We start from the raw sequence: 60,948 nt of genomic DNA, 5'->3' as shown, positions 1-60,948 counted from the left end.
CTAAATGAAAAAAAAACAAACCATCCTTTAAACAGTACAGAAGTCATTTTAAATTATTAAAAAAATATATTAAGTTAGTAAATACAAACAAAAATATAAATAGGCACAATATAAAACAATTCTTATCTATTACTAAAGAATACACACACAGATTTAAATTAGTAAAGCAAATGGAATGAATACAATAACATCACAGAAAATTAAAAGATGAAATTATCTAACGTGGAATAAGGCGCCTCGGAGAACCAACTGCCAAGTTCTTTACCTACCTAAATGAAAAAAAAACCATCCTTTAAAAATTTAATGAATACAATAACATCACAGAAAATAAAAAGATGAAATTATCCTAGTTGAAAAGAATTGTAATACATAAATTAAGTCATAAGTTAAAAAATGAGAGCTCAGAAAAAATATATTCAAGAATGTAATAAAAAATCATAATCATATAGTTGAGAAGTAAATTTCTTCCATTTTATCGATGTGGAGACACGGTGAATAAACCTCATCCTGTGTAGATGTTCTCTTTAGAACGATAGGAACAAAATCAGCTTTCACAATGATCTCAGAATATAAAACCATCTGTCAAATCATTATGAAAACCAGTTTCGTAATTCCTGATCTCTTCTTTCTTGACTTGTAACTTCATTTTTCATCTTGCTCTTTTCTTCGTTCTTCATTGATGTGCAAAAAGTTGTCCAAGTCATGTAGAATCTGGATAATAGTATCCAATCCATAGTTTGGTTGGTTTGTTTGGTTGGTCCTCGCCTATAGTTTTTGTGCTCACGTAATCAGAAATATACAAACTACATGAGTACAAAAATAATAGACACAAAGAACCCAATATTACCTATATAAATAAACAAACATATTTAGCAATAATAAACGGTTACTACAATTTAGATTTAACAAAATAACCAATATAATAATGATAAAAGTTTTTACCTTTTGCCAACTCTGGATAACAGCAATGGTTTTGTATAGTTAGGATGAGTATATGCGGAGGTAATGCTAATAAAAATTTATAGTTTTCACATAATGTTATAAACATTGAAATTAGTAGAAACTATAAACTAAACACAACAGTAACGCACAATAGAGTAGGCAATATGAATGGATTTGTCATCGCTCGATTGGGTGAAGTATGCGGCGGGAATGGGATGTGACGTGTGCGGCCGGGACGCTCCCATTAGCTGCCACATGACATCATGCTGACTCAGCCGTCAGCGCAGCATCGCCTTCCATCTCCCCACGCCGCGCCGGTGTCACATTCTGTAAAACGGAAAATAGACAATTTAATATAACCACGTGATAGGACCAAACAAACTATTTAATAAAACAAGTATGGGGAGGAAACCAAATAGCTCAGCGACTTCAGTGTGAAGCTGAAGTGGCGATGGACGGGGCATATAGCTCACAGGACATATTTAGTTGGAAGTCACATGGTGACTAATAGACGGACAGAAACATCAAGTGACTAGCAGGAAGTCACTGGTCACAAGCTTTTCTATTTCCTCATGTGAGCGTCTGTCAGTTGATATGATTATTGTCAAGATGATGAGATTGATTTAAGTATCTATTAAACGCTCTCCTAAGGCACTCCGAACCGTTGTCCCGTGTGAACAAAGACTCCAACTAAAGTTCTTATTGATAAACGCGCACGTATCACCATAAATCTCGAGTGCCGTCCGGTTAATTTAACTTGTTTAAGCATCGAAGTTAGATATGGCATCGTTTATTGTGCTTATTTAACAATGTCGTCTACTAATATAGAAATAACGAGGGCGGTCCGCAGTGGCGAGCAATGCGGGTTCACCCACACCACGAGTAACTGAACTACGACTAATTAGGTGAGGCGGCTGGCGGAGAGTGCGTTTGTAACCACAAATGGTGCGAATGTGAGCTCCGACCTTGTTGGGTTGCGCGGGAGTCGGCGCCGGTACAATTAATTTGCTAATTTATCGAAGAGAATATGGGCTTCGATCCGAAGACAAAGACGTCATCGGTGGGCTCGACAAATTGTTGGAACGTTCTCTATAAATGTGCAAGATGATTGATTTACTTGCACGTAACTACCCGCTGGATAACTAAAGATGATGATGAATGATGATTATTTTGTGTTTATTCTTAGTTCTTTTTTTGTTATTAATTTGAAAATAATAGATCAAAAAGATAGTTTTTCTTCCACAATAAAGTATTTCAGACGTAAAAATGAATTATAAATAACGCTTTATGGAACCCGCAGGCCTCAAGCAATTCAAGCAATTTACGCGAATTCTAATCAAGTATTCGAGTGCCCTGATATGTTCTACAGGTGTGCAAGAACGTGTGAAAGCTGTATCCGCATATTATCCGAAATCCTAGATAGGTAGACCTTTTAAATAAATAAAAAACATGTATTGTTTTAAATAAATTAAATACATGGATTTTTTATGACAACAAATATCTATGAAGTAACGAACGTTAGCTGTACGTCAAATATTGATTTATCATAAAGGGAAGACGCTTTATGACGCCCACATTCTACAATTACTTATGTATATATAGGTAGGGTCATCTATCCAGTGGCCGATAAATTTAAGGCAATCATTTGATAACACTCAACTAAGACGCCATAGACGTCACCATTTGCGGATAATCGCTGTAATGCCGATCTGTCCAAATCATTTGTGAGAAGATTATGAATAAAGTGATTTCTATACAATTGAATATAATTTGCATGATTGATGGCAGTTTAGGATGTTTATCAGTTGATAAATTAAATACTTTGGAAATTTTTTTGTCAGGTGTACAAAGCTGAAACTATGAAATGAATCCATAATATTGATAACAATATTATGGATTGATTTCATAGTTTCATATTTTATGAAAAGTTGGGAATGTGGCCGTTTTTTTATAAACCTCTAAGTAGCAATAAATAGCCGCAACTACGCGTGGCTTTCTTTCATCAGCAACAGCAAATACATTGAACATAGAGCTCTGGACACTTTTTGGTTGTTCGACGTGCTTTTGATAAATTTGAATTGAGTTAAACCATCCTCATTACAACCGTTGAGTTGTAGGATTCTGATGTGTTCAGAAATATGTATGGTCGTCATTTATATATTTAGACATTTATTTACCAGATCATTTAATTCCTTAAACATGGTTCATAAACTTATGGAAGCTTCCGGATAGTACGACGTCTTAAGTTATGCTCAAACGTGTAGGTACGTTATACACAGGGGTTTCTAAATAAATTGGTCACAATACAGATAGGGTGGCCAGGCAGGTGCGAGTAGTGACGTCACGTCCGCACAACTCAATGGACTCACTATGTGGGCCACACGTGTCATCGTCCCCCCTCTCTGCCACTCGTACCCCCGCACCCACAAACACTGCTCTAATTGCTGACAACGATGGGAAATAGCGCAAATGTGCCACTTTTTATCAAGAGCTTCATATATATCTAACACCATATACGTGTTTGTCTACAGTCTTTTAATTAAGGTACAAAAAAGCCTTTAACTCTATTACTAATTCTATTGTATATAAATCTCGAAACTAAACGTAATTGACAAGTTTAAAAGTGGTACTGTTCTTTTCACACTGTATCCAATACAAAAAGATAAAACCCCTTCTTTTTTCAATATTATAAAATACATAATTATTGTTTTATCAATATTTTACCTGTGGTCATAAGTGGGACTTTCATAGGCTAATGATAATAATGATGATTATTCTCTTACAAAGTATTCGGTTCATTCGTTCATAATCCTTAAATTTTTGAAAATCATTTATAATTAGGTATTAATAATCGTTTATAAATAAATTAAATTTGGTTGGTAAGACATCCATTCAAAAGAAATAACGATTTTTTGGTAAGCTTCGAGACCCGAATTTAAATTAGAATCAGATCTATTTGCAACTATGACAAAGAAATATGTAAGTCAAGTGCCAACATTCGAATACTAAAGACAATCACTACGAAATTGGAAGACGTTGTAATGACGAAATGTAGATGCGGTGGCGGCGACGTTGCGAGTTGCGACAAGAATGTAGGGCGCCGACTATATTGATACGGCGCGGTGCGTATTGTCGCGGACTTTCGCGCAATTCTACTCACGCGTCATCCGTCAGTCCGAGGGTTAGCATTCAGTTTTCTGCACATAAAAAAGTTACATTCAAATTTGAAACGGAAAATAATACGATTTTATTGCATGCTTTTGAAGGCCGATTGGCGCAGTTTACAGCGAACCTTCTGAGTTCAAGGCCGTGGGTTCGATTCCCACTACTGGAAAATGTTTGTGTGATGAGCATGAAAGTTTTTCAGTGTTTGCGTGTTTATATTCTAAATATTTATGTATATTTTTAAAAAAAATATTCATCAGTCATCTTAGTACCCATAACACAAGCTACGCTAACTTTGGGGCTAGATGGCGATGTGTGAATTATTGTCGTAATATAATTATTTATTTATAATTATGCTTTGTTATTAATTACAAGAATGTAGAGCGCCACGCCGACTATATTGACGATGCGGCGCGCATTGTAGGAGACATTCGCGCAATTCCACTCACAAGTCATTCGCCTGGGCCAGGGTTATCATTTAGATTTCTTTGCAAAAAGTCAAAATCAAATTTGGAACCGACAACATAACGATTTTAATTCAAGCTTTGTTATAAATTACATGATTGAGTACTTCGCGATGTTGACTATTATTGATGATGCGGCGCGCATTGTCGCGCAATTTCGCGCAATTCCACTTCGGCTAGGGTTACCATATTACAAAATTTCATTTGTTAAAAAAAAACATAATTCCACTTTTGAATTGTTAACAAAACTAATTTTGAAACTTCCTTATAAATAATAAATAGCCATCTTTTGTTATACAGTAGGTACTTACATGATAATTCACGGTTTGGTTTCGGCTGAGGCAGTTTAAATAATTAATCTTCACAAAATTAAAGCTTTAAAACTGTTACTTAATACGTATCTAAATAATATAGAGCTAGATTTGTTAGTTGAAGGTAAGCATTTAGTAAGTACATTAAAATATTCTAGTTTTGCGTTACACAGTCCATTTTTAGTCATAAAATATTAGATTAAAGTCAACTCAGCATACGCCGCGTCGCGTGCAACGTGGTCATAAAACAAAAAAAAAAACACCAATTACGTTATCGTTCTTAGTTTAGGCATGTAGTAAATAAATAGAGTGATGTAGATAAAGTCACGAATTAAGATTTGTTGTTATCAGAGATCTCGCGGGCGGCCGATACCGAAGGAATGTTGAACTTCTATGTAGCTTTACCTTTGTTGGATTTGTATCAGGGCTGCCACCCAGCCCTTGGGTATAAGTAACGACTTTTTATAATGTATTTAATTACGTAGGTACGGTTTTACATCGTAAGATTTGTTTTTATCAAAGATCTATGCTGAAATGTTTAACTTTTATGTTTGGGGCTATTAAATAATTGGTCATTAAGTTTTAAATTTTTGTGTCAAATTAATAAAGAAACAGTAGGTACAATACTGGGGAATAGTATTTTTGAGGACAAACCTTAAAAAAATTGAGTTTCTAGAGGTTTACGTTAATATTAAACTACATATTATAAAACCAACCAATCGCGATAAGCGAGTAATAATGGTCATAAAAATCGGACTGTAGGTCTATTACTAATATCTACATTTAAGCACCTTACCTACCGACACAGGCTGTTTAAAGAAAACATTAACTCGATCGTTAAATAACAACATGTCGAATTTATCGCTCGGAAGATGTCAAAGCGATGTCATATCAATAAATCAATCAGTGCTCCCGAAATTGACGACAAAATTGTACCCACTTTTTGTGCATCATTTAAGTGTTTTTGCATCGGCGATATAAGCTAAATTGGAACGCGCGCAATGCGTTTTTTGACGTCAATTGGAACGTCATCTAAAAGTGTCAAGTTTGACGTTGTGTGTAAATGTTTGTAGTTTAGGTTCATTAAAATAATAGTAAAGCATTAAGAGCAACAAACAAACAAATAGTACACCCACCTCATTAAAATGGAAAATGTGTATTGTTGTTGTATACAGACAACTGTATGTACATTACTACAGTATTGATTATAAGTTTCGAGTTTGGAAGTAGATTGAAATATATTATATTCCTAAATTATACCCAAATTACAATAAGGTTGCCTGTCAGAGATCCCTACTTAGCAATAAGGTCTGCTTTCATTTGAAATTCTTTACATTTTGTGGTGTAGAAATAAAGAGTAGTATAAAAAGCGTTTTAAATTTAAAGAATATGAGCCAGCCCTGCGATGCCTATAGAGATAGTGTAAGCATTCCGCGCCTCTAACGGTGAGCTATTTCGCGGAGCGCGTGAATGGCCGGGAGATGCAGCAGGCTGCAGCCGAACCCCCCCTTCCCCACACTTTACCCCCCCTCCCTCAAAACCCCCTCCTGGCACATTCCTGCGCAGTTGCCGCTCGCTGCTTGCGCAACCTCCATCGCCACATTCCATTCATAGCTGCGCGCGATTAGGGCTACCAATTTTTTTTTTCCATGAATTGTGGTAACTCGAAACGCATACCTCACGTGGCTACCAATTTTCCATCATTTCTGGTAAAACCATTTGTGATGATTTTCCATTATTCAGTTTCGTTTTCTTCATAGCAAGCGAAGCATTGAAACTGCTGATAAGATACTAGTAGATAAGGACTTTAGTAGTTGAAGAATGCGAAAAATGTACGTTATGCGTTAGGTATCCAGGCAGTTTACACACACGTAAGCGGCGCGCTCTCCCTCAAGCCGCAGCCGTCTAAGTCGGCTTTGTAATACTCCGGCCCCTCGTCAGAATGGGTAAACGCGGTTTTTTAAATTTTCGAGCGCAAAGCCACATTTCTTTATAAAGTTCACCGCGGCCGATTGCCGTGAATTCCGCCGGACGTTGACCCGCCAGCTTTCTCCGACTCGCTGTTTGCTATTGGAACGAATCTATTAATTGGAGAAACTTAGTTCACACATGAGCGTGGAAAGTAGACCGAATAAGCTTCGTTGCAATCATATCAGAAAGGGTTACCCGAAAAACAGCTTGAAATCGATGATGTACCTATGTACCCAAAAAGACTAATTTTGTTGTGAGTTTCTTACACCAGGGCATCGTTGGAACATTGTTAGCTAACTAGGTATGTTAAGAACAAAGTTTTACGTTTACTAATGCTTTAAATGGAAAAAATTAGAAGTACTTTGTATTAAAAGTGCATTCTTGATTTGTACAAAGTATCTTGATTCGGCTTCGCTAATGTCTAATCAGGAATTGGCTACCCAAAAAACTATAACTTGATAAAGGCCAGATGTACCTACCTGAAAACCGTGCTCAGTTTCTTACACATTTCAAACCTTGTTATGTAACTAAGATAAGATGAAAGCTTTAAGTTTACTGTTAGTGCAATGAATAAAAATAGAAGCAGCATTAGAAGTGTCTTCTTCACTTTAGTAGTAGTTGGCCTTCCTGACCTTAATATTCAGTATTTACCTACTACAAGTATAATTAAATACTACAACAAGTTACTATTAGGTTTCACTAGCAGATACTAACTGCCGTTGTGAAACGTCAGATGTAAAATGAACTTAAGTACTTCTGTGACGTGTCTACCTGGCGTTAACGGTCCTATCTATCTTGTCAAGCTCTTGACACAATCTAGACTACAGTTATTTAAATTATTGTGGGATACCGACAACGTCATACGGCCGATAATGCAATTACGTGAATGGATATAAAAAGTTGACGGCGTGTGAATTTCACACGGGGATTTCCCGATATCTGATAGCTAGGAGTTGCAGTCGCGAGAGACTAACGGACTTCGGTGCCGTAACTCTATAACTAGGGAGCAATAATTACGTATTGCAGTTGCAATCAGCTTGTAAGTTTTCTATTATCTGACACAAGTGATTAAAAAAAAATAAAAAAATGTTAATAGTGGGAAATCTTAAAATGTAAGCGAGAGCTAGCCCTGGATACCTTTTTGGTTAGGTAAATCACTACAAACATTTTGATGTAGAATATTATTAATTATAATATTTGCCTAGATATATGTCCACGGAAAGTTAATTGATAGTTTTTTTGTTTTTGTGCCAATCACGCGGTTATTGACAGACGCGCTGTGAAGAAAACCTGTCAAACGGCCCTCCAATATATGTACTCCTTGGGAAAACTAAGCATAGAATTAATTGTAGATCGTGAGGTGAGGGAGAAGCGCATGCGCCGTGCAGTGGCATCGCAGCGCAAGCGAGGTCCGGAGGCTAACTCACCCCCCCTCCGGTGAAATGTCACCAAGCAGCATTCCGAAATATTTCAAACGACCTTTATGGCGCGAAAGAAAGTGCGGGGGGCGCGGGGCGCGGGGCCTTGCGACCGTGGGACAGCGGCGCGCGCGCCAGTCGCACGGCGTTCCCCGCCCGCACCGCCCGCCTCCCGCATTCCAGCGCACCTCCCTCCGAATTTATTCAGCCGCGACCCGCGACCCGACCGGGCTGCGGGGCTCCCAGTACCGACTACAGACTGTTCACCGCTTTGTTTTAATTAACTAGTTTAGACTCCTTTCCGCTTTGTAGTTTAAGTGAATTTGTTATCATCGTTTTCATATTTATTACATTATACTTCTTTGTCCGCTTTTATTAGTTTTTTCCAAAATCCCTTGGGAACCGTTTGTTTTTTGTTAAGTTTATTGCTTAGTTAGGGTGTAAAGGAAGGACAAACACACAAACAAACTTTCGCATTTATAATATTAGTTAGGTTAAACATATTTATTACATAGATAGATATCTAATAGACATAATTAATATTGGTTCACTTTATCCTTATAAATAAGAATGTCGGTAAGCAGACTCTAAATGCACTAGGTAAATAACATAATCATGTAGGATCAGTATTTAGTAGGTAATTAATAATGATACTTCGCTTAGGTAATAAATATCTAACTGATGATATTTCAATCATTCGAGAATTCGCTGTGGCATTCAAATTTGTATCGATTTTGAAGTCTATATTTGAATTTTCGTGTGATTTCGAATGAATACATTTTTTTATAGGATTTAATAAAAATATGCAAACTATAGGTATATATATGCATTTAGTGCACATAAACATACATCAAAATATAATGATTAATTATGGTGGTAGAATTTCAAATAACAAATTAAAGACCAAAATTTATGGCACTAACTACAGAGGATCTAAATATATATATATTATTAAAATATTTATTCAAGAAACTTTTGTTTCTTTTATTGCAAAAAAATATCACACTTATATACAAATACCAATTTTTTTAGGTAAAAGATTTCAACGATATTCCCAACAAAAATTGAAAAAATTAATATGTTTTAAAGAAACTGAATATATTTCAATTTGGTTTGTTCCGATTAGGCCTTTGCTAGTTAGAGGTCCTAACTCTGTAACTGACAACCTTTTTTTTCTTTGTCGGTTCCTCGAGCAAAGGTGCGATTTGTCTGTGCTCTGTGGCACATATGAATTGAAAAAACGCTTTAGGAATAACTTTACTTCCCGTGCGAATTAAGATAACAACAGAGGTGTCAATGGTAGTTTTTATAAAAATAGTTTATAATAGAATGTCGATGTTTTATATTTTCTTATTTTGCTACCTATATGACTGCAGCTAAGATTTTGCTCAAGTTTAATAGTTTTGTTATAAACGTAAATATCACTTTCATGTTGAATTAATTTTGTAAATTTATTTTTCATGTAATTTCATTGTACATACAATACAATACAATACAATAGAGAAAGTGAGGTAAAATGTACGATATTATTGATATTATGCACATTGATGAGTACCTATCTACCTACCTACCTAGGCTTCATACGTTATTTCCTGATATCCTGTTTATTTTAATATAAGTTGCTAACGATCTTTGTTTATGCTATTTCAAACTGCTAATCCCAATTTTTTTTTGCGACATAATTTCGGTCTGCTGACTCGTCTTGTTGATTTCTTCGGTAAGACCAGATTTATTTTTATTAGTATTCCACTACAAGTTAGCCCTTGACTGCAATCTCACCTGGTGGTAAGTGATGATGCAGTCTAAGATGGTAGCGGGCTAACCTCCAACAGCTAGATGGTAGTGTTAGAGACTAACCCAACAATCCCGGTTTTTTTGGACAAGTTGGTAACGTAATTGGTCGCTGTGCCTGACTACTCACTCCAGGATCACTTTTGGATTCCCGACACTAAAGTAATCTGACGAATACTTTAACAATGTATTTCATCTCATTAACAATAAATTTCATTTCATTTCATTTTACTACTGTGACGCAACTATGTTCTATCCACCGTTGATGTAACTATTTGTTAGGCAATCAATATTCCTGTATAATATCCTAATAGCAGGACTATTCTGCGTAATTTGATAACGAAATTAGTCGCTGTGTATGCCACTTCTGACTGGTAGCTAACTCACTGCGGCATAACTTCTTTCTGGTTTCTCGTTGTGATTTCAGTACCTACTTATAATTTCCTGATATCCTGGTATCTTGGCAAGTTTGTTGCTTCTTTTTTGAGTTTTTTTTAAATTCCATTTTACCTCGCGGTAAGTAATGATGCAATCTAAGATGGTAGCTAGCGGCTAGCCAGGGGAGTATGGCAATGATATTAAACCCATATCTAGTACCGGAACGCTAAAGCGCTTAGCGGTACATCTTTGTCGGTAAGGTGGTAACTAATCAGACCAAAGAAAATTCAGATAATATCAATTCCTAAATTGCGCCGCTTGACTTTAGCTTAAAACCAAGGTGGTTGCTGGACTACTGACTGGTGTCTCCTTGCGACACATCTTCTTTCTATCCCCTACATGTATCGATATCGCTGTCGGTCGCTCGCGCTCACGGCGCAGCGGAGGCGGCGCGTCGCAAATAGCCCGTGACGCGGCGCGGCGGCCGGTGCACTTTCGCGCGGTCATGTGCCCGGCGCCGAGCCAGACAACAGTAATCGGCCCTCTATTTAAAGCTGCCGGCACACGATCGGTCACGAACTGCGATTATCTTTCCAACGTCGATTTTTTCGGGTGAAAGAGAAGATGATAGGTTGCACCGGGCGGATTTGTCTAGTCTAGATAAGTCAAGTAGTATCTGTACTTGACGAGGATTTAGCAAATTCATCTATATAAGTAGCTGGAAAAATATTATGCGTTCAAAAAACTCAAGAAAAAATCGATCAACGTATTTTGTGTTCATTTGCATTTGCGAAGTAAATAGTGCCGTGTGGTTATAACAAAAATCCGCTGGTCTAAAGCAGAAGAAGAATAATATAATGAGGTTGTCTATTATAGTTCACCCCCACCGATTGTGTACGAGAGCCCTAAAAGGTCGCAGACGACGCGCGGCGGAGAATGCCGGCGACAGTGCAGGCGCGTCAACGAACTCGCGCAGCGGAAGCGGCACACTTCCAGCCCGGAAATATGCGCCCGCCTTAAGGGACCGCCGGGCTATTTATAATCGCAGGCCGCAGATGCGCTCATCAACAGCTCTGATGTAATGCACACGTTTCCGAGTTGAGCCCTTCGCATTAGCGTACGGATTTAGCGGCATTAATTTCATTTTTGGGTCATATATGTTGTTTAAAATACATAATATACAATGGTCTGTGCCGTTATTAAACAAGCGGGTGATCGTTTGATATTTAGTGGAATGTTAAGTGTATGTTATTTGTTACTCAATAAGCGGATTTTAATTAAAATATATTAGAAAAACCACACACTGTGATGGAAAATATACCGTAGAATCAGAAGAAACATAAAATGTACGCGTGCAGTTGCGCGAGGAAACTAGTCATCATTATTTAAAATAGTACAATGATTCCTTTGACGTAGTGGCGGCATTGACACCAAACACGTGTTACGATCGCATGGGAATGCAAATATGCAGTACGCGCTGCTCTTTATAACTTTGCGATGAAGAGTGGAACGCAATTTTTAAAGTGCATCTGGTAGATAAACACGCGTATTTTGCTAGCAAAAGTAAAAAGTTAAACTTTTTATTATAATCTTGATAGGTTTGACGACAATTAAAATAGAAAGCACTTGAGGTACTGGATTTGAATGCACACGCCTGATGGAAAGCAATCATGAGACATAAGTTAGTAAGTGCAAGCACTTACTAACTACTTAAGGGATACTTATTTACTTTACCTTTATAGATAATTTTCTTCTTGCCCTAATATCACGTTATGTGAGACCGGCAGAATATATCTTCATCAAAATTGAAACACTATTCAAGAAGACACTTGAAGAGGGAAACAGAGATTCTGGAAGATTCCATGACTAATCAGTTCTTATCACAAAATTTTAAGTTATCCTAACGGTCGTTATTTTGAAGCATAAAACTCCGAAGACAATGCACGCGTCAACGACCGAGCGTAGCGGAAGCGATACACTTCCAGCCCGGAAATGTGCGCCCGCCTTAAGGGACCGGCGGGCTATTAATAAGCACAGTCCGCGAATGCGCTCATCAACGACTATTATGTGATACTTTTTTCCGAGATGAGCCCTTCCTCCCCATGAGTACGGTTTAGTTCACTACTCCTCAGATCTAGATCATATTTCTAATTACAATGTACCTTTACGCCATTGATAATAATTCATGAAGTCTTTAGTTCTTCCTAGAAGGATGCCAACAGGATCCTATTACTAAGGCTCCGCTATCCATCCGTCCGTCCGTTTGTCTGTCAGAGGTATGGTGTAATTTACAATTTCTTCAATCTATATACTCCGCACCTAACAGATCTTCGGCAATGTACCCTCTACGCACGTTGCGCTCCGAAACCGGAACATAAACCGTAATAGTTACTGAGTAGAAGTAATTTTACCGTGTGTACTTATTTTGTTATTAAAATACACGAGCAGCGTTTTTTGGCGTTTTTGCTCGAATCTAATAATCTCAATATTGTGTTGTGTTTCATATTGCAACGTGGTACATAAACTTGCAACCCTAGCTCGCACGTAGCCGGTATTTTAATACGAACTATAGTAATAATGATGCTACACTTAGAGTCTGGTAACTCAGCTTATAGGTATACAAAAGCTGTGTGTTAGCTGGGTTTAACGGAGGCAAGAAACCGAGACTTGGTTCAGACGTGGAAATCGCGCGCGATGGTGCGAGACGATCGCTGACGTCCAATTGCCCTTCACCGTGCTATGCGATGCAAGAGAATAACTGTTATTTTATATTATGAACATTCAGCTCCATTCGACATCATCCACGGCGGTGTTTTTTATAAGTTTACTAGCGGACCCGGCAGACGTCGTCTTTATGGGTAAAGCAGTGAGACTGACAATTTTATTTAGGATCTCATTGAAAGACAAACACAAAATTTCTCCAAAATCGGTCCAGCTATGTTAGAACAATTGGTTAACAATCACGTACAGAAGAATTATTTATATTGCTATAGATTTTGGTAAATTAGCCAAATCGGTCTAGCCTTTAGTTTTAGTAAGACGAACGAACAGCATTTAATTTATATAATATATATATATAGAAGAAATTTTTTTTATTCTTTACACAACAATACAAAGATCTTCCTCAACTCTCTATTTACGCAAGGTAGGTTTTGTTTTTAATTCCGATTGAAAGTAGCTGATAAAACCTTAAGGGTTGTTAACAGCGGGGACAGCGAAGCTTACCATGAGTAGAGCCCCTGGGCTTTCGGGAAGGAAAGAGAGAAATCAAACTCAAGGTCACTTTCAGTGAAGCTCGGACATTAATTAAGGCTGACGTTGGGACAGTAGGGTTTACTGGTACAGGGTTAAGTCCGATACACAAGCCTCTCTATGATCTGAGGGGGAGGGGGGTTGAATCTGTCCTGATCCCCTTCTCGCTAGCGCGGGAGCCCCAACAATCGGTTGGGGTGGTTGGTAGACGACCCGGAGGTATACAACGGGTTTCGGACATGCCGTGGTAGTTTTTAGTTTGGAGTCCCACATAATCTCTGTCTGGCCCAAGGGTCGGAAGTAGCAATAATGCTTTTCCACCACGCCAAAAAAAAGGGGGTTAAGTCCGTACGCTTAGTAACCGTGGATAAGACCCACGTTTAGAAATTGTAAAAAATTAAGGACATAGTTTCGCCGAGTTCGCATTACACTAAGTATCCTCAAATTTACTTTAAAATTGCAAGAAAACTTATTTCTCTCACTTTTCTTTATATTCAGAGAGTACTTATTTCGGAAGATATGTTCCATAAAGTAACACCTGCTTTTATCACATAACTGTTATTTTGTAATAACTCCTATTAATGCACGGCGTTTAGGAATTAGCGACGCGCTATTAAGTTTACGTGATCACGGAATGGTTGTTACTCATATACGTGCATGTAATTGAGTAAAAGGGTCAGTTAATTAAAAAGACTTGAACCTTTGAATTGGAACAATGGGATAAATGAAAATAAACTATTCCTTCTTACCATGAATACTATAATGTTTTCTTTTGTCTTCACCAGTGTTATATTGGCCATCGAATTTATAATACTTAGATGAAGTAAATTTAGAAAAGTTTGTATAAGTGTTGATATATACTATGTGTACGGTTGTAAGGTTCATTCAAATAGAAATTCGAGCCACCTTGCTAGTAGGTATAGATTTAGAATATCATAGACGAATGTCGACGACGATGAATGATTCCCAGGTTTCCACAAATATTGATAGCAGCTTACAATTTTTGGCCAGTCCTTGCTTTGGACACGTACTTGAGTTTTCCATTATTATAGCCCTATGTCTCGGAAAATATTTTAAGCCAAAGGTCTCAGCTTATATAACAAACATTGGAAAATAATCGCTACAGCTCGCCAACCGGTATTGTAGCAGCGTAGAGGGTTCATACTCCAGGCATATCTCAGTCTTATGAGATCTGTCTAACTGTTTGCGATGGCGGTCATAGATAAGTTGAGAAGAAATAGAAGAGTTTAGGGTGGAAAAGAGCAACTGCTTCTTTCTTGCCTGCTTCTTCTTGTGGTAGAGTCACTACAAACGGAAATTAATGCCGCTTTTAATTTAGATTTCGGGTAGATGGCTTTTGCATGACGAAAAAACAAACAAACAGACCAACTATTCGTACAGGTTAAAATTAGTATTGGAGACACATGACAAAACGATCTAATTATGGAAGACATAATTTGAACGTTGCCCGCAACCTATAATTCGGTCGTATTAAAGAGGTAATGACTCAATTCTATATTCGTCGTGTAGTGTTTCCCAGTTGCTTCGTCACGGTCTTGTACACTCTCGCCAGTGAGTAGAACGAAAGAACGGGCCCTACCGGAGATAGGGTCAATAAATGCGCGCTCCGGGACTCATAATTAATAAGATGAGCCTTGATAGCGGACGAAATTACCCAAATATACATGTATTTACTCTGGAACTAACTAGCTGACACCGGTGAATCCGATTCGAAAACACAACGGTGATGCCCGTTTTCACTAAACCTAAGCATTTTCTTAATTGAATGACTAATTAATTAATCGATGTCTATGTGAAAATACCATTTCACCAACTTTTAGGTGATAACTATTAGTGAACGGATGTATGCCTGGGAATATCCTTACATTAAGCGTTACTTATTGAGTCATTGCCTTTTAGTCATAGTGAAAACGGGCATAAATCCCTTAGATGCGTCCTTACAGGTAGACTCGTACACGGACTACGTTATATTTATGGCATAGACGATCAGAAGTTTTATCGAACAAACATCTAATTAAACAAAAATCTAATTCTAAGAAAAATTATTTTTAAGTAACTCGGACTAAGGCGAGCAAAATCAAATTGCAAGAAATATATAATATAAATTGCTAAATTTTTAGTTATACGATACGATCTTAACTGAATTAGGGACAATAATGCGCGCACCGTCATATATAATTAATAATGATGAACTATCAGATATAATTACAGATAATACACTCGTGTGTGCACAGCGATTACGAATACATTATGCATTCAATTACTTGAACCCTTCTTAATCGTAACGAACTATCATCGTTTTAATTGCTTGTGATTTCGAACATCTAATTAGAAAATGGGATGAGGAAAGTTGTAATTTAATCTGGTCAAATGAGGAATCTGACCACATTCCATTTCAGTACGCAACGTTGCATTGTGCAATTTTCTTGTATTTTGACTTCTTGAGGAATCTTTTTTAAAATAATAAGATTAAAGACAAACTTCGATTTGTGGCTTTTGGTTATACATACACTATATAAGCTTTTTATCAGCATATTTCAACTAAAAGTAGAAAAAAAAGGGGTTCGCAGCCACGTTAAGTTTCGTCGGTCGGAAGCACTTCGTGTTAACATCGAAAGCGCAGTCGTGATAAACAGATTAAAGAACATTAGGCTGCCCTTCCACCAGAACTACGCTACGAATACGATTCTTATTGATGCGTATGAAACCTTTTATTTAGTAATAAACTTGATCGAAAAAGGTTCAATGAAGCTAAGAATAGTAGTGACGGATGCGTCGCATAGTAGTGAGTTGTGAGCGCAGGATGCGTCGCTATACGAAGCTGAACTCTGAAGTAAGTACTGATACAGCAATAGAGGATTTTTTTCATTTACACATTTAAAAAACTTCTTTTATTCTGAGATAGCAACTTTAAAATAAGGAATATAAAAACAATTGGCAGTTTTACCTACGAAGTATAATTTTTTTAAATTAACTATTCTCTAAATTCTTACGAGTCGTTTGCTTTTGTATAATATTGTTTTAAACAGTTTTTCATGTTAGGTTAGGCTAGCTTATTACTTTTATATTAAAATGATATATACAAAGTAAATATAAGCTAACTAATCTAGTCGAGTTGGTTTGCTCTGTATACATAGTTTGACAGTATGTTTAGCTTCCGCTACGCTAAGCTACGACGCATATCCTTGGATGGAATGGCTGCTTTAATTAGTCGTCATTAATATGCGAAGCGCGCGCTATGGCCACGTAGGAGTTATTAGCTGGGAAAACTCCGTGTGTCTTAACACGCCTGCTAAATATTAAAACAACAAGGCAGTAAAGCTGTACGCCCACTGTGCGCGTAGAAGTTTTCATGCAAAATAAAAGGTACGGATAATGTAGGGAATGATGCTCTTAGTGGAGAGATACCTACCTTTTTAAAACAGTTTTTCTATGTTTAGTAAGGTACTTTTTATGGTACTTATAGTACTTACTTAGTTTTTAGTTCAAGACTTTGCTCGTGTTAATTAGATTTTGTCAACCAATTCGGGTAGTCCATCCCTCGACAGCGTGTATGCATATTATTAGTAACACCTGCTTATTATCACTCAAGAATTGGAAAAAACCTACATACATTCTAATAGGTGGATGTAGGTTTTTTTCCAATCACTTGCGATGTAATGATCGCCACATAATAGTCCTCGACTAGACTCGGTGTAAGATACTGAGCGTAAGGCACACTGTGAGATTTAATTGTACTATTCGCCAATATTAGTTCTGTTAGACATATAGATCTATTAATATAAACCATTGTTATTTTGTTCATACGGGGGGTTAAGGCCCCAGCTCACCACGCTGGCCCAGTGCGGATTGGTTGACTGGAATTTATTTTATAATATACAAGAGATTATCGAAATTCATGTTAAATTACTAAGCAGGAACAATAGTAAGTAATAAAAGATGATCCATCATTTACTGATTTATATTGTTTATAATATCCAAGTGCTACGCAGCTACGTAGCCTTCTACGAATTTGAATAAGTCAATGAAATGGATATTTTCTCTTACATTTATACTTATATTCAATATATGTTAAATTTTCTTTTAAGAAAGTGAACTTTTAAATAAAGCCACCAAAATTTTGTGTAACAGTTAAAGTAATTAAATTTATATTATTAAAAAGTTAAACTAATGAATAAACTGTCATCTATATAAACCGTCAATTATTAATCCGCAATTCCAAAATTAAAATATATTTATTATATATTGTGATTTATGAATTGCGGAACTTTTTTTTTTATTTTGTTTCATTTTATTATTAAATTTGTATTGTAAGTATATTACTATTTCCGCGACATTGTGTATAGTAAATTCAAATTTTAACTGATTGAATGACTTTAAAGTTACATTATTAGTAATTATTATTATGATTGCTGTTAATAATTATTTTATATTTTCATGCCGAAATGATAGAATATTGTCAATTTATTCACACACTCAAGCAAATAAATACTATTTATTTTTCTATTTCTTTAAAAAAGATTCGATGCGATGGCTTAGCTTGATCTACGGGGCACCGAAATAATTTTAACCCAACCTGGGAATCGAACACAAGAAGCACTCGTGAGCAGACCTATATGCAAACCACTAGATCAATGACGCAGTTTGTGCGATATAACAAAATTCTTAAAATCTATTACAAATACACGTTCACAGGATATATTTTGCAGACGACTGACATTCCTGCTGATTGCATACCACGTTCGTGAATTTATTTACAAAGGAAAGACATTCCAGCGGCAGATCGTATATCCGAAAGAGTATCGTTTACAAAAAACAATGCTTATGCACTATCCTAATTCGCTGCGACGGATATTCTGAGAAATGTGTAAAGTACAGGGTCCCTACAACAGATATTCTACACCTACTTTATATTTATACTTAACATTATAAATGCGAAATTATTTGTTTCTTTGTTACTTATGTTTGAAACACTGAATTGATCTTGATGAAATTTTGCGTATGCTTGAAGGCGAACAAAGCATACTTCTAATTCGGAAAAGTCAGAGTGACGATCTTATGCGGCAATTTCAGAAAACAAAAAAAAATCCAGTCGAATTCAAACACGGCAGAAGTGAAATTTCTGAAGTTTGAGACGGATATAGAGTAGAGTATTAAGCTTTATTATTTTTTACTAAGCTTAAAGTATACATATTATTCAGTTTCCTAAAACAAAATGTGTAAGTAATGTATTCATTGTAATCCTTTAAATTTATGTGTGTCTCTTTGTCGTGACGCATTTTCGTTTCATCGAAATTAAAACCTTACGGATATAAAGAAATGATCAAAAAACTTTTTAAGGAAGTCGCGGGCAACAGATAGAAGTAAATATTGTGATAGGCAGTGGCTTAACGGTCGTAAAGTGTGCGCGTCTGACAGGTCGTAGATTTTCGCGCACATTATTAGATACGCCGTAGACGCGCGGCGATGCGGGCGGGAGGGTTGCGACATCGTTTTCACGTTTTCAGGCCGCCGGCGTCGCGTCTAGGACCTACATTCCGTGTATTGTTTTAGTACTGACGGTACGTGCGGTGGCGCCAAGCGGCCAAGGCGCGGCGCTATCGGCATGTTTTATGCAACGCGACCCCCCGCCCCCCTTCCCCCGAATTTTGTTAGCCTTGTCTCGTCGCTGACGCCTCTAATTACATACTAACATGACCGACTTTACCTTGTCACGATTATTTCGATTATCGGTAAAGTCAATATGGTAATGGCTGACACTTTTGCGTGTCACCGGATTCACTTAGAGTAAAGTTAGTATAACACACCATTTTTAAGAAATGAATTGGAAACAAGTAAAAAAAAAGTTATAGGGTCTAGAAAAGCATTTTACTATAAATTGTTATCGCAGTTACCTCAACGAATTTATATCGATAAAATGAACTGGGAGAAAACTGGTTGCTGAGCACGAAACTTTAAAAGATGGAGCCTTTGCCATTTACTACGTCAATATAAAGGCATATCGTCTCAAGACAGACTCTCTTCAAATTATAACATTGATATTATGTAAGCATCCTGACTTAAAGTGATTTTTTCTCAAATTTGAAGTGAAATACTGTCCACATGGCGTCAATTAATTTTGTTAAGTTGATATCGCACTCGAAGGCTTTAATATTATTATGTCAACTCACGACAACCTCGAGATGGGCAAACCCGTTCTAGGGGTAGTATCGTGTACCAAGTGAATGTTTTCATTGAGTGGGGCAAGGGGAGTGGGGCAAGGGGAGTGGGGCACCTGGTTCGGATGTCACGAAATAGTCCATTGTGGGCTGACCGCTCCGCGTCCCCCCCGCCTCAAGCGCAGCGGGTAAAGAGGTCAAGGTTCCTTTGGCGCCTACCTGGCGTCCAGATATTGTTCAAATTATAAAGGCGCTAGCTAACTGCAGACTTTTTATCCACATACCATTTTGTCTTTGCGACAACTGTCTTTGAACTCGTGGTCCTATAAAAAAATATCTATAAATCTTGAAACTTTCCTTAAAATTTAACCGTTTTTCACACCTATAGCTGTTTCACGCGACTTTGTCCGCATTTTTTCGGTTTTCTCTGGCTACAAAGTATGCCCTTTTCCAAAAAGCGATAGAGGTACATATCTTCTTGCCAGATTTTAAATATTTTTATTAGTTTAGGTGGTTAAGGTTCGAAAAGGTAACCAACATCCAAGAGTTGCTTTTGTATTTTTTAATAAACTTGAGAATTCAATTCAACCTAATAATCGGTAAGATTTATCCGTACCTACACACACACGTTACAGAAGCAAGTTCGGAAAGAATAGCGGATATCTCTGAGTCTCTCCATGTGGAAACAGCCTTAGACTAGGCTGTCTGGTTTTTGGATATATGAGATAGACAAGCTAATTATGCATAGTAAAATGTGGGTCACTGTACTTATCAATGGATACGTACATGTACTGTTGCTCTTGCGTAATCAACAACGTATGTTGAACTATTAAACAGGGTTGCCGCTGTAATGGGTATCTGAATAAAATTTGTTAGAAAAGTAACTAACGGTCATCATAGACAGTTAACCGTTGCCGCTTTTTTTTAAAGTTACTGCTATTATTGTTTTCAACCGAGAGAACTCTTTTAACAAAAGCTTTTTGTTCAGCTTTAGGTTTTAAAGCATATTCTTGTTACTTTTTACGTTTGCATCTACAGCACATGTTAAGCCTAAACCCATCTCATTCTGAGAGGATACCTTGTAGTAGGTCGGTAATGGATTGATAAAGATGATGATGACGGTAGACCGTCAAGCATTTATTAGTAATTAAAAAGGGTTAAGTTTTAACTGATGCCGACAAAAATAAAATGCAGAAGAAAAATATACCTAGTTATATGCCTTCAAATGGAAGGTTTTATTCTTTAGATGATTCCTAATATTGATCGGTATGTATTGTATGAATGAATGAATACCTTGACTACTACTACCTGAATGTACACCTTATGTGGTGTACAATAAAAGTGTATTCATTCGTACATTCATTGGTTTCCTAGAAGATCGCTATTTAATATATAGAAATTTTTTAAATAAAAATTTAACGAAAACTATACAATTTGGCGGACTTCGCGATCGCTACATAGCAATCGTAGGTGAGAGGTAGGTGGTGCAAATAAAAAAATATATATATTTGCATATATACCTATATATGCATAAATACTATATAAATAATAAACTTAAAATACCAATGGCAATTGTATGTAAAATATAAATAATTAAGCCCAAGTGCCAATTCTTGTTAATATACTTAGTAACGCCGTTTATAGTTTTTGTACGTTCATATAGATTTATGGACGATCGCCCGCATAGTATCGACCGTATACTAATCAAAACAATATGCCTCTATGGTTCCTTCCCCTTGTAAATATAAAGTAAACGAGGAATTTAATTTCATTAATTTTTAACACATCCAACGTTTGTTTTGTTAATATTTTTATTTAGATAGTAAAGAGGATCTTAGCTAAGATCTGTCGTTCTATGAAGTTAAGCCGTCCAATAGAAGAACTTGAATAGAAAATGTTTCTTGGCTTTAACTGTCTACATTGTGATGTATCTACAGGCCGCTTTGTATTCTTGCGTGAAATTAACTTAAATAAACATTGTGTTTATGTTTCACTATTTGTATTATCCTTGCTCAGAAGAAAAAGATTGGAAAAAAAAGGTTAAAACTGGTGTTCTTTAACCTACTCGCTTATCAGACAGTCGCAAGTGTGCGCTAGTCCTAAGATTCGAAAAAAAGGTTAAAACAAAATGTGGCACAGTGGCCCCTGAAAATTTGTATGTGCATGTAAAATCGCGTACGTTGGTACCTACTTACTGAGCGAGATGTGAGGCGCGGTTTAGGTGTGAAGGTCAATGACTGATAAGGTCCGCGTGATGGCGACCTCTCATTTAATATTGCCTGAGCTATTTGTCAACGGGACAATCACTATACCTAACTGGTATATAAACGCTGGTTCCTTTCAACCACTCATCAGCATAAGTAAAATTCCTATCCTATTTAGGTGCGAAAAAAACCGTTTTTTTTTTAAATTTATTAAGTAGGTACTTTAAAATATATTTTTTAAAAGCAAAACTGATTTGGATTTCCCAAATTTCACAAGGCTTTTTGTTTATCTTTAGGTTGGAGAATTATCAATAAAAGACGAAATTTGGTATCATAGACTCACCGGGAGTTAATTAAACCTGTATTAAATGTATTTATTTAACATAATACATGATTCATTTACGTAAGAATACTAAATGAAAATTACCAATTAATTTATTATTTTAACAAGGATCATGATATTTAGTATTAGCACAATACCGAAAAGGAACTAGGTTGGACATATATGAGTACTTACGACAAATTCAAATTATTATTTTTAAATAGCGGAAACTATACAGACGTTAGCGTTACTTCCGTCAGAAATAAATCTGAGTTAGGTACTCCCTAGTCGCGCCTAAAGAAGTTTTACTTCAAAAATGGCAAGCTGTGTCAATGTTCAACTAGGCAACCCTAGAAACAAGGGGTGCGGGGGAAAGAGTAGAGGCGAGGGGCGCTTCTATTGCGGACGTAAGGTGCCCCTTATCGCGCCATTGTTCGCCGACAGATTTATAGCTTCCCCTTGCCCCCAATAAGGGCCGTGACCTCACCTATTCTGTGTTGTGTACTTCACAACGCAAATACGCCGAAGTTTACTATTTCACTAATAATACACATCAATCGAAACAGTGGCATAAAGGATACGCGCAATGTTGGCGTATGGGTTAATGGAAAATGCTACGTTTGTCCATTTACCCACCTACTTACCTATGATACTTTTATAATTAATAATTAATATCACCAGTCTTTGCGTAAATTCAAATTAAAAATTCAAAAATGTTTTATTCATGTAAGTAGACCTTATCACAGGCACTTATGAAGCGTTCATACATTTAACACGTTACACTAATGTGATAATTGGATTCGTTAACTTAAAACTAAAGCAAGGAGGGTTCCAAACGCGTCCTGGTCTAAGAAGAGCCAACAACAAACTTTGCCAGGTTTTTTTTTGTTATCACCATCGCACAGTCTGTGAGTCAGTTAATGTTGAGCTATGAAGCTGAAATGTACGCAGCATTCTATGATCCCACCTAGCTATAACTTAATATAGTTTTATCGCGACATTTACAATAAATAAAAAAATAGCACAGAACACACGACATTTCGTAAAATTCGATCAAACTGTTTGGACGCCTGAAAATTTATAAAATATACCTTGGTCTACGCTAAAAGTACTTAGTATAGAATGCAAAATACTCAACTTTTTCTACCAGTCCGTTACGTTCCACTTTAAAATAAAGTTCCAAAATAAAAGAGGCGCCACCTTTCATCAGGGTTATAAAGAAGTGCAATTTTCATACTTTTATGTGTCATGTAAATATAGACCAATAGATGGCGCTCTACGTATCTAAATAGACAATATATAAATTTTTGTGTGATCTCGTTGAAGGTTTGTTAAATGGTTAATTATTCAATCAATTATATATGATAATTCGTTTTACATACCCAAATTCCAAGTGGTGTTTCATATCCATAGAATACGCGAGATGTCTTCGCAGGATTTTCATAATCTTGAACAGCGAACTGCCCCTGGAAAACGCAAGGCTTTCATTAAATACTTTTTCGAAAAAAAAATTTTGTTGTGACTGCTCATTATCAACCTGCCGGTTAAAAACTGAGAAGGGGTATTGTTTTAATATAGCTGCCATACCCTCAACAAGTCATCATTTGCCACTAAGTGAGGTTGCAGACAAAGGTTAACTTGTAGTGGAATATTAAAAATTCAGTCTATCCATGTCTCACAGTTGGGCACAGGACTCCCCTCTCTCTATCTCTTTCAAGGGTGGGAAATAGAGCATATGTCTTGTAATGCATGAGTTGCATTTTTAATACACTGAAAATAAAATCAAACCAAATTTTTTTTAATGTTGCATTTTGTTAATGGTTTTTGACTAGCTGCGTCCTGCATTGTCATCCGCGATGACTATGAAACTTAGCTTGATGCAAACCCTATTATAAATCTTCCCTAATAAGCAGACAGCCAAAAAATTATTTTCCAAATCCGTATGATAGTTCCTGAGATGAGCTCGTCTAAACATACACACAAAGTCTAATGATGACTAATGTTGCAAATTGGAATAATTTAGTATGCTGTGTAAATTTGATGAAATAAAAGTTTTTACACAAAAAGTGTCTTTGAAAACATTAATCGTCTACCCTCAAGCGTAAACCCCGTTTTTCAAGCGGACATTTTGACTTTTAGCATTGCCATTTTGTTGAGTAGGAGGGCTATTAAAATCTTAGTCATGCCCCGCATGCCTGACATACTTTAAAGTAAGCTATGTATTATTATTTCTGAAATCATAAAAATAAATATAATGAAAATTTACCTCAAAGATCCCACTGACTAACAATTCAATACGTACCGTTTAATGTCGGTTAGTCTACGAATATGAAAAATTTTATAAAATCTTTAAAATTAATATTTTTTGCTGGACAAACTTGCTCATCGTAGGTAACGTGCCCTCCGAGGCAAGGAGGTGGATAAAGCTAATTTCCTAACTCTGGCCTTGGGCTGAGATGAAACAATTCTTGATCTGACCACTTAATCAGACCCAGGACTGCGTAATCAGAGGCAAATGCAGCTATTAAATCAGCGTATCTCTTGAAGTAACGATTTAACCCTTTAATTTTGGGTATAATAAATAGGTGTACGTTCCTCAAAATTGGGAAAGTGATCGAAATATCGAATGCAAAAAAAAACTATTTTTAAATCTGACTGGTTGATTCAGATAATACTGCTAACACCAATAAACTCTTCAACTTTATTATATTAGTATGAATTCAAACAGATATACGTGACGTAAAAAAATGACCTAAATGTAAAAGATGTTGAGAAAATAAAGCAAAAATGGCCGTGGCATGTTTATGAAAGCTGTTATCAGCGTTATTTATTATGGAAATAAGGCTACCAGTGGTTTCCCAGCGCTTCGAGATATCGGTGGGAAATGCCGCGACACACACTGTGAGAAAACAACATATTTAGGCAATTATCAATTTTTCCTGCTGATTTCGTTGATTGTTTGTTTTTATAATGGCTGTTTTATATAAAAATACACAATAATTAATGTTGTACCATTTATAGACTTCATATCATTTTAAATTAAAGTGTAAAAAACCATGATTAGGTACGACGCACGGTAGTGTAGCAAGCAAAGTTCTTATTCTTAAATGTTTTTCATACCTATATTTACATTTTTTTATGTTATAAAATTATCATGCCAGAAAGAATTTATTAATAAATTAAAAAAAATAGTTTAAAATACATAAGAAATTATTGTTAAGGTACTAAACAAGTTTTATTAAGTTATAAAATATGTGACAATCCCGTTAAATTATCACCTAAAAACAAATAAACTGCGTATTTCACATTTTATTCAAAAGTACCTGTCATTAGAGATAATTTTCAATTAACATCAGTCTTCTGAGTGCGCGCTATGTTGTTTTAAATTAATATAATTAATGAACAGAGTGGCCGCGTTATCTATGATAGGAGAGTGACGTCACTCGGCGCGAGGCGATGGCATGTAGATGCAATGGAATGCGGCGTTCGCGTAACGGTCCGACCGGCGAGCGACCGCGGACCCCCGACGTGCCTACATTCCCAGGCTCGGGGTTCGGGCCTCGGCACTCGGCGCTCGGCCGTCGTGTCGACCGCCGATCGCTCCCCGTAGATAAGCCCGGCTTCTATACGAAACCCAATAAGCCATTTCCTTGAAGCTCACACAAGAGCACCGCTCCCGTCAAAAAAATGACCAAAGCCGAACAAAAAAGCCCGTGAATAAGGCGGGAGCGCGAAATAAGAATGGCCCCAGTTCTGGGAAGGCTCGGCGCCGGTGCAGTCTTTACAACCTTTATAATGATCGCTTTTTGTGGCGCGACCCTTATTGGCTTATCGTGGGGCTGAGAACGCGGCGTGCGTGTGTGAAGCCGCTTTCCGTCTCCGCTCCGCTCCGCAGTCACGCTCCTCTCCGACGGAAATCGGCGATCACAAGTTTCATACGGATTATGCGTGGACGGAAACGTCGCGCCCGACTCGAATACGATCATGAATGACGAAACGGTCGCGCTCATTTATACGTAGCTGCGGATATAATAATGGCCGTCCAATTTAGTAATGACATTTGCATACGGAATCGTCCTACACGTACATTCACGCGATCCTTTTGTAGAGTAATTGTAGGAGCGCGGCGCTGTGGGGTACGCTTGGTCGGTGGGAGGAAGCATTGAAGGAAATGCTTATGAAATGTGCGCCCACGCTGTGCACTGCAACGGAAGTCGCGGTTTCGTAGGCGTCGCTGTCGAAGTGCCGCATCCATTGTCGGCGCTCGGTGTAGGCGATGAAGCGAAGGCGCACCGGGAGCGGAGGTTTGTAAGGGCAGCCGGGCCGCTCCGGCGCCCGTACGTCAGTAAAACTGTGACTCAGTACATACACGTGTCGCTGACGTAGTAGGTACCTGACTCATCTCTCACTGTAACTAGGGAACTATTACTAACTTCCATAAGCTACGATGTATACCAAGCTTTAAGACTGCATACTTCTATCATAGCAAGAAGTCACGCTCCTGACCAAAGTGTTATTTAACTGGCGCAAAATGTTTACAGTTTTTTTTAATGCTACAATATGGAGACCAAATAGCTTTTAATTATAAAAAAGATGTTTTACATTCAACGATACGAACACTAAAACGACAATCGTTTTAGATAACTAAAACAAATTGCAAAATCTTGAGAGTAATACAAATTAGTTTGAACGGATCATTAAGGGGTACAAAAATCATTTATGTTCAATTATTTAATAGATCTAGTATCTAGCGTGACAATTTGCAATTTGCCACTTCATTCAGAAAATTTTACAAGCTTTCAGTTCAGTAAGAATTTCCCATTTTCGCATGTCATTAATCCAAAATAATAAAATCAGCTATGATAAATTTTTGTAATTATAAGCCAATACAGTAATGTAAAAGAAAATGTGTATTAATAACTGTTTTAGGTTTTTTTCGCTGTATTTGAGTATCTACTCTCCTGTACGGCGAAATGCGTGTACTTTTTTTAAAATATATGAATATTAAATTATTAATCTAATAAATAAAACTTGTTACCGGAATTGCAAATCGATTAAAATTTATCTAAAACGACAAATTATTATTATTCTTACAATACATTTTATTTGGAAATTACTTAGTTAAAAAACAATGTAGGTATAGTAATATTTGTGATTAAATAAATATCCATTGGCGCGCTAAACTTTTAAAGCTTATTTCCTTCTTTAATCGCACTATAACGCAACACCACAGAGCCACTTGTAACTTATCAAACTTTAATTTCTGAGTAAAGTAAATCAGTTATTTTTTTTAATGACAGATGTAACATTTACTTTTGGTCCTCCATAAAACTAAAATGCCAGATTTACGCTAATGTGGATTTCACTTTAGTTAACATGAAAACTTGCACTAAAGCTACAGGTCTGTGTTACAGAGAGTGGCTGTTAGTTGCCAATGAAATGAGTGACCGGTATAAATGAGTGCGATGGGGGCTAATCAGTAGGGAAACTGGGGTGAACTGAGCAGTGCAAGGGAGGCACATGCGTAGGCGACGACTGCGGGCACACGTCACGCTCCGTCGGTGACGTGCGTGCGGCCGATAACGCGCCCGCCCGCTCGCTCGCCCGCTCACATCTCATTGTTTCCATTTATTGCCTCACGCTCCCGCTATAACAGATTGATATCGATCGGCACTTATCACTGCTTGTGGTTATCAGTAATCATACAGGGAGTGATTTTTTTAGATAATGCGTTACGTTAAACGCATCTTATACTACCCTCATTTTTATTCACTAATATTTTTTTAACAATTCTCCACGGTTAATTAATTTGCAGATTATTTTTTTATTATATTCAAGAAAATGTTTTAAGAATTCTAATATTGTAAATTAATGAAGCCACTAGAAAAATAAAGGCAAGGGAGATAATAAAAAAATAAATTCTAATCTTACGCTGGTCACACATGTAAAATTCCATCATCAACGAGTGATAATCACAATGTTAATTCACTTAGCACACATCATTCACAGTTTAACGAATATCGTCCAACGGTTGAAACAACACTTGGTTTCAGCACTTCGCACCGAGTCCGGCCTCGGATAGCGGCGTTCACTAAACGGCGCGATAATATAAAAGAAGTCAGAGGTTACGATGTTATCGATGGAGACATGAATATTCGAAGACGCGAGGGTCACGAGTGAACGGTCAGCGTAGCATCGCCCCGCGGCGTGAATGGAGCGACCGACATTTTATGAATCGAGAGCCGTCGCTCATTGACCTGAGCGCGAGGCTCGGACGGCCGCCGCCGCGCCGCTCCGCCGGCCCGGGGCCGCCGACGCCGGTTCCGGCGCGGCGCCGACGGAAGTGACGTCCCACCGAACATGGCGGCGCGCAGGAAGTGCGCAGCTTACCTATCGGGACGTCTGCGCTGCGCCGGCCGAGCGCGCCGAGCGGAGCGCGCTCGCCCGCATTCGCCGATACCGATATTAGCAAAAGTGCGCGCGATCGCTATCTTACGAATTAATTTTTCGCGCTGTTATCTAAAAATATTCGTGTACGCCGCAGAGTGGCCGAGGGCGCCGGGCGCGCCGACGTGAAATCGCACACGCGAACTGCTTACCCGCCGCGGGGAGACTGATGAGGGCAGGCCGCGCCGGCGCCGGCGGAGGCTCCGGCGCACGCGCACACCGCCTGCCGTCCCTCTCGGCGGGGCAGCGCGCCGGGCGGAGCGAGCGGGACCGCGACACTTCATTATCACAGCGCCGACTCGTGAACGCCAATAGACCGAGGAGTAGGGACAAAATATTCGACCTTCACTTTACGTGCACGCACACCAGCGCGCCGCAGTCTCGACGACGCACACAGACGCGCGCGTGCCTCGCGAATTGCTCGCTCGTCGCAGCGCTGTGCTACTTTTGACAATTTTTCCAGAAAACTGACATGCAACGGAGCCGTGGCGACCGCGCCTGCGCCGCCACGTGGCTTGGCCGCGCCACGAGGGACTCCGAGCGAGCTATCTGCATAACCTAACCTGCACAGGCCAACCACTGCCTTCCAACATTGAACATTCCTCATCGTCTCGATCGGCAATAAATTGTACACAGTTCTATATAAAGGATATCTACTACGTAGTTTTTAAATGTTAAAAAATATTTTGGAATACTTATTACCGAAGCAGGTACCTAAAGCTTATAAGATAAGTTGGTGAGGTTTTAGGGAATTAACTAAGTGGACGACAACATTAAAGTCTGCGTATGCAATCAGATATGGTAGACAGATTTTCTCTCTGAAAGAATATAACGTACCTAGTTGTAAGAAATTCATAGCCCAAAATCAGAAATTTTTGACGAAAGCTACTTTATTTACTTTTCAAGAACTACCCGCATTTTATGACAGTTACCTATTGCTTCACAATGGGTATCAAATTTAAAACTTCCTAACCACTTAATGTGTGAAGGACTTAATCTCGCAAGTTTAATATAACATTTTTAATAACAATATTGAAAACTGTTCTAAAGGTGCTGAACTAAGAATTTCATTGTATGTAGGTATATCATTATGAACTTCCATTGCAAGTTATGTAGGTACTATCATCAATCTTGGTAGGTAATTCTAGTAAAATAGTAGGCCACTCAGTATAAAATACTTATAAGGAATAAAATGTAATGTACCTTAAGTACTATCTATATCTATGTATTATTAAAGATAATTTTATTTATCGGAATTTTTATGTGGGCCTTTCTTTTACACATGAAAAATACTTTGAAAGGTATTCTACCTACCTTAGTAATTATTTTTAAATATTATTTTCAGTTATTCAATTCCAAAATGATAAATATAAACCACTTTAAGAAAAAAATAATAATTAAAGAGTATTTTGAATCCTACTACTTAATTAGGTACTAAGTTTTTTTTGCCTATTATTCTGAGATAGTCTTGATTCTTTCAATTAGTCTTTATTTGATTATATTATATACCTACTTGATTTATATGCGTTTAATTTTTACAGATTGTTTTAAATAAAAAAAGAAAGAAAACGTTACAAAATTAAACCTCAGTGTGCCTCACTAATTAATATTGTAGAAAGGTGTGTTACCAAATAGATAAAGAACCAAATTAAACCTAATATGGCCTAAACCAGTGATTTATTTCGTGAGAAAGAGCATTACTCAAAAAAGTACTTCAAAACAGAAAAGTAATCAAATATTATTTGAATTTAATTTTCTTTTACCTATCTTTCTGTTTATATTGATTAAGTTACTTTAGGAGAAATTATTAGAAGAACCAAGTTTTGAAAAAAACGATTTGCAAAAAAAAACCAAAAAAAAAAAATACATTTAAATTTTTAAATAATTTTGGAAACTTAATATCTACTCACATAACAATACAAATAATTATTGCACATATTAAGCTGAATATGAATTTTCTCAATGAAACATCATATATACAGTTATTCTCTCTTTGAAGGTAAAAAAATAAAAAAATAAAGTAATTCGCTACTTTTTTTTATAACATAAATAATCTATTACTTGAATAAAATAAATTTAATAGTAAAATATAATATTAGTTCAAGGAACTAACCAATTAGAGACATGAAATCTTCTTTGCTACGGGTGTTTTACAAGGTGCCCATTAAATGACCATTTTGTGGGGAAATTATCGTAAAATGTTGAATTTTTTTATGAGTGCCTATAGGCGCTGAGTTGTAGAGGGAGTTGACGTTAAAAAAGTGCGCGAAAATTGCGTGCCAGTGTTGCCACACGCGGCCGTAACCGTGCGCGTAATTCCCTACAACGCGCGGAGTTTCGCGCTCACTCCCATCTAAACAATTCTACGATTATTTAAATTCCACTTTTATGTGACATAGACTCTGTCCTTGTAATAATGAAACCCAATAAAATAGAGATGAATAATAATCTATTAAATTTTATAAATTTCATTGCAAAATTAAGGTTAGCATTTTCAAAGCCCAAAACAGCGACATACGTATCTGACACATTGTCACACATTTTAAAACAGCTAATGAACATTTGCGGCATAAAAATATAATAACACATACAAATTTTAATAAAAATATATAAAGTATCTAGTAATAATGAAAAAATAGAAACGAAATTACGTAAAACGAGGGCGTTGATGGAATCCGGCACTCTTATCAACATAGGGCCGTGCCTATCTAATCTCGGTCTTAAACATTTTGATAAGTTCACTTCTTTTTAAAACAAATTCTTACCATTTGCTACACAAGCACTAAGTGTATTTATTATCTATAACAATATCAGTGATATAAACCCATTTGATCACTTCAAAAATATGCTAGGTATATACCTAGAAAGGTACCTATCCAAAGAAGGTTAGTTAGATAGGTAATATGAACTATTATGCGGTCTAAATATGAATTCTTAAACGTTATGGTTATAAATTAACATAGAAATTAACTAGTAAAAAAAAAATACACCCACCGTTAAATGGATTATAATTATATAAATAAAACTATTATAACTATTATAACCTATTTATGCAATCTAAATAATGTAGGTTATAAATTAACATAGAAATTAACTATGAAAAAAAATGCACCCACCGTTAAATGGATTATAAATATATAAATAATATAAATAGTCAATCATTATATTTTGAGTAGTGGCAACATTTTGTATTTTCTACTAACATTTTTTCTATAGGAGCAATATCTAGGAACTTATGTAGGTATAGGTAAAATAACAATAATAAACATATGAGGTAGGTACATTCTTAGGTTAGTCAATTATATACCTATCTACTAATTAGATAGATACATCTTTGTAGAAGTTTATAAAATTGTTTTTTTAATATTTACCTACTAGTTAGACATTTCTTTCAAACTACTTTCCAATTATAAAAAATAAATATCAACAGATTTGTTACTATATTGAAAAGTATCATATTAAAAGAACACTCAAAAGATTAAGTCCGTAGAACATTTTATAGAAAATGTGTACAATTTAAAGAACTACAAAAGTTTATAGACATGTACAGGAATATTAATAAATATATTAAAATGTATGTATATCAAAATGGGATCTAGGTACCAATTTTATTCACATTTTCTACCAGTAGTTATGGTGTTATAAGTTACAAAAAAATCTCATGGTTGGCCTTAAGTTACCCTTTATATATGTAGGGATGGGTAGTTACTGCTTATTCAGTTTTTAGTTATTTATTTGTTGAAAGCCAGCAAGTTTTATTAATTGAAATAAATATGTCGTTCATAATAAATGAAATTCATAATAATAAATTCAAATAAATTAAGTATAATTATGTACCTAGGTGGATATTTAATGTAAGATTTGGGTATTCGAATGATTCTATGTAAGAATAAAATATGAATGTTTATAGAAAAACAATAGGTATCCTTATCATTATTAAGACAAAGTCCAAATTTACGTGCAAAATTGGACTAACACTTATATTAATTACTTTAAAAAAATACCATTTTAGTAGAACGCAACAACTGAATAATGGCAACACCATGTAGCGTAACATATTGTTAGCTACCTAACCGATGTTTGCAGTTACGTTTAAATCCACAGTTAATTACAAAGACAAGATAGATATGAGAAATAATTTAAAACACCTTACCTAGTTGACAAATTATTTAATTTGACTCCTAGCTAACTTGATGTTGATTTTATTTTATAATTTTTTGAATTCACCTTACCAAAACCCAAACGAAAATAATTTTGCTTTACGATATTGAAGTGAAAAGTAAACCTAAATATACGGTTTATTATTATTAGTATATATAAATAAAATAAAATTTGTGTAGATATGTACCTGTTATAATAAAAAATATTGAAAATATCGTATCGATTAAATACTTAAGTGGAATGTCAATATTTATTACCTACTTAGTCAAAATATTGACTTATTGAAATTTTAATTACTTAAAGTCATTAAGATACGACTAACTTTTCGATTCATATCAAATAACAACAACCATTTGGTCAGTAATATCAAAATTAAAGGTCCCTACTTACTATCTATTTAAAATAAATATAGATAATTATTTAAAAAGAAAAGAAGAAATAGAAACGTATTCAATATAAAGAAGGTATCTGCGTCTCTTTCTAAAACTTCTCCAGTGTGCAAATTGTACCTATCTACCTAGTTACCGCGAATAAGTACAATGCCCTCTAGACACTGTTCGGCGCCTCTAATATATAAAACGTTTAAGAATTCATTTTCAATAGTTCTTTCAATATGATTACAAAGATTTCTATCACTCTCGAATACTGAAAACTGAAAAGCATCGAAAAGTCGCAAAAAGTTTTACTTGATGCATCATGCCATTTTGATGATGGCCTTTTATACTTAGTTCTCTTTTCAGATATTCAGCCTAACGATAAGAATCTAAGTTTTGAACAGGGCGTCGATTTTCTTTTGCATTATTAACCAACATTTGTGACGTACGAATTTACACACTAATTTTATGGCGTAACTTATATGACATTATAAGTTACGCCATAAAATTAACTTCGTTCGCAGTTAAGATGTTAATGCAATAGATAACCGGGCCCCATTCTATTGAATTTTTTAAAAATTTAATTACCTTCATCAAACCAATCGAGTCAAAGTTGGGGGTGATGTTGTCAGTTATCGTTACGAAGGTCGGCTCATCGACTGGGAGCATTGAAGGAACATCCAAGGAAGGTGGCGTGTAGCTCCGTGCTCGTCTTCTCTCAGGCGTGACGTCCGCCCGGGGTCAAAGAACGCAGGGCCGACTCACTTTCTTATGCCCGAGAAACGACCCTTCGAGATGTCGTTAACATGATCTTCTTTCGTAGACTATTCACCTATAACGTCACTGTTTACGTCGCACGCGAACGACGTGTCCTTAAAGTCCACACTCCATTGTATCAGAAACTGTAGACGATAATTCGTAAACACATTTTTTTGCATATTTCATTGTTATGGTTGATTAATATTTAAGCGACGATTGCCACAATATCGGTGCGTGCGCGTCGTCAGCGCAGACGCAGTCATCGCTAACAGATTGATCACGGCGATGTATTACACGTGCAGTCCGTGCTAGCGTCCCTTCTATTTGTAAACCGGCGCCGAGGGCCGCGCATTCCTATCGTGCCTCGTGCCCTGCGCCCGCCACCTAACCGTTCGCTGGGATGCACTTCTGCCCGTACACGTTTCATGCACAGCTTACAATACCGCTGCACGTGTCATTTCTCTCTTGGCCTCCGAACATCTCGAGCAGTGTAGCGGTAGCTGTTGCATTGCGTCGTCTAATGTTCTGAAGCAGTCCAAGAATTTGACTCGATTCTCAAGTTATATTAAAGGAAATGTTACTGTAACTGTCAAATGCGCTATATTGTTGGGAAGATCTCGTTAAATGCTCTAGCCATATCGAGAGCAATTAGGAACATTGGTTTCCAAAGGTAATTGGATATTGTATGCATTAATTGGATATTATTGCATATTGTATCCAAGAAGGATACAAAATGCACTATTTAATTACCTTTGGATAAGCAATATTCGTGTAAAAATCTATGGGCCTCTAATAAATGTCTTGAGTCATAAATTTGGGGTAGGTTAGGTTAGTTAACTAATTATTATTTTAGTTTTCAAAAATAGAAAAGAGGTTTTGGCTTTAAGTACGTAATAGTTAATGATTCGAAAAGTACGTGCGAGTTAAATTTAAAAAACCTTAATAGCTGATTAGGACATGCTTATAACCATTTCAAATAGGTAAGTTAATAACGAGCACTTTAATTTCACCCGTTCCAATTAACGCTTTGATAACAATCACCTTCAAAATGTTTGGCATAAATTAAAAAGATTAAATTAATTTTAAGTTCATAGCTTCCAGTGTAATAGCGACTTTATTCCGTAGAGCTTACGCATCATCGACACTTATAAAATTCAGTGCTACATGTCCTAGCGGGGTATGAATGGATGTCACGTTAGTAAGGTAACTATTATATCGAAACCTGTACTAGAAAGTGTTCCATTATTATTTTCGAATTCCTCACATTTTAAGACAGCATTTTAAATGCAGATTAACAGATGTAATTGAATTTTTAAAGATGTGGAATAAAACGGCGCTTATTTTCATGGACACTCAGACATTTCACAGTTTTTTTTTACCTATATCTTTTTAATAAAAAAATTTGCTAATATAAAACAAATTTTATGGAAGCTTTTCGCGGACTTTTTCGAGATTGATCCAAATTTTCATTTAAATTTGGTTGAGTCGTTTTTACCAGTTTATTTTTAAATTATTTATTATTGTGATTTTTTTAGCGTCAAATACCGAAACAATGTGAATTTCTATATCTACTAAAACTGATAAAATGTTAATTAATATAGGAGTTAATAATTTTAAAGTGCATGTTCAATACCTATAATCATATAATATGTAAAATAGGATGATGAACAATGTTTTAAAAAGGGGGATGAACATAAAAACTGGACAAGATCTAAGTAGGTTTATGGACACAGTTACACAAATCTTCGGATTATAATAATTTTTAACGCCATTGAGAAAAGTATAATATTTTTTTTTTGTATTAATCGGATAAAAGGTCGCAATATAATATATTAATGAATGTTAAAATGAGCCAAGCTTCATTTCGCGAGTAAAATGTAGGCAAACCGTAACGCACGTAACCGTAAATGAAACGCAGCACGGTCGCAGTGCTGAATCAAAGCAAGGGAGTAAGTGGCAATTTCAGTTCTGATAAGTAGCCAGGTGACTTAGGATTTTATACGAGGAATACGGGATGCCAATTTAAAGAAGCAATTTTTTCAACAAAAAAAATTTTGGACTAAAACTGGTGTCGAACCCTGAACCAAGTGTTCATTTTACCACAGCAGGCAGTGATCCAGTGTTACCTGTAACATAAACACATTTCAATCGCTCACAAAGACCTATCGTCCTAAATTTTTTGTGCGTTTTAAGTTGAAAGTAATCGTCAAATAAGACTAAATGGTAAGCACTGATAATGAGGTGTACCAAAGTACAGTTCCCGCATTCCAATGAATGGTGCGCGGGCCCTGAGAAGAGGTGAGGGGGGAAGGGGGAAGAAACAAGGGGAAAGGGGGGACTCGCATGCCTGCGCGTGCGCCGCTACGACACAACTCCTAACAATCGGTATAACAAATTCTAACAGGTGTCCACTCCACCACAATTTTCGGTATAGCTGCCAGTAGCATATTAAGTACACCATCTATTCATAACTTGAAGAGCCCACAATAAAGTACAGTTGCTTTTGATGGTTCTAATTCTCTGGTATTTGTGGTAGATAGCGGTGATGCATGGAAGGGAATTGCGTTTCGGATACACTTTTTTGGAGTTTCTAACAATGGTTATCGTTTATTAGAATATTGTATATTGCGAGAAGGAAGTAAGATGGTTAAATTGTTATTTTTATTATTGACAAACTTCGCAATACCTGCAGGGCTACCACACGCAGGAGATAAAAATTATATCCCCCGATTATATCCCCTGACAATGGATATAATTCACGAATAAAAGCTGAAGCACGGGAAAAGGGAATAGGAAGTTGATCCCTGTTTTATTTTACATTATTTCTACGTGTGCGCTAATGCTCTGAGAGTTGATAAAGCTGTGGGAGATAAATTTATATCCATTCCCCCGGGGATATAGTTGTCTCCTGCCCATGCTAGGCGTGCAGAGACAAGATTTAGGACTTTTACCAGTGGAAATTTTATACTGTCTTTGTCACCTTCGGCGCAATTGAAAACGTCCACTACTGATCATGGGTTTTCTGAAGGAATTTTTATTATACCATAAGCTTCGTTTTCTGATGCATGATCATGTTTTTGATAATATGATGTTTTCTGATGCATGATCATGTTTTTCTATTACTGATCCTTGGGATAATCGTGTTTTTTTATTATCTGAGCTGCGAGTGCCTCCGCTTTTGCAACTTTGCTACTTTATCTTCGCGGGTAACTGTATGAGTTATATCGGTAAATCTGGTCCTTTATCGACTAATTTCTTCTTTTGATCAGATACTAACTGCTAGACATAACTTTCTTCGTCGTCCACTAACAAATAGTAAACAGTAATCTTAGCCAATAAAATCTTCAAGTTACGTTAATGAGTAAATAAAACAACATTCCACATCAGAGGTAAATTAATTCACAACATTTAATATTTTCTTTGTCAATAATAAACGATCTTGTAAAATTCCATTTAAATCGACTGTATTTAGAGTTTGAGTTCCAATGGCACGAGGGTCCTTTATGCGTTTCAATTGACCAAAAAACTTCGTTACCATCTAACTGTATTGCATAGACGAGTATTTTTTTTACTTCATCGAATTCTACATATTCGTCAGGAATCTTTGGAATCTTATAAAACTACTCGATAACTTGTTTGCCAAGTAGCCCGAATGGAGTCAATCTGTAGAACAAGGCGATTAATGAAGTTCCAGTGTTTACTGGGATATGGAATGTTAATGATTGCGGTGCAGTGTCATAAATGACTCATGACGATCTTCGAACCAGCGGTCAGTATTAGATATTAAGAACATGTTCCGTTGGAATGCGGATGGTTCCGAGAATTAACAGCTACGCGATCTATTTGATCGATTCCTTCCTATGGTGATTGTGTCACTGTCAAATCACTTCGGCATATCCACTTTGATGTCTTTGTATACAAAGAAATCGTTTTCGTTATGCTGTTTCGCCAAGTGGACATCCATTACCATATTTGGAATTAGCTAACCATTGCTGTTGCTAATACATTACATGTTGATACATTCGATCAATTTGCAACATTATAGCCAGTGGTGTTATAAAAAGCAACACTTTCTGTGGCTTACGTCCATTATTGAGTTCGATGATGTCCATTTATAAAGCTGATACGCACAGGGTTATTTTTAGGTCGATATCAGAGGTGAATGCGAGTCCGATTAAGGTTTGTATCGTTATTGTGATCGAAAATGCAAATGAATCCGCCAGACAATGTACGGGAGCTCAAGACTAAAGCTCGTCCGGAGAAGTAACTTCTTCTTCTTCATTTAGGTTTATTGGTTCTGCGCGCTGAGCAATTGAACCATTGTCAAGTGCTTATTCTGTGGTCAAGTGTTATTCTTATTTATATCAGAAGTAACTTCTACCACCAAGCTTGTTTTTGTCGCCAAGCAGTATTGCTTTTTCAGTCTGAAGCGTGTGTTTGGCGGTTTAATTAAAGGTACATAAGCCTTAACACCTAAGCCCCTGGTCGAATGACACAGGACTTTGCAGTGTTCCTTACATGCCCTGTGAAGTAATTGTCTCTGTTTATATGCGGTGGTTTTTCATTAACAATAAGGTGGGTTCAACAAATTCAAATTGACATATCACTTATGAAGCGTTCATATTACACGATTCACCATCCGCTTGGCATCTGCTTGGTCTGTCAATTAAAACTATAAAAAAAAACTATGGAGTGTCCGCGTCATAAAATTGCGTATGGTATGATTTAATTTGCACGATGTCACAATTTGGGAATTTATATTTTCTGAATTTTCCCTATAGTCTTATGCATTTTGACGTGGCCAGTTATCTACAAACAAAAACGTGCTGCCAAGCAATTTTGCGTTCCAGAACGATGCGGTTTATAAATCTACATTAGGGATATGGGTTAAATATAAGTGCCATATCCATAACAGGTAAGTCTTAGTCGCTATCATTTTAGGCTGCATCATCATACACCACGTCAGTTTACAGGCAAGGTCTTACTTGTGCTGTGTGAAAAGAAAAATATTAGCCTGGCTGAAGCTGTACTATGTCTATACGACTACTTTTGAATTTCTAAAAAGTGTGTCTGCGGAGTTATTTGTGGCTTACCTCAGCTAAGCCTACTTCATTTGCGCGAAATGTTAATTCACATTAAATAAAAATTATTGTTACTTGGTAATAAGATAAATCCAGTCAAGTATTTTTTTTGCACTAAATAATCCTTGTCTAAATATAATATTTTTTATTTTGTAATGATTGGTATTTATAGCAGTACGTTGACACTGATAATAACATAAATGGTATTTACTGCAATATCAATGGAGGCATTCCTCGATAATACCGGTGTACCGGTGGAGCGACATTGTAAGGCTGGATTAGAGCAGCTTGCGCCTTGCGGTGCGGTGCGAGGGCGCGTGCGCGAGGCAGGTGCGCACGCGCAGCCGGCAGCCTCGTTACCGAATTCCCCGCCACTTCAAATTGCTGCTTATTTAGGGTTGCGCGGGTGTTGCTCTGAATACACGGTGTAATTGCTCCTCTGCCCGATAGCGCGATTACATTAATTTTATTCCATTTTGGAGTAATTACCGATTTTTGAGCATAAATTTGGGTAAGGACAGGTGCAGTGTTTCAGTGTTATCTTGATTAGTTATAAAAGATAAAAATACACTTTCGGCGGTTTCCTTGTTCGGGTGGCGTTGTTTAGTTTGGTTATGGATAAGGTTATTTTATGTTAAGAGCTTGATATGATCGGACCCGATTTCAGAACTTAGCCGCGACGTGTATTTATCAGTTTCCGCCCTTTTTTTTGCAATTTTAGTTGTACCTATATAATAAAATGAAACATAACCAAACTAATCCACTTTTTGAATAAATTGGCAATTTTTAATCATTCTTTGATTCCGATAAGGTTTCTTGCATCATGCAATCATAGCCTTAGACCAGGATCCGAGATATGGTTTAGGGTTAGAACCTCTAAGTGGCGTAAATGGTTTGTATTCTCCATGGGCTTTTGCAGGGTTATATACCTACGTCGTAAAACGTGTCAAACGAACGAAAGGGTTGATTTCCCAGACACGTTTAAGTAACAACATAAGTAGAATATGTCCCACTTAGAGATTATAACAGGACCTCCGTACCAACTTTAACATTATTTCGCTCGTTACAGATGGCTCTAGATTTTTTTTTAATTTCTAGGATTACGTCGTATTAATTTTTTTCTTGGCTCACATTTTTCGATTTTCGGTTTACTCATAGTAAGTGATTTTTGTTTTAAAGGTAGTTATAAAGATTGGAAACCATACAAAATTGTTTATTAAAGGTGTGATGGACAAACGGAAGCGCAAGTGATCGTTCGTTGGCTCTGGTTTTTCATTGGATGGCTACCCCAAAGCAAGTTGTATATTTGCAAGTAGGACGTTCACCCTGAAGGTTCTGTACCATGACAAAAATAATAAAATAAAAGCACGTTGGAGTTTGGAGGAAATATCGGTATCAATTTAAAAAAAAATTAAACAACCAAAATACTCAGTAGGTAATATCTACACAACAGTTTTTTTTCTATTTTATCCCAGCATTTTCATAATATACTAAGAAAACCACAACCAAATCTTTAACTTTGTAATTCTTTCTTTCAAGAAAATTTTACTGAATCGTGTAAAGCGGACAACCTTTTCGTTAGGGATAACATATCTTTTACATCAACTAAATATGTTATGAATAGTTTAAGTTCTCTCAGTCTCATTTAGCAGTACTCAGTACCTTACGAATTATTAATAGAGGAGGGTGCGATAAAAAAAATTGTTTTCCCGTGGTCATGCCCTATCAATAGCACTTGCTTACATATTATGAACACCCGGCTAATTTAATGTGGGCTTATTAGACCATGTATATTTTTATTCCATTATTGTGAGGCGATATACTCACGTTCGTTTATTTATTTATGTAGTACCAAATATTAAAATGAACGGAAAAATTAACGAAAAAAAAGGGCGTGTACAAGGACAACTTATGTCTAAATAGATTTCTTCCAGAAGCCCTCGAATTTGAGGAAAATTTATCGGGTAAATGCTGAGTAGGTAGGAACTAGAAGAAATAATTGACACTTATAAAAATACAGATATACAATACATAGGTTGACATGCACAGATATATCATAAACACCAAATGCATATATTAAATACCAGCTGTTGCCCGCGACTTCGTCTGCGTTTGATTTTGTTTTTTGATGTGGCATTAAATTGGCGTGACAAACAAACTTACATTGACATTTATAATATTAGTAGGGATGCATTATATTTCATGCTTATATTAAATATAAATGCTACTCAGCATTTACCCGTAAGCTGGCTTAAGCCTTGACTCAAACACATTCAGAGATGTGTTACCGCACAGAATATTGTATGGAAGAGAATTCCACGGAGGCTTCTTTAAACTAAAACTAGTAGGAATCCAAACACGCCTTGGTCTTAGAAGAAGCCCACGACAATGTTGCCGGTTCAATCGCCAACTGTATGTTCATCTGAACTGTTATGTCAAGAGTGCATGTCGCAAGTCTATTTAACTAAGAAATTAAACAGCTATTTTTCAATACAACTATATTCTTTACCGTACTTCTTCAGCTTTAATCCAAAATTAAAAAACCCCCCGTCAGTATTTAATCTCTTCTAGATATATGTTCAATAGAAATTGTCAGCATCATAGAAATGCTTGCCATGTGAAACCAATTAACTCATTGTCTTTGTTGCTCATCTTCTGTTATAATTAAGAACTAATTGACTAATTGGATTTTTAATTAATTTCTTGGTTGATAGGCATTGTAAACAGGAAAGTAATATCAGCTACTTGCTCCGGATATAGTGTCCATACTGATCTTAATTTATGCACGTTCGAAGGTCCACTGATGCTTATTTTTCTACTACAAGTTAGCCCTTGACTGCAATCCAACCTTGTGATACCAAAGTGATGATGCAATCTGAGATAGTAGCGGGCTAACCTTATGTGGTATGGCAGTATGCAAAGAATAACCTACCTTTAATCTAAACATTAAATAGCTTGTTATACTTGACAAGCGAAAATTTCGGAACTATCCCAGCCGGATTCATCATCATGTTACACTCAACAAATGTTGTCTGTGCGAGAATGGCTGCAAGATATAAGAACACCTTTGCATTCCAACTGCGTTATGGTTGTATCTGAGCTAGCACCAATTTAGTTTAGCTCAACAGATTGAGTAGGATCCGTTGTTGATGCCAAATAAGATCTAACATATAAGAACACCTTTGCATTACAACTGCGTTAGGGTTGTATCTGAGCTAGCACCATTTTAGTCTAGTTCAACAGATTCGGTGGGATCAGTTCTTGAGGTCATATAAGATCTAAGATATAAGAACACCTTTGCATTGCAACTGCGTTATGGTTGTATCTGAGCTAGCACCAATTAAGTTTAGCTTAGCAGATTGGGTCGGATCAGTTGTTGATTTCAAATAAGATCTCAGACATAAGAACATTTTTTCATTCCGACTGCGTTATGTTTGTATCTGAGCTTACACCAATTTAGTTTAGTTCAACAGATTGGGTAGGATCAGTTCCTGATGTATCATGTTCATGTCATGATTAATTTCCCAAAAAGACTAAAGTAACAAATGTAATTGAAATAATTGCTTCGGCTCTACCTCTCTACGAATAATGTCTCATCACCGCGGCCCTGATCAATCTCTACATATTAGTTGCATTCAGTGGCGTGCATAGAGGGTATGCACAGGGTATGCAGATGACATAAAAAGAAGAAAATCTTCAGTATGAGTTATAAATACTTGAGGCTTTTTATAACTCTTACAATGCCTATTCTTAACTTTTTTTATAGTTCGTACGGTAGATTTCCTTCATTTTATATCATCTGCATACCCTGTGCATAACCTCTATGCACGCCACTGGTTGCATTGCAGTTGTGCAAAAACCTGTAAACTAAAACTTAATTGGACGTAGTCTAACAATGACGAAACGGTATATGTAACTTTGTCTATCTTCATTACCATTTTAAAAAGACTATCTATCTTCAGTTACAATTTTAAGAAGAAGGTTCGTTTGAGCGTTTGATGATACAATTTCAGGTGGCAGAAAATACATTTGGGCAAGCATTTTCAAAACTGTAACCACTAAAACTGCAGCTAAAAGTGATAAGTTACATATTGCATTGCAAATTGTTTTGCATCAATATGTAATAAAGTTATTTTTGTGACTGTAGGAAAATGTACATATTTATTTTCATTTAATTGTTAACAGTATGTAAGTAGTGTGCCGTTAGTTGAAGGCGATCAGAATACACTTGCCACCACTCTTGCTTTCCTGGCTACCATCATCCGAGGCGAGAGAATATAACTAAGAACGGACAGCACTGTATTCCGTGCTACTACTATAAACTGCTGTGATCACCAAACCACCTGCTCAGCTGAGGCCAGTTATGTGCTTTTTAAATGGACAATGGTGGCAATTCTGTTTCCGTTACATATCTATTTTATCCAGGACGTTTCTTTGTGTTATATACAAGTAGCGAGTTGGCTTCGAAGCTAACCCAAAATTTCATTTTTCATAATTCCACAAAAGAAGTCCGTGTCCTGAAATTGAATGCGTGATAATTTGTGTTTTAAGTGAGTTGTTTTTTATTAATTATGACGTGTTGTACATTAACCTAACACAGGTCAGGTCGTCCGATCAAAATATGCTCTGACGTAAAACGAATTTATAATAAGTAGATAAATAAGAAGTAAGGAGTCAAGCCTATTGATAAAGTTAAGTCGGTACTCGGTACGGGCAAATGAAAGTGGAACAGGGTTTGTCAACATGGACTGTCAGCTGGCCCCGACGATAGCGCTTATCGCAAGCGGGACATAGTCCGCCGCGCTCATTCACAAGCCGCTCCATTCATGCGCCCGCCACCACCACCACGTAAACCTATTTTAATCTTTAAGACATTCTCAAGAAGGTTGGTATTCGGTTGACGGTTAGTAGTTTACTTGTAGCCGGGGAGGGGCGGGGGGTAATGTAGATCGAGGATATCGCGGGGTCAGCGCGGATTGCAGGCGCCCGATAAACGGCGATGGCGTCCGACCAAACGAATCACCAATATTACAATTGAAATAAACGTGTTGCTATTATATAAATTGGCTTTTACAGGATTAGTCCAAATAAAAATCAGTTTTTATGTCGAAGGAAGTTAGCAGTGTCATCTAGTTTAAGTAATCTAGGGAATCAGGTAGCTTGCGACGGTAAAGTTAGAAAATTTTAATTAGTTGCAGCCGTCAGCAATTTGATTAAGGAACGTTACTGGCAAGTACCTATCTGGTTTATGCACGTTTCTTTCTGATACTGAAATATCTTTAGGAGTTGATTTTGCATCGCACAAACATTCAAAATTTCTCCATTTAGGTTTCTCTGGTCGTCGCACATTAAGCGCAAATTGAGGTTAATGTTCATTGTATTGAATATGGACTTTGGCAAAGTAATGCCTGCTTCTATCTAATGACCCTGTTTGAACGACCTGTTTTGACGGTCCCATGACTCAAAAATCTAGTTCCCTCAAACAAAAAAAAAAGCGATAATTTAGTTAATTATATAAATAATAATACGATAAAAAAGAAGTAAAGAAAAGAAATAGTTTTAGGCTACAATTAAGACATTTCTCGAAGATGTAAGAGGCGAGAAAGAAAATGTGATGTTACAGCGTTATTCTTTTAATTTTGAAAATATCAAAAGTTAAAAAATTATTTCCTGTAAAATTTTACATTTTGCAATAAGTATGTCATTATTTTCGCAAACAACCAAGTGGTCTCAGGATTAAAAACTTTAACTTATTATCGCCCATCAACCGTTAAGTTACGGAAACGTAAAACGTTGTACACGATATTTTGAATTGAGATATCAAGGATTTAAAGAAAAGTCAAATTCATTTACTTCAACTAGGCCTAATATAAGCAGCTATGAAACTTCAAGTTGCCATGTCTGTTTGTAGTGACTCTACCGACGGTTTCAAAGGCAGATTCTGCCCAGAAAGAGCCGACAAGAAAGCACGCAGCAGTCTGTCTCTTCTTCCAAACAACTCAATTTTAAAATTTAACAATCATTTGTGTGTGATGAAAGCGAAGCGGTCCAAGCAACCTTGTCATTATGAAATTCATCAATTCTATAGTAACCTTTATGAATCTATACAATGTGTTTTGATACATTCTTTAAACTTCTTCTCCACCATTGAATTTACAGTGCCAGTCACAATTACAAGTTCGTTTAGCTGTCCATTTATCTTTTCATTGAGTGTTACTATCTAGATGTCTTGTGTTTGCTTTAAAGTTACAGATTTTTTTGAACAAGAATGAATTCGAATGTCACTACATGTTAAACGTATCCATCATAATATTTTCAGCGTCGCATCACCGTTCGTTGCAACGATTAAGAAAGAGTTGTGTGAACTCGCGTCCCATTCACTTATTGCGTGTTGGTTGTAAATGATAAGAAGTTACAACATGTTGAAAGCGGCCACTGATATTATATCATTTTTATGTATTTCTTCCCAACGGGCAATAGACGTTAATTGTTTCATTGCGATAAAGGTCTTTGTTGACCCTTTGAAATGTCCATCTCTTACAATCGCTCATTTCCTTTCGAGTAAACATTTGAGTCATATTAGGTTTTAAATTGATGTTATCAAAGGTTCATAAAATTCTTTACGATTTGATATGCGTTTTTTCTATCTGTTATATTTATGTTTTATTTATTTGTGGTGTAGTATTATTTGACGAAGCTTATTATTACGCAGTGAAGTTTACAGTCAATGAAATCTGCATATTTATTTATACGAGTATTTTGAACTGTATTTTTCAAAAAATTATAAAACTTCTTTAGAATGTATTTCTTCCGATAATGAATAAGGCATGACTCATGGAGATATCAACAAATAATTGACGGTAATTTGGTATTGAATTTCACAATATTTTTTAAGAAAATAACTGATTGTAAGAGTACTCTCGAAACATGGATTTATCACAATTACTCATCTCGTGAATTAATGTGTCTGTTGAATTGAGTCATAGATGTTGTAAAAACATGACACATATATATTCGAAGATTGCTCCCGGATACAATTCGAGCTTACAGGTTTCGTTGATTGTGACTCTACCATGACTTTTATGCGCCATGAATATGGCAATTTCTGAGAAATGTCATTAGTATCACCATATTTATCATCAACTAGTCATGTCTCACAAATCTCGTACCTACATTCATGAGCAATCGCAGAATAATCCGTTCAACTCGGAAGTTAAACTGCGCTCTTTCAAATAATTGAATCAAGGGATTATAGTTTCTAGACGAGAGCAATACGATCACAATTTCCCTGAAAAGCTGAGCTCGCGTTTAATGAGAGCGCACTTCTATGTGTTATATATCTGGGTATATTATTGTTTTGACCGCCGCTGCGCAGTAATTCATAAATGAGCGTAATTCTTTTATCTAATCTAATAGGCTGCATTAAGCTGCAATATTGCCTCGTTGCTCTAGTAGCTAGTATGCTTGACAGCGGATCATAAAGTCTTGCCCTTGATTCCTCGGTCGGATCAAAAGTAGTTTTTGTAGTAGGAATTGGATCTACAGTACAATTGTGAATTCAAAGCGCTAAATAACTCTTTCCTATGTGGGAGAGGAAGAAGGCTTCAATCGGCTTAGAATGATGATGAATAGGCGGCGAACGCATTACAGAAGTCAGTGCAAGTGTTACCTAACAGAACGTAACGCATTTCAAATTTTGATGAAGTCACGTAAATGCATGATTTTGATTAACTGCGACGTGACACAATATGTGATTTATAGACTTTTTTTTAAATTTATATATACATATTAGCGCTTGGAGTATTCATGTAGCTTAGGGAGATGTCTTATCACTTAATCAGATAAGGCATCTTCAGGCAAGGGAAAATGTGCTGAAATGGCATTCTAGATTTTTGCGGTGTGTTTTATAAAAAGAGAAGAGAAGCGTGTCCATGGGACATGGGTCTATGGAATATCAATTACGTAGCACTTTAGATCTGCAATGCCTTGAGGTTTGATGTTAAAAGTTCAAGGAGGAACTAGATCAATTAGTTTCCTAGAAGAACACGGGTTCCTACATTAATAGTGCAGGGTATCGAACTCCGTTCTCAAGGAGTGAGTCGGCGTTTTGTGAACAAGCGTCCGATTTATCACGCCCCAGAACGTGTTCAAAGGGAAGGCTTATCTAGAGCCAAGTAACTGAATATCCATCGATTGGACGTCATCGGCGCCATCGCAGAAATGCTAACGAGTTATCAATGTAAACGGATTGTTTACACAGTAAACCGTAATCTTATCCGGTGACCTCTTTAGAGTCTCCCGTTTCGAAATTGTATCGTAAGCTTGCACATGACGCCAGCAACTGCGCGTGAACCGCAAAAATGGCGCGCTGCGATAATGGGGCTCCCAAAACATTGCTCTAATTTTGAAAGCTTAAAAGTGATACCGAGGACTGTACTTTTTCTAAAGTAAGCGTAGCTTGTGTTATGGGCACTAGGATGCCTGGTGAATATTTTTATGAAATATATACATAAATACTTAGAATATACATATAAACACCCAGACACTGAAAAACATTCATGCTCATCACACAAACATTTTCCAGTAGTGGGAATCGAACCCACGTTCTTGGGCTCAGAAAGCAGTCGCAAACTGCGCCAATCGGCCGTCAAAAATGTAGTTTACTATATATTTTTTTTATCAAAACTATAGTTATCCTTTTCTTCGAAACTAAAGAGTTAAAAATTTCTACTAATTTTCTAAATCAAAAATCATTAATACGAATTAAGATTTGTGTAGGTATATATATATATATATATGTATACATCTATTGAATTATGTATTTTACATGTGAGGGTTGGGGCAAAAACTTTAAAAGTAAAATATTATATATATAAATATATATAATATATATTTAACTTCTTAAAGTTTTTTGCCCGAACCCTCACTCGTTTTTCTCATACATCCGAAGGTTAGCTGATAGAAAAAAAATGCTTTAGCATTAAGTCCGCCTTTTGTAAACCCTTTTTTTGGTTGTGCAATAAAGTTAATAAATAAATATTAAGGTAACGTTTTTAATTCGCTCGCCCGGAATGTGAGAGTGAGAGGGGTACTCTAGGTAGGGTGTGTGGTGTACTTACTCTCCTGAATGACGTTTTGTCCAAGTTGGATAGAGTACTTTCATTAAGTTCACAAAAATAAACATTGCTCTAAATAAAAAATAAGTTACTTACAGCGTTGATTTTCAATCATATCTTTGACTTTAGCAGAAAAAGAAATGCAGTTTGCTGCGAAAACTCACTGACCTCCATCCAATGCACATCTCAATATAATAAACCTATTTCGGTTTCACTTCTTAAATCGTCTTGTAAATTTAAGAAGAAATGAATATGAACCTATCATCTTCACAGCTAATTACAAATCGAGAGCATCATAATTTTTTGTTATTTTTTTTTTCAAATTAAGTTTACATGACGCTTTGTCAATGCTATGTGCACTTGTAATTGTCGTGCATATCAGTCCATGTTTTTGTGTGTGTTTAAAAAAGTGTAATATGCATGATGTTAGTGCTCTTAATAAATAAATAAATAAATAATTATGTGGTCACTCACGTAAAACTGTAAAACTTGGTATGATAAATTTAATTCAGACTTCAGAGGTTACTTTGAATCGTTGTGGTGTGCGTGTGGTCTTATCGTTGTCCTTAACTAGGCGACGGAAGTGACTCCGATCGGTTCATTCATGTTCTAAGTATTTATTTAACGTAACTACCTCCGCTGCCTTATTGATAATGTCTTGTGCCGTTTTCGGGATCTAAGTAATAAAATATTTCTTTATATATACTTAAGGACATTTTTATACGGCTCCAATTTTTTTTAAACTAATTGGGAAATTCAAATCTTCTTTGATTAACGGATAGTAAAACACAATTTCAACTTAGTTTCACTGTGGCGTTGTCGTCTAAAGCCATAGATATCTGCAATCTCTTCTCACACGGTTTCAACATTATAATGTCGAAGAGCTATATGTTTCAGCGAATACTTATTGAAAATTCTTATAGCATCAGATAACTTATTCAAATTTAGGAATTGGCTGTGGCTTCCACCGCTTAGGAGAATAAGAGAGGAGGCCTGTTTCAGACATTCATTTTGCATAAAGGTAGCTTGCATGGACATAGGTTTTTTTTTTTATAAAACCTCCTGCTCTATTTTTAAAGTAGGTAAATGAAACAGACGTGGTCTATATTTGGTATTATAAAGTTAGTATTTTCATATAGGTTATTTTCAGATCCTTAATTTTTTTTTTAAATTATCTTCATCTGTATCATCCCTTTACCGAACCACTATAGGGATTATTAGTACTATAGTGGTTCGGAGGGGTACAGATTGTAGATTCCTCCTAATATTTGAGAGATCTGAGCAATGCAAATTCACACACTGTTTTCCTTGTCCAGTGATATCTAACTGTAAAACGCTCATAACTCTTTAATATTGCGTGCCGGGGACCGAACTCGGTTTCCTGAGTGGCTGAAGCCAAAGCCCTAACCACAGGTTTTTTTAACTGTACTTAACTATTAATTAATTTTTAGTGCATCTTCTTCAGCTTAAAGCGGTGACGAGACAATGTTCTTATTACAGTTGAGACTTGGCGCTCATAGATAAGGAGTTTGTGTAACCGTCGTGTTTGCTTCCAATCGTCTGAAGGTGAGGAGCGGAAGTGGCGACGGGAGGGTGGTTAATTGCCGGGTTTTGGGAGGTCGTCGCGCGCCCGATAACCCGCGCCGGAAGCCGATAGCACTTTGATGTACTGGTCCCGTCCGACTCCCTATGCTATACAAACCTATATAGGTAACAACCCAAATGCCTTTGGAATAAAGACCGAAATACAACAGCAAAGTCAACCGTACTCAACGGTGCGTACCTACTCATGTTAGTTTTATTACCCGGTCGATGGAATTTTTTTTTTCGATATCGTAGCTCTCCAACTCAAATACGAAAACGTTTTCAAGATAAACGTGTTCACTTGATAAATCAACTATAAAAGATGCGGTTTGGGAATACAACTCAATTATCTGAGTTTATTTGTTTCGAGCGAGGGAAGTGGTTTGATTGCGTGGTGGATATTCCGCTGTGTATCGATTTATCGTACGTTGATACACACTGACATTGAATGATATTAAAATTTTTATATAGTTAGTAGCAGTAATAACGGTGACAGCTCAGTGGTGAGCACTTCGGCTTCACTTTCGGAGGGCCAAGTTTGAAGCACTCAAAATTTAAATTCAAAATTCAAAATTCATTTATTTCAAGTAGGCCTAATATAAGCACTTTTGAAACGTCAAGTCTGTCTGTTTGTAGTGATTCTACCACCGGTTCGGAAGGCAGATTCTACCGAGAAGAAGCCGGCAAGAAACTCAGCAGTTGCTCTTTTCCAACTACAACAATTTACATTTTGCATTTTAACATTCATTTTTCTATCTCGTGAGAGCTGAAAGCGGAGCCGGATGCTTCCAAGCAACCTTGTCATTAAAAAAATCATCAATTGTATAGTAACCTCGCTGTAATAAATGTGTTTTAACAAATTCTTTAAACTTGTGCATTGGCAGGTCCAAAATCACCTTAGGAATCATATTATATAACTCACTTTTCTAAGTTATCACGGGACTACAGCCTAAACCCTTCTCATTGTGGAAGGAAACCCGTGCCCTGAAGCGTGGGCAGGTAATGGATTAATATGATAGTAAATAAAGTATCATTTGATAATATGAAATAAATTGAATATATCGAATAATAAAAGTGGTGCTAATTCGTTATAAATCTCGAGAATAAATCGACTAATCTAAAAGTAGAGTTGTCCTTATCACAATGTTCGCGGTAGAGAAGGATGGCACTAGGTATTCTTAGACCTATCCATTTAGTTCAGAGACTTACAGAATGCACCCGTGCATAGTTCGATATCGTATTAATAAAAAATATTAAAAATATGTAAATTGTAAGTACATTTTTAATTTATACAATATATTATGTAGACCATTCACTATTTAACCCCCGACGCTAAAACGAAGGGATGTTATAAATCTGACGTGTCTGTGTGTGAATGTCTGTCCGTGGCATCGTATTTCCTGAACGATTTTTATTTTGGTTGAAAAGTGAATTAGTCGGGAGTGTTCTTAGCTATATTTGATGAAAATCGTTCCAAGATGGCCGCCGCCACAAGATGGCGGATAACATATTTTTCCACATCTCCCTCAATATGAGTATCAAATAAAAGGGCTAGGAAAATAATGCAAACTATATTGAAAGTAAAAGTTTTTTTTAAATATTAACAAAGTATCAAATATCTCTTTAAATTTTGTATGCAGTTGTTAAATATAAACGTAATAAGAAATTAAAGATTTAGTACCCATAACACAAGCTACGCTTACTTTGGGGCAAGATGGCGATGTGTGTAATGTCGTAGTATATTTATTTATAAAAAAAAAAGATAGGAAATTAGTATAACCAATTTTAATTATGTACAGCAAAAAATTATGTGTGAAATGGATGAGTTTTGAGATGATTATATTTACACCCCTTAAATAATGCTGAAATGCTATGTAGGTCTGTTTGTAATAACTATGCAACCATGATATTTGCATATTAAAACTAGGCTGCATTCAATGGTCATCTTTGCCATGTTTAACAGGATGTAAGTGCTAATTAACCGTAGGTAATAAGTAAATGGAAAAAACCAATCAATTGTAATAATTTCATATGACGTCACTCAGATATAGTCCATAGCTCCTTTGTCTTCTTTGCTCGACTGCATTAAAAGGCGGGAATTGTATTTTAGGCGTAAACTATCAACCCTGTGAACGGGTTAGTAGTATTTGCGTAAATCATTTAATTTTTTCTAGCGGTCGCTTTTCATAAAATGCTCGTGTTGAGTCGAGCAGGACTTTATAGTATAGAACTGTATAATCTTTCCCTTTCGAAATGGGATTTAAAGCTTAGACTTTATAATTGGAAAACTTTAACTATTATCATCATAGTGATAATACCGGGTACTTACGATCTGTGCGTGAAACAACCCTATTCCCTCTCAAAGCTGGTGCTAAAGAAATCTTTACAGGAAAACGTACCTTACATTTTTTGGCTTACTTGGCTACATAAAAACCATAAGATCGACGAGGCAATTGATGATAAAAGGTTATCATCAAATATGAAATCGTAAATACCAAATTCATAGCTCCGATCATCACCAACATCGATTAAGGCAATACCACCCTCAATAGACCACACTCTTTCTGCACCTTTTAAGTCTAGCTAGCTAGTCGTTGCACTCGGAGCACCAAACAACGAGATCATTATTTTATACTGTAGCATTACGAATCAGCGGCGTGGAATTCGAGAGGCGATTAAAAATTGAGTTCATCTGCCTATTAACACACAGTGTTGACGTTATTCGCAGATAACTGAATGAATTGATTGCCTTGTCGCCTATAAAAAAATCAATTTGTGTCAACGAAAGTCAGGGGACAAAAGGTTGAACGTTTTGTTATCGGGGACCGTTACAGTTTTGTTTTATAACTCAGCACCTCAATAAATTGGGTCCTACACATCCGCGCCTGGTGAATGAAACGGGATAGAATGCGCTCACGTAGTTAAGCATAGAAAGTTTTTTGTTGCAACACGTTTATTGGAAAGGAGTTGAGAAGGAGAACTAATTTCCGAATACTGAACAGTATTTTAAAGTCAACGTTCTTAGAGGATCAATAAAAAGGGGTCAAAATAACCGCGGGGTCGGGCTGGTGAATGATACGGGGTAGAATGTGCTCACGTACGCTTAGAAAGTTGGAACTGTTTTGTTGCCACGCGTTTATAAGAAAGGAGTTGTTTTTCGCTTTCATGGAAGGAGAAGTAACCACTAAATACCGAAAAGTATTTTAGAGCTAACGGCGTTCGAGGCGCAATAAATGCGGTCCTACACTAATGTGTAAGGGTAGAATGAGCTCACGCGCCACACGTTTGTAGGAAAGCAATTGTTGCTTGGCTTCCATGGAAGGATAACTTATTTCCGAATACTGAAAAGTATTTCAGTCACCGGCTTCAGAGGCACAATAAATGGGGTCCTCTACCCAAAGATCCGCGGTAGTTGGGCTGGTGAATGATACGGGGTACGGGGTATATAGAGGAAGGACCTTTTTTGTTAACAATAGGTACATTTCTTAGATTACTAGCTGTTGGGCGAGAAAACTCGTCCGCGATTGTTTCGATTTCATAAAAATCCCATGGGATAGGTTTTTTTTTATTCCACTACAAGCTAGCCCTTGACTGCAATCTCACCTGGTGGTGAGTGATGATGCAGTCCAAGATGGTAGCCGGTTGATCTGTTAGGGATTATGGTAGCTATAGCCCTAATAGGTTTCTACGCGACATCGCACCGGAACACTAAATCGCTTAGCATAGTACCTTTCTTTCCCATGTAAGGGTCACCAGGAAACAAAATGTCATCATGATGGGCTAAGCTGTTAAGACGGTTCCAAGGTTTCTTACAACTCAATCTACAGGATGGGAAGGTGAAATTTCTCTATTTCTGGAGATCTACCTTCGATCTCTGGAAAGTATTTAAAATAAAAGGTGTTTTATCACTTACATAATATCGTTATTTACGGATGAAATGAGTTGTGTATAACTTCAGTTTCCAATCAGTGTCGATACCTGTAAACAAGAAAATTGTTATGGTTATTTATTGTACATCCCTGCAAGAGCTGTATCTTTTACTGTGTTAAATTAATAGAAAATTACATTTAAACTGTAATTAGAAGCCATTGACTTAATTTTTACAGTACAGTACAGTTCAGTATAGTACAGATAAGTCTCAATTTGATATCGCAATGACTTTTTTTGAGAAACCCGGCTTTGACACACGTACGGATAAACGCACGGACAGTCAATAAAATTATCCGAGTATTTGATAGAAGCAAGCGTTACTTTGCGGAATAACATGATTTAGGTACAATAGAAATTAAGCTAATTTGCTATAATCCGCGCAAGGCAGGAAAGTCTAATATGGTGCAAATTATAATTTCTTCAATTTTTATACCAATTGTACACTAAACCGCTGATGATAAAATGTATTCTTTATAAATACGTTACTGCTAAGATAAAAAATAAGATTTAAATTATTTGATAAATTATGTTAAAACACATTTTTAGATTATGAGACCAAACCTTAGATTATAGATTGGTTAGTCGGATAATAGATAATTTATATGTAAGTTCATATTTGATACCGACTGTACACACTGTGGAATCAATAATGTCATACTTCCTTTACATTACGTCTGCCGCTTATGAAAAAATATAAGAACAAAAATTTTTCTGTAAAACTACTCGCAGTTGTTGGAAGCGCAAAAAGTTTTGAATTCAATGTTTTTACTGTAGTTTTTACTGACTGCCGTTGTGCAAATAAGCTGACTATTTAGCCTTCGCGAATATAATAAAAAAATCCAAATGAATCGAATAAATGCAATGTCTGTTCGCAATATTGAATGAAATCATACGAAATAACCTCAAACGGTCATTTCGGTCGCCATTCAGTAAAATATATCTAGAATATTTTTAATTGTAAGATACAGTTGGGTATGTTATCAGTGGCATGCATAGAGGGTATGCACAGGGTCAGTGGCGTGCATTTCATATATGCACAAAAGCACTGCATACCCAAATTATTTGACATAAGTCGTATTGGAGGGGAATTTTTCCATTTTATGCCATGTACCGGCTTTATGCATACCCTGGTCAAAAACCCTGTGCACGCCACTGCACAGGGTATGCAGAGGATATAAAATGAAGAAAATCTCTATTACAAGCTATAAAAACTTAAGGATAAGCGTTGTAAGAGTTATAAAAATCCTACCCTCAAGTATTCATAACTCATACTGGAGATTTTATCCAATTTTATATCATCTGCATACTCTGTGCATACCCTCTATGCACGCGACTGTAGGTTATACACCGGCCGCGTATTTTGAAACTGACAGTTGTGGTGCGATAGGCGTGTGTGAAAATTGCGAATATATCATTGTGGTCACCTGAATGGTGCTCTGGTATTTCAGCTAGCAGTGAAACAGGGTCAGCCAATCAGAAAGCATTGCGTTTGTCACCTTAATTCTTCCACTTTCGGTTGGCGTCCTGTCCTTTCAATTTAATATTTCTAACGAGGGTATGGATTTTGTATGAAGTTTGTTTGCTTTTGCTTGTTCACTTGCCAAAGAAGTAAGACGTACGAAGTAAGTGTACTATTGGCATTTGACTAGATTTGTAGTACTAGTTAGTAGTGGTAGAGCTCTTTTGACAGAGCTCGTCCGGGGAAGTAGGTACTACAACGATGTTATTTTTTTCTGCTACCAAGCTGCATTATTGTAATAACTTCGGCAATCACCCCCTTCTGACCAGACAGAAGGGGGTGATTGCCGAAGTTATTACAGTTACATAAGTCTTCACACCCGCGTCTAAGGTTAATGAATAGGTACAGAGCGGCATTTTGTAGGGCTTTTTACAAGTTAGCTCTTGACTGCAATATCACCAGCTCGTAAGTGATTCAGTTTAAGAGTTATATTAAACCCTAATTGGTGTCTATGCGACATTGTACCGGAACGCTAAATCGCTTAGCGGCACGCCTTTGTCGTTAGGGTGTAACTAGACACGGCAGAAGCCTCCTACCAAACCAGACTAGAGAAAATTCAATCAATCAAAAATACTTTATTGCACACAAGATATAAATAAAAGAGAACAAAGGTACAAGACATTTAAATTTGTGTAACAAAGGCACTTATGGATGTATCACTTATAGTGATTTCTTCCAGGCAACCATTATGAGGAATTGGCTCACATATGAATCCTTATAGCGATTCGCAAAACTAAGAATATACATACATATTAATAATTACAAAAACAGTCCATATATAAAATAAATAAAATAAACTAAGTATATGGTAAAATCAATAAGTAATAGACTCATTTTCTTATTTTTTTCTCATTTTCGTCAATGGTAGGTGCGGCTGCTTCCAGTGCCGAGCAGGCCAAGAGGCGTAAATATGAAAACCTGGATAGCAGCTTCATTTTTGTGCCTTTTGGTGTAGAGACTTTGGGACCGTGGGGTCCGGAGGCAAGAGCCCTTTTCAAAGAATTATCGAAAAGGGTTATCGAGTCTACCGGTGATCCTAGAGCGGGCAGTTACCTTGGCCAACGAATTAGTTTGGCCATCCAGAGGGGCAATGCTGCCAGCATCTTAGGAACTGTGCCTCGCTGCGGTGGTTTCGAGGACGTTTTAGATTTTATTTAGTTTTTAAATAGTTTATTTTAGGTTATAGTTATGTATTAATAAAAATTATATTTTAGAGATAATCAAATAAATTAATATATAAGTAATATTACAATTCATAAATTTTTAATTTGCAAATTTATCCTGCCACATAGGTTTTATGTTGCTCTGTTTATATGTTATAGTTATTATTGTGGCAATTAAAATACCAAAATAACTATTTATAGGTTTCCTTCCAAGGCATAGAACTCTCGATGCGTGCATCTGACTCGCACTTGTTATTTTTGCACTGAACTAGTTTTTCTCAGTGAAAATTCGCAATTAGTTTATCTAGACTATAGCAAATAGTGGTCGTGACGTAAGGACGGCAGCTGTGCAAGCTTTGGTAGTGCCGGTGGAACTGGTTCATTATATCCGTGGCCTAACGTTTTTCACCACAGCGCGTGAGATATTGGTGCTGATTTTTTTCTCTTTACCTACACAAATATCTAAACTAACTTCAAAGGAACGTGCTCCTTTGATTGGGAGTAAACCACAGATAAAAAATACGTTTATTTTTAAGTTTTATTTGTAGATTTTAAAATTGTAAATAATTTTATTTCACTACCATATTCATTGGTTGACCAATGAATATGGTATGTTATTATGTTGCGAGCATTCTGTTTATATACATTTTAGTTTTTTTTTTAATATGTATCCGCTGCCTATTGGTGAGAATTCATTTAAATCAATGCATGCAAAGTATTCATTCGTAATTAATTTTATTTACGATTTTAGTTAGATAATTTTTAATTTTGCCTGGCATAGTTACAAATTATCCATTAGTGATTCACACATAATATTCAGTATCCCAGAGATCGCTAAGTCGTGATAAGGCCGCCAAGTTTTATACGCTATGTTGTGATTGTTTTTTGTTTTCTGTTATTTTTCTGGTGTAACTACAATAAAAGAGTACTCATTATGTCATAATTAAGCTACCATTCGTAACGATAAGTAGAAATAAAGAACCTATATATACCTTACCTTACTATACCTTACCTTACCTTACTTACTTTACTGTATATATTTTACCTTATATCTCATTTATTCGCTATATTAAAGCGAATAAATGACCTATCCTTACCATTTATGGCTTACATTTATATTCAGATTCTGAATCATATGCAAATCAATAGCAATTATCGATAAAAACGCACTATTTCATTATATATATGCGCAAAGGCAGCTTTATCGCTTTGAGCGTTATATTCCAGAAAACCTTTGGATGAAGCATCCTGATACGGGGTATTGCTACTGGCAGAGTTACTTGTCGTTTAGCATTTAATTCCTCCTGTCTCTATGTCGCGATACGAAAGTGTTTATTCTTTACAAAAGTAGTGACGTAGGGGCAGCTGTCGCCGCTGTCGGCTTGTGCGCAGGTGTTGTTTGACAAAATCAAAGAAACAGACACGCGCCACCTATACCTGCGTATTCATTTGCGAAAATATTATTGTTACCACCTGTAATTCATATTACGGTTGTCATAGCGCCGGCAAGATTCTTGTAATTTTAGGAAGATTTCAATACAGTTTTTAACTTTCATTTTATTTATTTATACTCTTTATATTGCAAACGACTAAAAGTTATTAATAAAATAGCAACACAAAAACAAAAGTAGAATACAAAAGGCGGTCTTATCGCTTAGTAGCGAAGATTAGGAGAAACACAAGGAAAACAGACGGCAGGCGATGCATTTTATAAAAAAAACTTACGAATAACATTCCTTTGGTGGTCCAAAATAAGTAAAGAAAAGTTTGAAATTAAATATTAATAAAAATAATACTCTACTTAGTTTATTTTAACTACTTGTATATACTCAGGAACGGATTATTAGGTAACAGATATTAGGTTACTGGCTTTTTTCATGTTAGCGGTAAGCTACGTTCTTTAGAATTTTTTGTAGAGGATTTATATAGTGGTTTAATTTAAAAAATATACTTGTTTTACTTTACAAAAAATAATGTAAGTTAAGTAAAAATAATAATCGAATCTACGACCCTTTTTGTTTGCGAGGTACTCGTAGGTAGGTAGGTACATATTGAATCGCTGCGGCGTAGATGTCGCCAGAGAGGTCGAGGTTATACATTATTGTGTTGAAATTGGATCGCACCAGTTGTAATTTGAGTTTATAGTACACTTAGATGTTGTTATAAGATCTAAGTTAAATATAGTGTGATAGATATAATACGTGATATTTGAAGGATAATACAATACAAATCTTTTTTTACTACGGGTAGCTGTTTTCCGCGTTCTACGTTCGCGTTTATTGCGGTTTTATAAAAATCCCTTGAGAACTATTTCATCATCATCCACACATTACCGGCCAACTACAGAGCACTGGTTTCCATTCACTGAGAAGGGTTCAGGCCGTAGTCCACAACGCTGGTCAAATGCGGATTAGTAGACTACACACACCTTTGAGAACATTATGGAGAACTCTCAGGTATTCGGTTTCCTCACCATGTTTTCTTTCACCGATACGCAATTCTTAAAATGCACATAACTTAAAAGGTTAGAGGTGCGTGCTGGGATTCGAATTCGGACTCCCGAAAGTAAAATCGAGGTCCCGCCCACTGCGCTAGGGAACCGCTTGTTTTCCTGGAATAAAAAGCAGCCTATTTCACTCTCTATCCCCGTAACTAACTCTATGCCAAACATTAAATAGAGTGGTTACTCAGTTGGAGCGTACAGTAAGGACAAACAAACAAACAAACACTCTTTCGCAATTATAGTAAGTACCTATTACTATTTTTTATATTAGTAGGATTACCCCCTTTGTTAAGATAGGTCTGTTTGTTTGTAGCGATTTTATCAGCGGTTGGTAATTCAAATTGCACTGGAAAGAAGTCGGCAAGAAACTCAGCATTTCTCAGCTTCAGTATACGCATCTTTCGATATTTATTAAATTTTAATTTTGCGTGACATAAGTAGAGCTGTTTTTTTCAATAAACTATCACTTATTGGTAAGTTCTCAAATCCATTTTACCACAAGTGCTGTAATCGCGCTGATTTTAGTGCAGTTTTTACAAATGTTTTAAGGTTATACTAAGGTCTGAAGGGGCTGTCATTGTTTTTTCTTTAGTGACAATAAACGTACGACGCAAAAGTTTCACCTAATTATAAGTGGAAAATCATCACTTATAAAAATTAACACTTCGCGGGGCATGCAAGGAACACGTCCTGTAAAGTGACGCCCTGAGTCTGAGGCGTAAGTGTTAAGTCACTAGTGGCTGTGATTTTACCAGAAATCAAGCCTTTCAGATCACTCAGCAATTCTGCGTGGCGGTAGAAGTTAGCATGGCGGGAGCACTTCACAAAAAGCTCGGCAAACTACTACTAAAACTACTCTTAGGTATTGTTTTTGCGTAGGTTATTTTCTATAACTCTTAATTTTATAACTTGTTATATTGAATATTACTGATAGATCGTTGCTTCATCATATTAACCCATTCCCGACCCACTGCAGGGCACAGGCAGTGGCGTGCCCAAGAGTATTGATCAGGGTAGGCATAAAGCTGGAAAATGGTATAATGCTATTCGAGTTATATAAAATTTTAAGGGTAGGCAGTGCATCTGTGCATATATGCACGCCACTGGGCACAAGTCCCCTTTCACAATGAGAAGTCGTTACGGCCGTAGTTTGCCACGCTGGCCCAGTACGGTAGACTTCACACACCTTTGAGAACATTGTGGAGAACTCTTAGGTAAGCAGGTTTCCTCGCGTTGTTTTCCTTCACCGTTGAAGCAAGTTACTTAATTAAAATAAATTAAGAATTCCCACTTTGAAACAACTTATCGGAAAATCTATAAAGATTCCCTGGGGTTTCGAGTGTGGGTGGATTCGCACCTGTCCAATGCTTCAGTGAACCCGCTGTCTATTCACCGATCCCCGAAATGTTTTAATTAGTTTATACGACTGGCTATAATAAGGATTTAACGTGATCATCCGCAGCCTATTAACGTGCCACTTCTGGACACAAGCCTCGCTCCTCATTGGAGAGACGGTTTTTAAGAGCATAGATCCATCTCGCTGCACCAATAATAAGTGATATAAATCGGGACCGAAGCACGGGGCTTGACACCGCTAATTCTTTACCGAAATACACAACACAATTTTGGACCCTACCCGGGATTCAAAGTCAAAGTCAAATTCAAAAATATCATTATTCAAGTATGTACGCATCGAAAGTTCCACCTATGGGCCAGGTGGAACTTTCGATGCGTACATTAGTGAGATTCGAACCCAGGACTTCGTGATTTTTAAGTTTTTGATTATTTTAATTGGTGACTAGCCAAACAGTAACAAATTTTGAAAAGGAGTTTTTAATTTTTTCTTAAAAATGAAGAATTAGTTGTAAAATTCTTTTATTTGAAGTAGGCCTAATATAAGCACTTTTGAAACGT

At 36.5% G+C, this 60,948-nt stretch overlaps 1 long non-coding RNA gene across 1 annotated transcript; it reads right to left on the bottom strand.

Moving 5' to 3' along the window:
• Positions 1-1,225: 1,225 nt before the first annotated feature.
• LOC120630639 lies at positions 1,226-28,776 on the bottom strand. Its single transcript, XR_005659032.1, has 3 exons — positions 28,329-28,776; positions 23,780-23,863; positions 1,226-1,269 (listed from the first exon to the last, which is right to left on the bottom strand). It is a non-coding gene; the product is annotated as an uncharacterized LOC120630639 (long non-coding RNA).
• Between the last annotated feature and the right edge of the window lie 32,172 nt (positions 28,777-60,948).

This window comes from Pararge aegeria, chromosome 16, assembly GCF_905163445.1.
Source record: "Pararge aegeria chromosome 16, ilParAegt1.1, whole genome shotgun sequence".
NCBI lineage: Eukaryota > Metazoa > Arthropoda > Insecta > Lepidoptera > Nymphalidae > Pararge > Pararge aegeria.
Note: the sequence above shows the minus strand (reverse complement) of the source record. Positions and strands in the feature narration are given on the sequence as shown.